The sequence below is a fragment of the Mesoplodon densirostris genome, chromosome 5 (genome assembly GCF_025265405.1).
Source record: "Mesoplodon densirostris isolate mMesDen1 chromosome 5, mMesDen1 primary haplotype, whole genome shotgun sequence".
Taxonomy (NCBI): Eukaryota; Metazoa; Chordata; class Mammalia; order Artiodactyla; family Ziphiidae; genus Mesoplodon; species Mesoplodon densirostris.
Genome location: NC_082665.1, coordinates 26,211,688 through 26,283,776, shown reverse-complemented (window position 1 = coordinate 26,283,776; position 72,089 = coordinate 26,211,688). Strand labels below are relative to the sequence as shown.

Genomic DNA, 72,089 nt, shown 5'->3' with positions numbered 1-72,089 from the left:
TGTTATTTCTTTTGTTCCCATATTTCTTGTATAAACAAATATATATAAATTCTTTATGGTAATATACTTATCACAATGTGCTACCACATTTATCAAAACCACTATATATTAGAGCTTTCTCCCTATCAGTACATAAAGCATTTCCCCATTCTTTGCTCTGGTTGACAAGTATTCTATGGCTATACTTTATTTAGCCAGTTCCCTATTCATGGTCATTTTGGTTTTCTAATGCCTTTTAAAAAAATATTAACACAAACAATATTTTATTGGACGACTTTGTACAGAGCCAATTTGCCTGTTTGAGTATATCTGTAAGATAAGTAATAGAAGTATAAATTTGGCTCACATTTTACATGCACTTTAAGGTTTTTGTTTTGTTTTGTTTTTTTTTTTTTTGCACTTTAAGTTTTGATGGACATTGCCAACATGCTGTTCATAGAAGTAATACTACTTTACCTTCCCCTAGCTATTTTATTATTGCTTCTGAGGCCCTCAGAGTATCAAATGACTTTATATCATTTGAGTGCAATTCAGAATTAACCATAGATGGTCTTTGCCCACAAGAACTAACATTCAAAAGAGAGAATTTTTTTTCCAAGCATATATATATATATTTTTAATTGACTGACTTTTTTTGTAATTTATTTGCCCACATTTCTTTGCCTTGGCTTAGAAAAGTCTGGAAGAGTGAGTGTAATGAAACAGGCAGAAACAGCTAGAAAGGTAGTTAACAAATGATAGTCCTCCTTCGCCTCAGAGCCCATCATGTAGTCACAGATGTCTCTTGACCCTGGATTTAAAGAGGCCTATGGCTACTGATTAGCACCACACAGGTGATGGGAGTGGGGATGGATGAGCTAGAAGCCTGGTGTCTAAAAGTGGAAGCTTAACCATAGCCTTGCCCAGGACAACTTTCCAAACTACGAATTACTCTTGACTTTGAAAAAAAGTCCCCATTTCCCATGAAGGATTCTGATGTGAAAGAATAAAAAGGCGAATTACAAATAGCATCCTGTGCATTGGCTATTGAAGAAAGACCCATGAAGAAATATCTAGTCTCACCAGTGGTGGGTCCAGAAACATAGCTCTGTCTCCAAATGGCTTCAACTCATTTCTGCTCATCTTATTTTACCTGTGAAATAGAAGGACATATATGCTTTTTTTTTTGTCAAAACAGTGTTCAGAGGGCTAAAGTGCTTTGTCCGCCTGCCGATGCAGGGGACACGGGTTCGTGCCCCAGTCTGGGAGGATCCCACATGCCACGGAGCGCCTGAGCCTGTGAGCCATGGCCGCTGGTGCTGCGTGTCCGGAGCCTGTGCTCCACAACGGGAGAGGCCACAACAGTGAGAGGCCTGCGTACCGAAAAAAAAAAAAAAAAAAAAAATCTACACTCTAATGCAATAGAATTAGATGCTCATCTGGAAACACACACTATTCTTTTCCATCTCTTGTCTTTGTTCTCTTGCGTGCCAGGAAGGTTCTCTTCCCCATATACTGCACATCAAAATTCTAGCTGCACTGTGCATTCAATAAATTTTCCCTAACGCTGCCCCAACATACTATGTAATTTTTGCCTTGGCCAAACACATGCTGCACTTTCTTGAATCTCTCATCCAGCATTCTGGACAGAGCTATTCATATTTATGAATTTGCCTCTCATATTCACCTGCATTGGATTATAAGCCCTTTTATGACACAAACCATTATCCTTATATCGAATGCAGTGCCTGGCTCACTTGAGGGGCTTACACACACACACACACACACACACACACGAATGTATTTAGCATAAGCATAAAAGCAATTATGATGGAAGTAGATGAATGAATGAAAAAGTGTAACTTTCCTCCTATAAGTTGAATGGTAGAGGACATTTTTAGTAATTGATGCTGTATATTTGCAATGAGAAGATATTGTTTCCTCCATTTCTAATGAGCCAGTGGTTCTCAATGCCATCAGGATCACCTAGATAGATTTCTTAAACTCAAGTTGCTGTCCCCCTCCCCCGAATTTAATTCAGTAGATCTAAGACTGTATATTTCTAACAAATTCCCAGGGGATGCTGATGCCGCAGGTTCAGGCACTAGATTTCGAGACCCATTGTAATAAGCTATAGTAATAGTGTGAGTGTAATAACAGTGTAGTAACATAATTATGCCTCTGTTACTTTTGTCCAGTTAGCCCTGATCTCTTTACCCAGGGGGATGTTTGAGAGACCCAGAAACAGTTTGGACTGTGCCAGTGTGTCAGTGGTCTGTGACTGATGAGAAGATCAACCTTCCTAACTGGCATTGTTTTGAAATTATTGCTCCCTTGAGCCTGTGAGGGAATCTGTAAATCCATACAGTAAATCCTTCTACTGTAGTCCTCAACTCCCAGAGAAAGGACAGTAGCACTTGAAGGTCAAGAACTGTTTAGACTTCAATACTCTGTTGCGATAAGGCCTGGGATGCCATACACCACATACAGGTCATGTGCTGTGCTGACAGGGAATCTGTGTGGTCCTGTTACGGAGTCCAAGCTCGTACTGTTCGCTGCACGATGGGCCAATAAATCGAGAGACGAGGTGTTGGGGCAAGGAATAGAGACTTTATTCAGAAAGCCAGCAGATAGAGAAGATGGCAGACTAGTGTCCCAAAGCACCATTTTACCGGAGTTAGAACTCAGGTTTCTTTTATACTAAAAGGGGAGGGGGTGTGGCTAGTTGTTGCAAACTTCTTGGTCCCGGAGTCCTTTGTTCTTGCAGCTGTCCAAGTAGGTCTTGTCACAATGTTCCTATAAAACTCCAACAAGGCAATTATTTTCTGTTCTGCAACTTTTTATTATACCTTTAAAGGTCAAGCCTGGGAGGCAGAGCCTTGAGAATGAGCTATCAGGTATATTTTAGGCTATTGGGAGTCAGGTTTATTCTTCTCTGTTAGAGTCCTAATGCCTAGATTTCAAAAGAATGAGGGCGCAAGAATGTAATTTGTGGGATCCAATGCAAAATGAAAATGAGGGATCCTTTGAAAAAAAATTATGTAGAATTTCAAGATGGCAACAGCAGAGTAGAGAGCAAGTGTGGGACCCTTCTGAGTGCCCAGGTTACATGTCCATGAAGTTGGTCTTAACCTTGGCCATGCAAAGACTTCCAGCCATTTCTGGAAGAGAAAGCAAATGCCAGGGAAAGACTGAGTGAGACGGGGGGGGGGGGGAGGCGGGGGGTGGAGTTGTATGACGCAGGTGTAGATGGTGGAACAGGAGGCTGGTGTTAGAGCTGACTTTCCTGGCCCTTTTCTCTCCCCATGTTGTTACGGTGTGGCTCTTTTTCCCCCTTAGAACAGAGCACTGAAGTGTTGGCATGTCCCTCAGGGTATATGGACTATGATGGTCTAAGAAAGAATGTCAAGGACACCACCAACCCATCACCCCAGTGGAGCACTGAATAGCCCGGCTGGCTGGGAGCAGCAGAACCCCAGCCCACTCCCCCTGCCGCCCCAGAGTTCACCAGAGCTTAGAGTTGATGCTGTTTTCCTTATTTACTCCATCTTTTTCCTTTTATTTGTTTAAAAAACTACATATATTATTTTTTTCTTGGAAGCAATTTTATTTATTTAAAAAAATTAAAGGAATCCCTGTGATTTCCATGAAGGGCCTGCTAGATTACCATCCTTGGGAGCCAGCATCTGTGCCATCCGTCTTGGTGTCCTTATTCCCAGCACAGCACCAGATCCCCAGACAAAGTGAGGTACGATTATATTGAAAAATTGAACCAAATTGTTTCTGGCATTTGCTCTGAAGCTTCAGATTCTCTTCTAGCACGGAGTTAGCATTTAAGTATTAAAAAAGAAGCTAGCTAATTTTGTTACACATTTGGGTGATGACCTAAGGTTTTGCCAAGCTTTATTATGGAATTTTTCTTGTTATAATAAAAACTCTTTGCTGGACTTTGAGGAGAGGTAATTTGATACGAAGTAGCTGTGTGATCTGGGTAGCCAGTTAATGGGTGTGGCCTTATTTTCCTTATGCAATAATTTGTCATTTAATTGAGAAATCAATTAGTTAATACCCATTTATTGAGTCAGATTTTGCTAAGCACAGAGGATGCTTTTAAAAAAAAAATTATTTATTTAATTAATTTATGTTTTACTGCGTTGTGTGTTCATTGCTACGCCAGGGCTTTCTCTAGTTGCTGCGAGCAGGGGCTACTCTTTGTTGCGGTGTGCAGGCTTCTCATTGTGGTGGCTTCTCTTGTTGCGGAGCATGGGCTCTAGGCATGCGGGCTTCAGTAGTTGTAGCACGTGGGCTCAGTAGTTGTGGCACATGGGCTTAGTTTCTCCAAGGTATGTGGGATCTTCCAGGACCAGGGAGTGAACCCGTGTTCCCTGCATTGGCAGGCAGATTCTTAACCACTGTGCCACCAGGGAAGTCCCGAGGATCCTTTCTCTAAAGTATTTTTTTTTATTTAGGTAACATTGGTTTATAACATTATATAAGTTTCATGAGTAAAACATTATCTTTTGACTTCTATGTATGCTACAGAAGGTTCACCGCAAAAAGTTCAGTTTCCATCTGTCACCCTACAGTTGACCTCCTTTACCCATTTCACCCTTCCCCCCTTCCCCTCTGGTAACCACTACTCTGTTCTCTGTATCTATATGTTCATTTATTTAATTTATTATTATTATATTTCATATATGAGTGAAATCATATGGTATTTGTCTTTCTCCATTTGACTTATTTCACTTAGCATAATACCCTCAAGGTCCATCCATGTTGTCACAAATGGCAAGTTTCATTCTGTTTAATGGCTGAATAATATTCCATTGTATTTATATACCACGTGTTGCTTATCCATTCATCCATTAATGGGCACTTACATTGTTTCCATATCTTGGCTATTGTAAATAATGTTTTGATGAATGTAGGGGTGCATATATCTTTTCAAATTAGTGTTTTTGTTTTCTTTGGATAAATACCCAGAAGTGAAATAGCTGGATCATATTCTATTTTTAATTTTTTGAGGAATCTCCATACTGTTTTCTGTAATGGCTGCACCAGTTTACATTCCTACCAACAGTGTACAAGGGTTCCCTTTTCTTTACATCTTTGCCAACACTTGTTGTTTCTTGCCTTTTTGATAATAGCTGTTCTAACAGGCATGAGATGATATTTCATCGTGGTTTTGATTTGTGTTTCCCTAATAAATAGTGACTATCATATTTTCATGCAAGCACAGAGGATGTTAACACAAATAGACATAAGTACTAGTTCACACCTTCTTAACAACTGGTGCTCATGGGCATGTAAAGAAATAATAATATGGTTGTCACAGATGCCAGAATGGTAGCAATAGGAATAAGGGCTCTGTGAACCTAGAAAAGGAGCCCCCCCCTCTCTGCTTGGGGAGTTAAGACAGATTTCACAAAGGGAAGTGCACCTGAGGAGTGTCTCCAGAAGTGGTGGAGGAGTGCCCCAGAAGTGGCCTCAAATTTTTCCTTTTAAGTTTGTCAGAATGGAAGAGTCTCTATAGCTCCTTCCAGGGCTACCATATTAAGATACAGTAGTCCCAGCTTATCTGTGGAGGATATATTCCAAGCCCCCAGTGGGTGCCTAAAACTACAAATAGTACCAAAGCCTGTATATACTACGTTTTTTCCTATACACCCATACATACCTATGATAAAGTTTAACTTATAAATTAAACACAGTAAGAGAGTAACAACAATAATTAACAATAGAATAGAACAATTATAATAATATACTGTAATAAAAGTTTTGTGAATATGGTCTTTCTCTCTCAAAATATATTATTGTACAAATTTAATGCCTTTTCCACCTTCACTAACCACTTCTCCTGCACTGTGGCTGCAACTTTTGTGGTTTGAAGTATGGCAGGAAAACAACAGCACAAATTTCTTTTTCCTTCTTCATAATTTCATGGATAGAAGGTTCTTTCTTACATAGGTCTTAGCAACCTCAGCATACAATTTTTTCCTTTCCTTAAGTTGAGAACTTTCACCTTTTTTACTTAAAGCACGCCCTTTATGGCTTCCATTTGGCATATTCAAATTGCCAGCATCACTACTTTTTCACTTTGGGACCATTATTAAGTAAAACAAGGGTTACCTGAACACAAGCACTATGATATAGTGACAGTCAATCTGATAACTGAGTGATTCAGATCCCTGGCTGGAGGGAGCGGGACCATGCAAGAGTTCCTTCCTCATGCCACTCAGAAGTGGCTTGCTGTTTAAAACTTACACATTGTTTATTTCTGGAAATTTCCATTTAATATTTTTGGACCGCAGTTGACCAAGTCTAACTGAGATCATGGAAAGCAAAACCATGTATAAAGGGGGACTACTGTGCTAGGATCTAAGAGGTGGCCTAAAAAATGTTTGACAGTAGTACAATACTTGTTTCTGTATGCTCTTATTTTTTCTCTCAGGCACTGGCTATCTCCTATTCCAAGACATAACTGTTTTGACTACACGGTTCTGTTTGCTGTAGTGAGCAGACTGCTCTTTCATATTTTTATTTTTATTTATTTATTTTTAAAATAAATTTATTTATTATTTTTGGCTGTGTTGGGTCTTCGTTGCTGTGTGCAGGCTTTCTCTAGCTGCAGCGAGCGGGGAGGTGCTACTCTTCGTTGCAGCGCGCGGGCTTCTCATTGCGGTGGCTTCTCGTTGTGGAGCATGGGCTGTAGAGCGTATGGGCTTCAGTAGATGTGGCATGTGGGCTCAGTAGTTGTGGCGAATGGGCTTAGATGCTCTGCAGCATGTGGGATCTTCCCGGACCAGGGCTTGAACCCGTGTCCCCTGCATTGGCAGGTGGATTCTTAACCACTGCGCCACCAGGGAAGCCCCATATTTTTATTAAGGAACATAATTTCTGTCCTCACCACCCCCATATACTGGTTTCACTTTTTTCCCTCTACTTTCTTTTTTTTTTCAAAGATCCTTGAAAAAGCCTTGTTTTACAGAACCCTCTTGAGCAAGAGCTAATTAGTTTTCTCAGCAAAATTAAAGGTGAATCATCCTCAAAACTCATAGACCTCTTGAACTTCTAGGAAGAGTCTCTTGTCTTCTGATGAAAATTTTTGCTCGTTGTTATTTGTTATGCAGACAGCTTCCCTAACTCTCCAGACAGTGGAAGGGAATCTGTTTCTAAAGAAACTATGTAAGATTTAAGAATTTTACGACTATATTAAGGAAACCTTTTCACTTGACTTAAAAAAAAAATAAGGTATAAAGTTTAATCCTCCCAATTCTTTAGAATCTGAGACCTTGTTAAAAAGGGAGGCTGCCAAAGATCCAGAGCCCCTGCTATGAGCAGTTTTGACCTTGAACCTCTCTTTGTTCTCAAAATCGCTACAACAGAATTTTGAAGCTTTGTGGGCTTGAGAAAGACAGCAGATTCTTAGAACTTCAGGTTCCCTATCTACCAAATAAAAACATTAATTTCCATCCTATGATGCATGATAATGTCACTTCAATTTTATTCCCTCAATGTTGTTTTGAATAATGGGGGGTTGGTGTGGATAGGTGGAGAACATTCATATACGGGTTCTTTTTTTTTTTTGCTTTTATCGTGTAACACACACAGTGTTTAATAGGATCCTTCGGTGATTGCTTGTGTCATTATTGAAGGAGGCAGGGAATATTGAAGCAAGCAGAGAAGCTACTAAGTTTTGTGCTTTACTCTTTGGTACAAAGTTACTGTGGCCTTCATCTCCCAAATTCTGCTCCAGCTCTGGTAGTGGGAGTGGTTTGAAAAATTAGATAGAAATAGGTTTGATGGGAGGCCAACACTTTCAGCCTACCCAAGAACCACCATTCACCACACCCCTATCCAGGCCCCCATAGTCTTAACACTATTGGGGCAAAGACTGGATTTTGTGTATTTTATGACATTGCTCTCTTTCCTTCTTTCCCCAATGACTCCTCCTTAAAAATTTTGATCTCTGTGAGCAAAATATGCTGCTGCCAACCCTCAGCAGTTCAAGGAAAGCTGAGCAGGTTGAAATATTTGAATGTGATCTTCTCTCCTGTGTGTTTGTCCACAGATTCAAAAGCAAAATCCTAAGAGTTACTGAAACAGGGTTACTTAGTAACTGTCAAAACTGCTAGGGCACCAGTATCCTCTCAGCTTACCTTCACCCATGTGGAAACTGTTTCTTTCAAATATTGCTTCTGTTGCTAAAGACAAAATAAAGATGAAGTATGATAACAAATTCCTAAGAAACCTTGTACTATTTGCTCATTCAGACTAAGGTAAAGTCGTCCACTTAAAAAACAAACAAACAAAAAACCCACCCTGCTCAGCAGAATTTGCGTTTGTTTTCCTCCCTGTAATTTACTGCCTGGTTATGGTTTAATAACACAATATAGTCTATTTCACTGCCCCCATAAAACTGGCGGGCTGAGAAACAGCCACTGTCAGATATGTTCCTGCTCTGGGTAAAGAAATAAAATCTTGAAGTTTAATCTTGGTGGAAGTGGAGTTGGGAAATTATAAGGCAAATTGAGTTTATCAGACGTTTTGGCTGAGATCAGGTTGCTAGCCACTCAAGCACTGCAGACCTCCCAGGTGCCTATCTCATCCAGGACACTCAGATGCTCTCACTTGGTTTCATTTCTGAACACTAATTGGTGTTGTTAGTATCAGGTGATACAATATTGCCAGAGTTAGGATGGAGTTGAATAGTGCTTCTAGAGGTTTTCCAGAGAAAACACTCTTGGGTACCAGAAAGATTAAATCTACAGCGATTTCGATATGGTTTTTACTTTCTGTTTCTTAAAAGAAGCATTTTTCACTTTGTGGGATTGAAGCGGATGCAGGAGGTGATGGGGTATAAAATCACTGAATTATAGGAGGTGTCTGTTTATGTGCCTGTTACAAAATGGGAGTTTTTATGGCCCAAGGATAAGTTTATAAATAGGCAGGTGGTTGAAGAAACAGCATCCTTTATTAGTTATCTCCTACTTTGTAAACTAAAAGATCACCTATGATATAGTCCATTTAATTAATATTGCATGACTATTTGAATGTATAATTTCTCCTCTCATATAGATACTCTTTAGCATAAGGGCTGTTTGGAGACAAATCTCCCGATGCTTAGAAACCCAAACAAGTGGGAAAACTCATGAGTGATAAGAGCAGTATATTTTGTAAATAGGTACTAGAATTGCTTAATGTTGGAGCTAGTGGCTACAAGCCCAGACACAGTTAACCAGAGTGCCTGGTCTCAAATCCCAGCTTCACTATGTACAACTGTACGATGTGGTCAGCTAAATCTTTTTGTGCCTCAGTTTCCTACCTGTAAAGTAAAAGTCCCCTCCTCTTAGGTTTATTAAGAGGACTAACTCATTTAATATATGGAAATCATTAGTGATTATTATATCCCTTTTTGTGATCATTATTTGTTATTATCATTTATTCCAAGTTCCTCTGGTCAGATATCCTGATTTTTAGTCTAGTGTTCTTTCTTTTATACTACTGCTACCCAGAAAAGAACAGAATCTGTAGGTTCAAATGTGCTGGTAAACACAGACACTGAAAGTGTGTGTGTGTGCGCATGTGTGTCTCTAGATACGGCAGTCTATACTTCAAATAATAGCACATCAGAGTACTTCAAAGAAATGTCTTTGTCTCCTTCCATCTAGGCTATTGCAGGTGCCTCCTAAGGGATCTCTCTTTAGCCATCCGTCTCACCACCCTGCCCCAGAATGACCTTTCATGTAAATGTTAGGCCTTTCCTTCCAGTGGAAGTTTTAAGGTCACCAGTGATAGCGGTTAAAAACCTTCCCAAAGAAACGTTTTGGCTGAATAGCTTGTTAGAGGCTCTGTTTGCACAAGTCATCTGTGTGGGACTTTGGAATTTGGTAGCTCATCATGCTGATAATAGCCCCAAATACCAGCTCGAGACCAGGAACATGCCTCCAAAAAACTATATTTTTATAAGTGGTTTTCATTGCTAACCACAATCAGCACTGAATTGACTGTTTTAGGCCTCAAGACTCTTCCTCTGTTCAGAAAACAAAAAAGTGCTTTTACCTTAAGGCCAAAATGTAAATGTGTGACGTGTACTTTTCCCCAGGCAAGTGACTCACTGCAGATGTAATGACAAGCTATCCTTCAGTTTGATAGTTGATCAGTGAACTGGATGTGGAACTGCAGGAAATTTGCAACGTTAGGAAATTAGATAAGCAAGATTATCTCTAAACTTAACCTCTACTTGTTAAAATTATCTACTATTCTGGCCAAAGTTAATGGCCATCAAAATTTAGAAGGAGTATATTCTTAGATTCAATTCATTCCCTCGACATTAATTTCATGAGAGTCTACTAATGTGCAAGGGATGAGGATACAAAGTCAAGAAGCTACTGTCCTTGCCCATAGGGCATTTTCAGTCTTTGGTGGAGACCAACCCTAAATAAATGCTTGCCAAAATAGAGCTATAAGCAAAGTATTATGGGAGCACAGAGATTTGGAGAAATCTTTTCAGAAGATTGGACTCTTAGAGTGTGTCTTAAAAGGTAAAAAGAAGTTTCTGGAGAGAGAATAGGGGCACGGCATTCCAGAAACGGTCAGAGAGCATATATAAAGGCAGAGAGATATAGGATGTATATCCAAACATTTGTTTGGATGTGTTTGGGGAACTGGCTGGAGGGAACATTTCATAGAAAAGTGTAGTGAGAAATAAAGTTAGTAAAAGTATATGTCAATCCCAATCTCCCAATTGACATATATACACTGATATGTATAAAATGGATAACTAATAAGAACCTACTGTATAAAAAAATAAATAAAATTCAAACATTCAAAAATAAATAAATAAATAAAAATTTAAAAAAGAAAAATGTTAGTAAAACTAATTGAGTCCAATGGAACAAAGCTTTGAATACCCTCCTGCTGAATTTGAACCCTCCCTCAGGCACCATACCCTCACATAGTTTTAAGTAGGAGTGTGACATGGATAAATCTGTCTTTGAAAGCTTACTTGGGAGATAGCCTTGAGTATGGATCAGTATGGGGAGAGTCTGTATAGCAGTATGTATAAGGAGAGTATATTAGCTCGGGCTGCTATAACAAATACCATAGACTTAAACAACAGATATTTATTTCTCATAGTGCTGGAGGCTGGAAAGGCCAAAATCAGTTGCTGGCCATTCGGTTCCTGGTGAGGGCTCTCTTCCTGGCTTACAGATGACTGCTTTCTCCCTGTGTCCTCACAAGGTAGAGAGAGAGAGAGAGAGAGAGAGAGAGAGAGAGAGAGAGAGAATCCCATCATGGGCCCCACCCTCTTGACCTTATACAAAACCTAAGTACCTCTCAAAGGCCCCACATCCTAACACTATCACGTTGAGGGTTAGAGTCTCAACATGTGACATTTGGCCGGACACAAACATTCAGTGCATAACAGAGAGGAATTAGAAGTCTCCTTAGTAACCAAGGAATTAGATAGCAGGGTTAGAATTAAGGTTGAGATAGTCATGGTAGCAGAGGTAGCTCTTACAGATGTTTTGAGGGACAACATTACTAGATCTTAGCTGACTGGTTAAACTTGAGGAGGAATAGAACTAAAGAATTAAAACTGTCAGTGTAATGATTAAATACATAGGCGCTAGAGTGACACTCTCTGAGTTCACCCCTCTGTGTGATGTGGGGCTAGGTTCTTAAAGTCTCTGTACCTCAGTTTCCTCATCTGTAGAATGGGAACATTAACTGTACCTACATCATAGAGAAATTGTGAAAGTTAAACATGATAATGGGTATAAAGCACTAAGAACAGATTTTGCCCTTCAGTAAGACTCTACAAATGTTAGCTAGGGGATATTTATTACCAACCATAACTCACGATAGTATTCACTAAACTTTTTGAATTGCTTCATTCAACTTGGTAACATTTCAAACTCTAAAGATCAGGATTTGTGTTAAAAGACATTAAATGATTTTTTCCTTTGTAAAAACTTTTTCATGTATTTTTTTGTTTCAAATACTATGTTATCATTGAATAGTCTTAATTTATAATATTTGTTGTTTATCTTCTAAGTTTCAGTGAATAAGACCTAAGAATAACAGATAAGAATTTTTATTAAATTTTTTCTAATTTAATATTTTTTATCATAGTTACACATTTATATCATTAAAAAAGGTCAGTTGTATTTTCTTATAAGAAATAGCAGTCTCATGCTTCTTCCCACCCCACCCTTACTCTCACTCCCTGATACCACTTTTTTTTTTAACATCTTTATTGGAGTATAATTGCTTTACAGTGTTGTGTTCGTTTCTGCTGTATAACAAAGTGGATCAGCTATATGTATACATATATCCCCATATCCCCTCCCTCTTGAGCCTCCCTCCCACCATCCCTATCCCGCCCTCTAGGTGGTCACAAAGCACTGAGCTGATCTCCCTGTGCTATGCAGCTACTTCCCATTAGCTATCTATTTTACATTTGGTAGTGTATATATGTCCATGCCACTCTCTCACTTAGTCCCAGCTTCCCCTTCCCCCCCCCACACCCCTGCCCCCATGTCCTCAAGTCCATTTTCTATGTCTGTGTCTTTATTCCTGTCCTGCCACTAGATTCATCGGAACGATTTTTTTTTTAGATTCCATATATATGTGTTAGCATACGGTATTTCTTCTTCTTTTTCTGACTTACTTCACTCTGTATGACAGACTCTAGGTCCATCCACCTCACCACAAAGAACTCAATTTTGTTTCTTTTTATGGCTGAGTAATATTCCATTGTATATATTGCCACATCTTTATCTATTCATCTGCTGATGGACATTTAGTTTGCTTCCATGTCCTGGCTATCGTAAATAGAGCTGCAATGAACATTGTGGTGCACGTCTCTTGTTCAATTATGGTTTTCTCAGGGTATATGCCCAGTAGTGGGATTGCTGGGTCATATGGTAGTTCTATTTTTAATTTTTTAAGGAACCTCCATACTGTTCTCCATAGTGGCTGTATCAATTTACATTTCCACCAATAGTGCAAGAGGGTTCCCTTTTCTCTACACCCTCTCCAGCATTTATTGTTTTGTAAATTTCTTGATGATGACCATTCTGACTGGTGGGAGGTGATACCTCATTGTGGTTTTGGTTTGTATGTCTCTAATGATTAATGATGTTGAGCATTCTTACATGTGTTTGTTGGCAATCTGTGTATCTTCTTTGGAGAAATGTCTATTTAAGTCTTCCACCCGTTTTTGGATTGGGTTGTTTTTTTTGCTATTGAGCTGCATGAGCTGCTTGTATATTTTGGAGATTAATCCTTTGTCAGTTGCTTCATCTGCAAATATCTTCTCCCATTCTGAGGGCTGTCTTTTCATCTTGTTGACGGTTTCTTTTGCTGTGCAAAAGCTTTTAAATTTCATTAGGTCCCATTTGTTTATTTTTGTTTTTATTTCCATTTCTCTCGGAGGTGGGTCAAAAAGGATCTTGCTGTGACTTATGTCATAGAGTATTCTGCCTATGTTTTCCTCTAAGAGTTTTATAGTGTCTGGCCTTACATTTAGGTCTTTAATGCATTTTGGGTTTACTTTTGTGTATGGTGTTAGGGAGTGTTCTAATTTCACTCTTTTACATGTAGCTGTCCAGTTTACCCAGCACCACTTATTGAAGAAGCTGTCTTTTCTCCATTGTATGTTCTTGCCTCCTTTCCTGACATTGCTTTACCACTTGATTAAGGTGGAGCCTTAAAGTTTTTCTGTTTCTTCTTTGTAAATAATAATTATTTAGGGGGAGACTATTTATTTATTTATTTTTGCTGTTTTGGGTCTTCATTTCTGTGCGAGGGCTTTCTCTAGTTGTGGCAAGTGGGGGCCACTCTTCGTCGCGTTGCGCGGGCCTCTCACTATCGCGGCCTCTCTTGTTGCAGCAGACACGGATTCTTGCTTTCCAGCAGTCCCAAGCAGTGAGTAATTGGATAGGTCCTCCTTTTACTTCTAATGAGCAGTAAGTTACTGGTAATGATTAAGAAGAGGGTTATTTAACTAACAGTTTCAGATCTTGTTCTAAAGTTTCTTTGTAGCTAACTAGGTTTCCATTTCAAATTCACTTAGGTATGAGATTGGAATTAGGCTTCATAATGAGCTTCCTTGCTGGTCCCCCTACGTTAACCTTCTTCTCAATGGTTCTAGGGTATGGTACAGAAATATGTCATTTCTACAAGAGATTAATATACTTAGCACACACTGTTGCCATTTCCTGCTGTTAACAGAGGAAACCCCACCCACACTGTGCACAGTCCCTTGAATATATATGACTGTGATCATATTTGAGTTTATCGCCTCTGCTTTGAAGAACCAGTCAAGAGCTGTGGAGTATGTGTTTTCCCCTTTATTTTCTAGGTAAAGCAGTGGGCATTTATAAGCTTTGACATTTCCTAGCAATGAGTTTTGCTAAAACTGGCTTTTTAATATAAGAAAGGCACTTGCTGTCTTCAGGTTCTGATGGGAACTATTCTTGTAGCCTATCCTGGTTGCATTCCAGAATGAGGACAGATAAGGCACCCTCTGGATTCACTAGCAGTTGTCCCAGTTCAGACTAAATCTTGCATTGCCTAGCAGGAGAAACTTGCCCTGGCTTTTCTTTTCCCTCTGTTTTCCTCTCCTGGCTGTTTCTGTGGTACCTCAGAGTGTGGATAAATGTCCTACAATTCCTTTAGACAGAGAAATAAAAACTAGGAGTCTAGACAGAGGTGGTATCATATCATGGGGGCTCTGGAAATGAAATCAGGAGATTTGGGGTTCAGTCTTTGCCTCTGTGGCTAAAAAGTTCTGTAGAATGTTTGGAAGTTTCTTAAGCAATTTAGGCCAGCTAAGGGGATGAGATTAGATCAGCAGTTTCTAATTGGCACTTTGTAGATACCCAGGGCCTGTAGGTCACTCAGAGCTGCTTTCAGGGTTCATGGTAGCAGTTTTGGGGAACTGGGGTGATAGTCACTGAGAAGGATGTAAAGTGGGCTGTGCTGTGATAATCTCCATTGTCTTTCACTTAGAGCAGCAGCAGCTCAACTTTCATATATGTTACACCTTAGTTGTTCTTGAAGGATTTGGGCCTCTCACTGCCGTGGCCTCTCCCGCTGCGGAGCACAGGCTCCGGATGCGCAGGCTCAACGGCCATGGCTCATGGGCCCAGCCGCTCCGTGGCACATGGGATCCTCCCAGACCGGGGCACGAACCCGCGTCCCCTGCATCGGCAGGCGCACTCTCAACCACTGTGCCACTAGGGAAGTCCGGATTTTTTTTTTTTGAAGAAAGCATTCTCGTAAAATAAAACAAGAGCAAATCAAATAAAACCCATGAGACTCTCAAAGTCCCCTTTAGCACCACATATTTGTGGTCTCCTATGACGTTTATGTATCTTACATGCTGGTTCACTTGTTCACCGAGATGAGCCCCATCTGTGTCGATCTGGGAGAGAAATTCCATCTGTACTCTGATGAAAGGCAGCAGAGCCCTGCAGGACCTGAAATCCGCTGGCTTGGACTTCGTTCGAACAGGTATGAGGCTGAGAGGAGGTGGAAGAAGCAAAGGAAATGTGGTTTTGCATCATGTCACTAGTTCAACTCCTGCAGCCTTTTCTGTTAAGTGAGGGAAGCTCCCCGATCTCTGTAGGGCAGCAATAGTGCCCAGGGACCCCACATTTTTTGGGGTGCGTTTGTGAGAAGTAGTGTGGCAGCAACAGTGGGGAGAAACTCAGCAGGGGGCCCAGATGCTGCCCTTTCTAGTCTCTGAGCTATCTGATCAGGACAAAGGGAGCCAAGTCCCCGAAACGAGCTAGCCAGCAATTTAGTTATTTACCCGGTTAGTCGTGGGGCACTCCAGAGCTCTTCTCCCACCCAGCACTGTGTACATTTACCTCAAGAATGTGCTCTTGGGCTTCCCTGGTGGCGCAGTGGTTGAGGGTCCGCCTGCTGATGCAGGGGACGCGGGTTCGTGCCCCGGTCCGGGAAGATCCCACGTGCCACAGAGCGGCTGGGCCCGTGAGCCATGGCCGCTGGGCCTGCGCTCCGCAATGGGAGAGGCTGCAGCAGTGAGAGGCCCGCGTACCGCCAAAAAAAAAAAAAAAAGTGCTCTTTGGGCTGGTGATGGTTGAGATTGCGTGATATCTTTCTCTGATGCAGAATAACTGTCTGGAGAGTTATTTGTGGGGTGGAGGTAGGAGAGAGCAAGGAGAATAAGAGCGGTACAGCAAACATTCAATATCATAAAACCTTCAGTGATTTATCTAAAATTACTGCGTATTGAATCTACTAGGGCCATATACATCTTTTACTTTTTGTATAAAACTCAGTCTTCAAATAATTTAAGACCAACACCATGTTAAGAGAAAAAAAAGAGAATTAGATAACTGTCTTTGTTACACAAAGGATTATTTAAAAAATAATGAAAAGCTGTTCCTCTAAGCCCTCTTAGAAAACATGAAAAAATTCAGAATAGTATAAGAACCTCTTGAGTGCACTTCCTTCTCTGGAAATCATAGAGACCTGAGCTGAGGGGTTTGAGGTAGTGCTGCTTAGAGGCAGCTGCCTGGATGAGGTAATGCCGGATCCATGGTTTCCAGACTTATTAAATTCATGGAATATTAAAATAAACATATAAATCAATTGTGATGATTAATTTTGTGTGCTAACTGGCCTTGGCTTTTGTGCCCAGTTGTTTCAACACCAGTCTAGATGTTGCTGTGAAAATATTTTTTAGATATGATTAATATTTAAGTCAGTAGACTTTGTACAAAGCAGGTTATGCTCCATAATCTCCCTGATGTGGGTGGGCCTCATCCAATCAATTGAAGGCCTTAAGAGAAAAGACTAAGTTTCCCTGAAGGGGAAGGGATTCTGCCTCCAGACTGCTTTTAGGTCCAAGACTGCAACATCAACTCTTGCCAGAGTTTCCAGCCTGCAGCACCCACAATTGGGTAAGCCGATACCCTAAAATCAATCAACCCCTTCCCCACCCCATCTCTCTGTCTGTCCACCTACCTACCTACCAACCTACCTATCTACCTATCCGTATTGGTTTTGTTTCTCTGCAGAGCTCTGAATAATGCACCAACGTAAGACTGTGGTTTTAATTTTTACCAAGTAAGGACTCAAAACCAAGCAAATAAAAATGAAAACCGACCACCTACTGTTATGACTTCATGAAGGGAAGAACAATTTTCTGCTCCCATAATAGGAAGGAAGTAATCTCAGAATAAAGGACAGTTCTATTAATTGAAGAAATCATGTCCTACCAAACAGCTTACTGCACTGACTTTACATTTTTCATTTTCCATTCACAGGTGGAAATGTCTGAGCCAGTCTTTAGGAGTTGTGTTCTGGGTGACCCAGCTTCTGATTGTGTGGGAGAACAGCCCCACTGTCACTCCTAAGAGAACAGTCTCCCCAAATACTTCTCCCTGCTAAGAGAATGTGGGAAAGTAATGAGGTATCAAGACTTACTGTCCTTTTTTCCTTTCCACAAACAGTACCTAGAGAATTGTAGAGTTGTTTATGAGCCATGTTCATTCTGCCGTCTCTTCTCTTTTTTTTCAGATGGTTGTAGAAATATCTTGTTGTAAAAGCACCTCACTGTTTCTTCTTAATGAAACCACACTTCCTTTATGTCCTTTCAGCTCAGTTCTGCTGTTCATGCAGAGGCCGAGGAAATTTTCCACTGCAAGTTTCTTAAAATTCATTATCCTTACAGAGTGTAAGAGCTGGAAGTTCCCCTAAAGATCACAGTGTTCAAGTCTATTTTTGACAGGGGAGATAACAGAGGTGGAGTGGAGACCAGGAGTGGCAGAGGAGCATTAGACCCCAAGTTCCCGAATTTCAGTATAGCAATGGCCTTGCTCATTAAAACTTCCTCTTCTGCCTTCATCACTTTCATTTCAGTTGACTTTCCCCCAGAAGAGCCCTTCTCCTTTTACCTCTCCTTTTCTTTGCTTTGAAGTTACAGATATGAAACTCAGTGTTTAGCTATGCCTTGGCTTTCTTCCACATTCTGTGTACGGATGGCCTCTCATAAACCTCCTTTTATCTAGGTTTCACATTTCCCCACTTTGCTGAAGCTTGATACCAATGGACCTATAAGGGCTTGCCCTTCAAAACAGCGTTAGTCCACTCTTGCCTGTAGGACCAATTACCAAGAGGACAAGTGAAAATAATTGCTTGGAAATTATTGCTTAAAGCTACAGAATTCATTTTGTTTCCTACATACTATTTATAGGAACTTTTCAAATTTCTCATTTTCCACACACTTGAAATTTTATCTATTGGGTAGGGTTTTGTGAATTTTTGAGCCACAAATTTATCTGAGTTTCAGATTCTGATTTATTTTCAGTAGTGTTCTCAGTTTAGTTTACTCCAATTGCAAAAATACTCCTCTTTAGGTATTTACAGTAACGAAATCTGAATGCAAATTTAGAGAAATTCAATCAATGGTGAGTCATGGGTGCCAATCTCCACCTCAGCTAAACAGTCTGGCAACCCTTCCAATTGTAGCCAGGACTTTTCTCATTCTTCAAGAAGCAGCTATTCACCCCTTCTCTTGAGCTTCTGACCCCATCATCTTTTCCTTTTCTTTCATAGAGAATAGAAACAGCCAGGTAGGCACTTTCTCAACTTACCCTCCAATGAATCTCCTTCAAATACTTTCATCTGCAGTTTTACCTTCTCTCCAATATCAAAGCCTGAGATGATCCTAGGCCTCTTCAAAGACAATTCATTCTAGCTGTGCCACACTGTTCCGCCTCTTCAGTACTTTACTCCTTTGATTATTGCTGCCTCTCCATCTTTAGCCTTTCCACTAGATCTGTCTTCTCAGTATTTACTCCTGTTTAAGTATTGATACTCCCCAACTTGAAACAAAACAAAGACCTTGGACCCACAATCCTGACTTCCTCAACTTTATTTTATGGTTAGACTTTTTAGAGCTCATACCCTAAATCCACTATCCTACTTGCCCACACACACTTCAAATCATTATGATCTACTTTTGCTTCCATAGGTCCAGTAAAACTATTCTCATTGAATTCCTAGTTGCTAAATCCAGTGGACCTTTTTCAATCCTTATTTAATTGCTGGGCAGAATCCTTTTCAGTTGGCCAATATATCTCTGTTGGCTTTTATATCTCTTAGACCCAAAGCCTACAGGGTTTGTTAAGAGTTCCTGGAACACAATCTCAATTTGATGAAATAATTAAAATGGAAAATAGTGAAGTCTTTTAATGCTGAGCTGTGAGGATTGATTTTTATTCTCTAGGCAGTGGTGATCTATAAAAGCCTGAGGAAGGAAGTACAATAGTAATATCACATCTTTTGGGAAGTAAACTCTGGGGCAGTGGACGGTTTGGAGCAGTGGTTTGCAAAGTGCTGTGTAAAGCAGCAGGATCAGCATCACCTGGGAATTCGTTAGATGAAATTCTTGGGTCCCACCCTGATCTACTGATTCAGAAACTTTGGATGTGCAGCCACGTGACATATGTTTCAAGCTCAAAGTTAGAGAACTACTGGTTTGGAGGAGAAACAGAGACAGAATAAGTACTAGTCATCGAAGGCCTAAAATAGAGTCACAGAAATGTTGTGGAGAGGGGGCTATGTGAAGAGAATGTGCAGTATTCAGTCACTGGATGAGGGCCTTAGGCATCTTTTTTTTTTTTTTTTTTTTTTGTGATTACTGACATAGAGAACATGCAATCCTGGTGCTGCCTCTGAAGTCTTACTCAGTCCTTCATTCAACATATGCTTACTGTGCTGGGGTCATTTCGTATGACCAGGGAGAACACAGGCCAAGCTCAGAGCTAAAGTTATGACCATCACTGGTTTGTATTAGATCACTTCCTGCCAAGATCCTGGTAGATACAAACTGTGAGCACTTACAGTAATTCGTGGAGGTCAGAGAGAAGTGCTCCAAAGTCACCCCACCTATGAACAATGAACACTTTTAACAGGAAAACAGACATCTACATTACCAAAAGATTGAATTTCTCTTTAGAACCTTCGCATCAGTTTCAGCTGACCCAAGGCAGACCATGTGGTCCTGAGGGATAGTTCAGCTATGTGGTGGCTCTCAGCAGTTCACTTTTAGAAACCAATTCTGTAAGATCTCAGAGTGGGAGAGCACTGAAATGAGGTGTAACAGGGTTCTCAGTTGCAAGCCAGAGAAGGCAACTGGTTGATTTAGGCTGAAAAGGAATTTAGTCAATGGGTAGAGATTGCCCAGGAAGCTTGGAAACCAGGCAGCGACAAAGGTGATTCATCAGCTGCTAGGTTCATGGCCAAATTCTCAGAGCAACGGCTACTCAACACCAGATGCTAGGAGTTTACCTGTTGTCCCCATTGGATATACCAGATGTTTCCCCGAGTGATAGACGCTGCTGCTCTCAGTGTGAATCCTCTCCTACCCCGTTTCTTTGCTTCGCCAATTAGGGTGCACTGTCCCAGTTGCAAGGGAGGTTGGGTGAAATTTTTGCTTCCACAGGTAAAAGTGGTCTGTGCCATTTGAACACTGGAATGGGATTCAGATGCAGAGCACATGCCGCCCCTTCCCCCCAAAGAAAAATCCACTGATGTAAACTTGCAAGTCGTGTGGAACTTTCCAAGGGATCTAAGACATCATCTAGATCAGATTCCAAAGATAAAACCTTTTAAAACCTTTTAATTAATAATTTAGAACACCAATATATAAATGACTTAAAAGGCGTTCTGCCTGCAGCTCCCCCTCCTTTCTATTCATCATACTCACACCTACTTACCAGTCTCTAAGACACCTACAGAGAATTCTGGGTCCTATAATGACATTTAAAAATGAGGGCGAACAAATCATTTTACAAGTACTTTGAAAATTCTTAAGAAGGCTCAGAACCTGTGCAGGAACAAAGACGATGAAGCAGAAGGCTTACATTTGACCAACTGTTGGCTCTAGCTCAGTGAATTCAGGCTTAAAAAAGTGTAAGTGATTAATTTCCCTTAACGTCACAAAGCAGTTAAAGCTAAATAGGAGAACAACTTCATCTGTGGTCTGGTGCTCTTTCCAGTACTTTCTCCAAACCAGACTCTCTTGGTCTTCATTGCCTCTTCTGGAAAACAATGTGGTCTTAGACTGTTAGACTTTGAAGAGACCTTCAAGGGCGATCAATATTCTTTGCAACCCATTAAATGTTTCAATTCTGAAACATCCCTTATTTTGTAATCTTCCTCGTATCTCTTGAACAACTGTTTCCTAGTTTCAAATTATTACCACAAGGTATATAAATTACTTTAAAAGTCATTTGTGGGAAAAATGATAATTAAAAAAAATTCGGATTCATAGTGCTAACCATGAGTAATTTTGAATACTTTATTACTTTAATACCCTTTTAAAGGCCAATTTAAAAATATTCACAACAGCTTTATTCATATAACCTTAAACTGGAAACAACTCAAAAGTCCATCAACAGGATGGATGGATAAACAAATTATAATACACACAAAAGACTAGTCAGCTAAAAAAGAGGGAATGAACTACTGAAACTTGAATTAATATAGATGAATTTCAGAGCAGCTGGCTGAGTGAAAAAAGCCAGAAGCAAATGAGCACATCCTGTAGAGTAACATTTATGTCAAGTTCTAAGGCAGGCAAATGCAAATTACGGTGGTAGAGATCAGAACAGTGGAAAGGAAATGGAGAGTGAAGAGATTAGAAAGGGGCCCAAAGGGGATGGTTACACAGTTGTATACACTTTTTAAAACTCAAACAACACACTTAAGATCTGTGTATTTATTGTATGTAAAGTACACTCCAAATTAAAAAGTTGTATAGACATCTAGAAAGCCACAGGAATCTTATTTTCTGCTTCTGAACTCTTGGGTATATTAAGTATCAAAGAAAGTTTCTCACAAAAAATTAAGAAATTGTTAGATAACAATTCTAAGTATAGACTCCCTAATCGTGAAAAACAAAACTTTTCATTCAGGTCAATAATTTAAAGAAAATATACGGACACAAAAATATCCACTGAAGCTAGCAGATAACAAAATATTTATTTTATTGTTGTAAAATTAAAAATAGTAGACAAGCATATGTAGTTACAGTTCCAAAGCAGAGCAATACAAATATATAAATTATTGCAGTTTTAAAAGGAAAATATAACAGCCAAGTAATGTCTAAATAAACTTTTTTGAAACCAACTTGGTTTTCATCACTGCAGCTTCATTTTCTTTTCTCAAAGGTCTTAGACAATTTTGTACGAATTTCTACTCAAGTTTAAAGCAAGATTAACACACACACAAATTGTAAAAGTATGAATGGCATTTAACAGAAGTCACTACTGAACACTTTCTAAAATGCCTCTTTTGGAGGCAGTAGAATGGAAATAAACATTCTACACGTTTGAAAGAAGAAGCACACATTTACTAAAATTCCCTTTGCAGTTGAGGGAAGTTCAACTAACACTTTTTCTGAAGGGAGGGTGGAGGGCAATGCTCATCTTCATGATTTTTAAATTTGTTTTTAATTTGGTAAGGTTAAAATTGTGGGCTAATTCAACATCACTGAAATGCATTAGTAATCTGGATTATTTTAAACTAAAAAGAATAGGAAAAGCATATGTTACAAACTAGGTGCTCAAGAAATCTCAACGCTAGAGACTTGCTATGATATGGTGCATAGCAAGGTGACCAAGCTGCTTAATAGGTTAGACTACATTATCATAAGGGCAGTTATGAAAGGATGAAGTGAATGAAAATACTTAGGACGCTGGACAGAACCTTGTTATTCCAAGCACAGTATTACAGCCCTCCTCCAAGATACCTTTACTTGTGCCAGAGCCTTATTACCTTATTATTTTGGTAAATAAACTCTCTCCCACCCCACCACCACAAATTTCCTCAAATAATTATTTCCACTAACCTAAAGTTAAAAATGCAATTGAACACTGAAATGAAATCAATTATCTTTGCTTTACAGCCACATCTGAACAAAAGATATTTTAAAAAATCTATTTGTAGAGTACTAAACTTTTTATTAAGTACTTAAAATTACTCACATATCTTACTTTAGCATAAAAATAACACTACAAGAACTTTACACTGTACCATTTGAAAATTTTTTATGTCACGTAACTTAATTTTATGGTCACTAACCTGAACCTCCTACTAAGCTACACAAATAATTTCTTTAAAAGTTCCTACTGAAGTTTTGAGCATATACATTTTGTATTACATTTTACAACATTAATAACACTAGCAGATTTCTTCCAAAAGAAAACAAAATAAAGCCAAGACTGGTAAACATTAACACACAAACATCCATCCCAAAATATTAAAAAAAAAAACCCAAAATGCAGCAAAAACTGACTGAAAGCCTCAACATTGTAAACACCTAGGTAAAAAAATACATAAAAAAGAATGAACTTTAAACCATTTTCAGTGGTAAAGAATACAGTAAAATAAAAAAAACCGAGAAATCTCAAGATGCTTGTCAAGATGCCAACAAAACAATATATTTTGACTATATTTCTGAAATCACTTTCCAACATTAATTTATTTTAAAAATAATCCTCAAATGCATATAAAAATGGGCACTTTGTGGTGAAATGAACATATAATTTGAAAAACTAATAACATTTCTCTGCTCCAACACTGTGTGTAAGCAACTACATAATGGAAAGAAACACTATCCTGCTGCCTGCATGCATCATCTATTATTGGTCTCTTAAGTGCATGCCTTTAAGAAAAAAAAAAAAAAGACTAATTTGGATACTAAATACTAGGATCAAAGGATAATAATCACAAAGTAAATAGGTTTTTAGCTTAAATAAAAGGCTGAAAGCATTTTAAATCTTTAAAGAGAACAATCTTGTGTGGTCAAAATAACTTTAAACTTCAAACTGATGTTTTAAACTTAATTCAACCTGTCTAATTATGAAATCTAAAGTGAAAAAATATTAGTCTTATTTCACTCCCTTTAATCATATAAGCTGTGAAAATGTCAATAATGGCTGATTAGCAGTCTCTTTTTTACCATTTTTGAAACTAAAGGTATATGTGAGGTTTTCTTCTAAACTTCCTCAAAAAGTACCAACAACTCTGCAGAAAAATAGCCAAGTATGGTAACCAGTATTTGCAGTATTTCATGTTCTCTGAAAACTCGACTCTATCCCTTATCCTTATTTTAGCATATACAGTAATTGAATATTCAAGAAAACTAACATAGGAATATAAAATAAGTTTACCAAATGTTTGGATAAACTGCTGTGCAAAATACTTTTTTCAAAAAAATTTTTTAACTAGGATATCCTTCCAAATTAAGTACTAGTGCGAGTACCAGCACCGCAGGTATTTTTTAAGAGCACCTTGCCTTTGAAGGGCTTAAGTAGAAATATCTAGATGGAATAAATTAGAGTCCTCAATTAAGACCTTGGTATATACGCTCCCATCCAATTGTGCCAAACTCATTAGTAATGCTATAAATTTGCCAGAAACTCTAAGAAATAAGCAAACACTTTCTTTGGATAACACTGTTGTATTTGGGACTGCACCATATGGCTCATGTTCTGGCAACAAGCTACTACTTACATCAAAGGCAACACATCCCAAACTTTTACGACTGTCCCTAAGTGACCTAAATAGAACCACAAATGTGTACAAGCACCCTGGCTGGGAAGATTCTTAATGAGTTATGCCAAAAAAGAGTAAAGTCAGGGCCTCCCTGGTGGCGCAAGTGGTTGAGAGTCCGCCTGCCGATGCAGGGGATACGGGTTCGTGCCCCGGTCTGGGAGGATCCCATATGCCGCGGAGCGGCTGGGCCCGTGAGCCATGGCCGCTGAGCCTGCGCGTCCGGAGCCTGCGCGTCCGGAGCCTGTGCTCCGCAACGGGGGAGGCCACAACAGTGAGAGGCCCGCATACCGCAAAAAAAAAAAAAAATAAATAAAATAAAAAAAGAGTAAAGTCAAATTTGAAAATCTGACCATAACAACGAAGCACTGAGATACTTATCGGCTTCATCAGGAAATGTCTTTATTCAACTTATAATTTATAGATTTTGATATTGCACACATTCAATTAAAGCTTATCAAAACTAAGGCAATGCATCCCCACTCTCTGGATTTTAAATTGATTCTGGGTGACTCAAAGGATTGAGAGAAATTGAAAACATCTTTCAGAAGCTCCCTCTGAAAAGTAGTTATGTGATATTTCAAAGAAAACAAAATCAGTGAGATATCAATTGATATCCTCAGGCAAATTTAACATATTTTAGCGTTACAAAAAGTTGTTTTCTACTAGATTGAGGTGTTTCTTTGCTTAGTCAAATACTCTTTGTGTTCAAGACTAAAATCTGACCCAAACCAGGGCAGGCTGCCAAATTTAAGGCAGAAGTTATTCATATCTTTATGCGTGAAACTGCTAAGTTAATGGGCTTTTCTGTGGATTCTTTCAAGCAAAGGATCTTACCTCATAAATACATTCTAAGTACCAGTTGAAAACAGAATTTAGAGCCCTTTTAAATTCTGCATTGGTTATAGCTTTTACTATATTATTTGAAAACTTATCTAGCTTTTTGAGACAAACTATTTGTTCGGAACTCTTTGGAAACATGATAGGCAATAAAAATATCCTCTTAAAAACGGACTTTTCTTTGAATTAGAGTTCTGTTTTTCTGTGACTAGCAATCTTCTCTTTTCCTTTAGATTCTAAAGTTTAGAAAATGCTTTCTTTGGGCACTCCTTTCAGTGATGTTGATAACAGAATTTGGACAGTTGAAGGATTCTTGGACTTTTAAGTGGTACACAAAATGGTTTTAATTTTTTTCAAAGGTAGGACAACAATTTCATGGCATAATATATTTGAAGATAGACATTACATTTGACTTGGAAGTGAGACTTGACTTAAATTCTGTCCAAATCTAACACATCAAAGTCATTGGAATGAAAGTAATAATGACGTAGAATAGGCTTTTACTTCTATGTAGACAAGCTGACATACAGAAACTAGATTAGCATTTTCTTCTTGAACTCATAACTGTTTTTGTTAGAAAAAAATAATGTCTTTTATTTTCCTGTATACTTGCTTTAAAAAGTTATTAATTCCTCTTTCATAAGTTATTAGAAGTGAAAACAATTCACCTAGATAGATTTCTATGCCAAAATACATTTATCTTTGGAAAATAAGATAACAGCTGTAAAAACATTATTAAGAGAATAAAATGCAGTGATCTGAAATATGGGTAACATTCACACATGAAAGTGTAAATATAATATACAGAGCCATTCAAATACACATTTATAAACAGAATGAAAAGGTACCTAAAATACTATTCTATATATAAAATTTTCATATTAAAATATTGCTCAATAAATAAGAGGTGATATTATGAATTCCATTTACCTCTTAAATGTTATCTTTAGTAGTTTAGACTAACCTACGAACTTTAACCTTCTGTTGTTCTGACAGGTGAATTACATTAAACCATGTTTAACAAAGTCACACTCTAACAGTATATTTAAGTAGTCACATGTGGTAAAAGTTAGGGAGGGCTGTTTAGTAATTATGGGAAAAAAGATTTCCCAAATGAACCAAAATGATTAACCCTAGAAGACTAGAGTGTAATGATCTGCTTTATTTGACAAAGATGTTAAACACTGCCTTAAGTTTTGCAAATTTAATGACCATAAAATAATTGACCATAACTTTCTTCAGCTTCTTCGAAGTGTGCATGCCCGGCAGGCCAAAAAAATGAAGGCCGTGTTAAGTTTAGAGTTCAGTTGTTTATGGGTAGGTGTGACTTCATTCCCGTTCGTCCCATTTGCAGACACGGTAACTTGGAATAGTTCTTGAGAAGCTGTTCGATGGCAATGTGGCGGACATGGAGCTCTGAGGCCAAAGAATCTTTTTCTTGCACTTGGTGGGCTAACTCTTCAAAAACTTCTGTAAAGATTTAAAAAGTAGTTCCATTTTTAGTACACAGAAAGCTAATCTATGATTTATATTTCAAGTACTTTAATTAAAATGAATGCACTGGGCAAATGTTTGCAATGAAAGTAGTTTGAAACTAAGGAAACGGTTGTGTTTTGATCATCCTAGGAAGTTGTATGCTCTGCATAGCCAACTGGAATACTGTTTTTCTTTTCTCCATCAAATGAAACTTGAGAGTCAAGCAATGACTCAGGGATGCATAGCAGAAATGGCAGTTACAACTACCTCTGAGATAATTTTCTCAACCTGAACAGATAAACAGGTTCAATCAATTTCTAATGACTTATGGACAGTAAAGTGCCCATTAATACCCAGGTCTGGAACCCCCGTAAGAGGCTTTGGAATCAGACTACCGGAGTTTTGAATCCTTGTTCCAACTCTCACGAGTCTCAGGCAAGTAACTTAAACTGTTTTTTTTAAAAATAAATTTATTTGTTTTTGGGTCTTCGTTACTGCACGCGGGCTTTCTCTAGTTGCGGTGAGCGCTTTGTTGCAGTGCTCGGGCTTCTCATTGCAGTGGCTTCTCTGGTTGCGGAGTGCGGCTCTAGGCGCACAGGCTTCAGTAGTTGTGGCTCACGGGCTCTAGAGTGCAGGCTCAGTAGTTGTGGCCCACGGGCTTAGCTGCTCCGCGGCATGTGGGATCTTCCCGGACCAGGGCTCGAACCCATGTCCTCTGCAATGGCAGGTGGATTCTTAACGACTGCGCCACCAGGGAAGTCCTAAACTATGTTTTAATTTCTTCTTATATATAACCTCGATAAACAAAGTGAGCACCTCACAGAATTATTTTGAGTATTAAATAAGATCACACTTGTAAAGTACTTACAGCAGAATAAGTACTTGATCAATATAAAGTGCTATTATTATTATCTTATTATTCTGAGAGGGTGTGTGGTCAAGAAAGACTATTAGCTTTGGAGTTAAAGACAGGGGTTAGAATCCTTAATCTGTTACTGACTGAATGCATGATCTCTCTAAGCAACTAAAGCAACAGTAAGCAACTTAATGTCTCTGAAGCGCAGTTAGTCTCCTCACCTAAATGGAAATCAATTGTAGGAAAAAAAAAAAAAAGAAACAGTTGGGGAATTTGAACACTGTTTCAGCATCCTATTTGATGATGCTAACAAATTACTAGCCATTTTTTTAAAAAGATGTGATAGAGGTTGTCATTGCCTAAAAAATAATGTTATTTTTTTGAGAAAATCCATTTATCTATTTAATTAATTAATTAATCTATTTATGGACAAAACAAAATGTTGTCTGGGATTTGTTTTAAAATAATCCATGCTGGAGGCAGGGGTGGGTCGAGGGGAATGGGTGCACACAGAGATGAAGGAAAATTAGCTACGCTTTTGATTATATTTGAAACTGGGAAAGATGGATCAACGGTTCCACTATACTATTCTGATTATTTTTGTTTGGAAAATTTAATAATAATTTAAAAAAACGGGGCCAATACCACCTGCCTAAAAGAACTGCTAAGGAGCACACCTGCACAGTGCCTGGTACAATAGTAGATAGTCAAAAACATGTTAGTAAGAGGTAGAGATTAAGTTGTTGTCTCCTTTTTCACCTAAAAAAGAACTTATTTCACCTGCAGTTCATAAAGAAGAATAAGAAGAATTCTTTTTGCTCTGGAAACTCTAACAGGTTCTAATCCCATAATTTAAATGCAGATGAAGCTAACAGGGGATTTTCTGTATCAAAATTTGCACATGTAAAAAGCACTGACACTGAGTCTTTACCCTGTATTTGTTGTCGGAGCTCTGCATTCAGTTGCTTTACCTCACCAAGAGTCATCGAATTCACTGAAACATGAAAATATATTATTACCATGACAACCTGGGAAAAGAAGTTATCTACACCACCAACACAATATCCTATTTAAAAGAAATATTTGCACTTATCTTCCCACATAACATTCCGCAGGGCTCCAAGATTCATTCATTAACTCCTAAAGTGTTGAGTTTTCAAGTTCTGACCACAACCCACAGTAAGAAACATTTCACTCCCAGTCTACCTCCACCTGTAATGAAAGGTTCACTGAAAAATTCTTAGCATTAGGTCCAATGGATTCTGATATTTCTCATTCTGTTTCAGTTTTTAAAAAGTGCTAGTCACTACCCATCAAGTTGATTTTGCTTAAGCACTACATGCTTCATGATGTGTAGCTTGAAAAACACTAAAGTGCTGTGGAAATAGTTTGAAAAATCAATTTGTCTACCTAGCTATATAACCTTAGATAATTCATATGTAGAATCAAGGAGTTTTATAAAAATATACCCAAGGGCCCTTCTAGCTCTAAGATCACTTGATTTTAAGTCAATTAAAATGATCTTAGCTCCTATGAGTTTTTGAAGAAATAATATGCAGACTGAATGAGTCACTTTTTCCAAGTACACACATTACCTTTGGCCTTTAGTGAAATGTCAGATTTCTGCTTTTGAAATGCCACCCCCAATTAGTCTTGTAGGGATTAGCAATGTGCCAGTGTGTGTTTGTCAATGGTTGAGGCTGTACTTCTAAACTATATGAACCCTGAACTTTCCAATTCACAGTTGTTGATTCCATTCCGTTAATAATTTAAAATGGCAAAACAAATGATGGGACTGCAGAATTCCAATGGTTTAGGACATACTAAGGAATATTCCAAAGAAATGACAAAGAGTTTTAAGACATCTCATTTTTGCTAGGGTGAACCTGTCATTTAAATACTGTATTTACCAAATCTATAATATCACATCAAAATTCTTGACACATCACATATATAAAACATAAAAAAACCCCAACAAAACTCCAACCTTTACCTTTTCTCCCTATTTTTACTTACATTCTTCTCTGCTGTAATGTGGATGCTGGGTATGGACATTAGCCTCTGGATTAGAGACTGTTTCTTCTTTTTTCTGTTCCTGGTTGTGACTATGAGGCCACAATTCACTATTGTGGCATAAAGTGGCACCTGAATCTTGTAACACAGCAAGCTCAAAGTCCGTATTTTCTCTCTGTTCCAATATTCTTTGTGTACAGTTTGAGAGGCCACCTGCATTTCCATCTATCCACTTTGCAGAATACTTTGGTACTTGGGAGTCAAACTGTGGGAGTAAATTTTTATCTGGCTTATGCCTGAAATTAAACAGGTGATGCTGGGGATTTTTAGAACATTCGGAATCTGAATCCAGATCCTTATTTTGTGCATATTGTACAATCCAGTTTATCTTCTTACTCAAAATGGTTTTAACTTCTTCATAAGTACTCTTTGAAAGCTTAGATCGAGGACAATCCTGGTTTGCAATCAAATGGTATTTTTCAAAGCAGTCTTTATGGCCCCTTAATGATTTGGTGTGCAAGAGATTAGATTTTGGTATTCCTAAAGAAAAAAAAGAAACAGAAGACTTGAGACAGTTTTTTTTATAAGGTGCATTAAGAAATACAAATCTTAGTAAAACACATCCACTGATAATTTGTAAATCAGAGGAAGAATGCTGAAGAATACTGGTATTAATATAAAATACAGCCTAATAATTTATGCTTCAATTTAACTATTCAGTAAATTCTGAATAGCAGAAATATTAAATTCTTATGAATAGTAAAGCCTTTCTAAGGGCTTAATGATTCAATTTCAACCTCAGCCCAGAGGCATGTTGTTGCATAATATTAAAAAATAACTACTGAACCAGCAGTTTACATTTACAGAATCTTGGCCTTGATATTATAGTGCTTTCTTCACTAATCCTCCTGAAGTACACACTTGAAAAAAATTTCTATTATAGGCTCAATAAGAGAAATGCTTGACAATTTTTTTCCCAACAAAAAACACAGTGAATCATGAACTTAAGTTATTAGTTATGTTTTTACTGGGGAAAGATAAACCAGAACCAGAAAAATACACATTAATAAAAGCCTCAAAAAGTTGATGAACTGTTTATTTTTTTAAGTAAGAAAAGCATCTAAAATGTTTTCACATGTTTGATACTTATTAAAACTTTATCAAGATAATTTTATCTCTAGAAGAAATGCATTACACACAATTATTACTCATATAGCAACACATTCAGTCTACCAAGATACAATAGCCAGTATAATTCTTGAACTCACAAGTGTTCATTATGCACCATAGATAATGGAAATATTCATATTACATGTTTATATTTCCAAACTTTTTAGTACGGCTTAAGCATACTATCTCAATTGTTTTTTAAAATACAGAATACATTTTCAAATACACAACACACTTCGAAATATAGAATACATTCATACATTTTCACAAGTTCAAACCATTTAAGGTCAAACAGTAGTGCTTTTATACTGAAGGTGAATAAGGGATGTGGAACTGAAAATTAATGCCTGCCAGAATTAAGCAGTCTAAATCTGCTTAGCTTTGAAAACAGAGTAAGTGGAGAGCCACTCAGGTGCTAGGTTAAAAAAAAAGTTTTAGCTGATTTCGTCAGAAAAAATTACATTCTGTATTCACCCCTTGTTTTAAAAATTGAAGTTGTAACAATTTTATTAACTGAACTGCAAACGCTGGCAAATACTAAGATAATGAAGTATTTGTGCTTTAATGGCATTAAATCAGGTATAAAAGTGCTTGCAAATACTAATTTGTTCCAAAATGACATAACATTAGCCAATGGTGGGTCCTGCTAAGACTGCCAAAACCAGTGCTAACTGGGCTGTCAGTTCCCTCACAAGTAAGCTATGGGGCACACCTCCTAAACACTAACAGTCTAACCAGACGAGAGCCAACGACTCTCACCAGGTAAACTCAACTATCTCAGCCTTGTTTCTTCCACTGAGTGTAAAAACTGAATTTAAACAGAATTTCATACACGTTTTATTTACCCCTTTGGTACCTGTACTGCAACTGTGTGTGTATACATTTTTTACCAGTTATTGTCTGGTTGGGTCAAATTTCCAGCAAAATTAAAATATTTAAGCATAAAACCTCACAGCTGTATTTTAAAACCTGGTAAATAAATTAACATAAAAAGGAAGTTCACAAACCTTGATTAGAATAAAAATATTAAAAGTATTGTTATTATGCATGTTTCATATCATAAGTAAGACAAAAAGGTAGTATCAATTATAGACAAAATAAGAAATACCTCCATTCTACTGTTTGATTCTAATACTTACTGCTAGGCAGAGAGAACCTGATAGCTTGCTTACTTTACTAACTTTGGAGGATTCATTAAAGAGCTTCCTTACTCTTTATAAACTCTCTTAGGGCTCACTGCCCTAAGATGAGGCAGACGGCTAGCCAATCCCTGAAACAGTAAACAGTCTCATTCTCACTCGGTCCACCGCCGCAATGCTTTAGCTGAATCTAAACACTGTAAATTGTTTTTCCTTTGCTATGTATGAAAGGAAATCCTTCAGCATATAAAAAGGGTTCTAAACTAGGCTACAGAAAGGCATTATTTTTTGCTGTTATATTTTGTGTTTTTGTGTTTTTTTTTTTTTTTTTTTTTTTTTTGGTGGTACGCGGGCCTCTCACTGTTGTGGGCTCTCCCGTTGCGGAGCACAGGCTCCGGACACGCAGGCTCAGCGGCCATGGCTCACGGGTCCAGCCGCTCCGTGGCATGTGGGATCTTCCCGGACCGGGGCACGAACCCGTATCCCCTGCATCGGCAGGTGGACTCTCAACCACTGCGCCACCAGGGAAGCCCTTGTTTTTTTGGGTTTTTAAAATTTTATTTGGAATGTTCAGAAATTGTATTAAAAAAAGATAAAAAATTATATGAAACAACAAATTTCCTGATGTACCCCACAGCTTCAACAACAAATCAGTATAATAGATGTTTATTTGAAGAATAATGTGGGCTTTTAAAGATATTTTTATCCAACGTTGCTTCTTAGTAATTCATGTAATATAACTTTTTGTCCTCCAGAAATAATTTTTTAACTTTTACTTAAATCCCTAAATGAATGCTTGGAGCCCAGTAAGCACATGATTATATGCATATTGGTAATCTGCTGAGATAAACAGCAAGTCAGAGAACTATAATATTCAATTTACTGTGCAAATACATAAATGTAAAATAAATTTCCGATTCAGACACTCAGGTGAAAAATCCCCTATAAAAGACATAAAAAAAAGTCATGTCAGGAAGAGTTCTGAATGTGGGAAATATTTCTACTTAGATGTCCCATAGGCTTCTGAAACTCACCCTGCCTAAATGACACTCCTCTTGCTCCATTTTTACCACCCAAACCCAATCCTCTTCCTGAGTCTGGTACCACCACCTGCTCAAGGAAGAAACCTGGGTGTCCTCCTGCACCCCCATCCCAGATGTGTTACTGTCCATCTTAACAGATTTTTCCCCCCTAAAGTCTAGCAGTACAGCATATTCAATCCTCCTTCACTCCATTACTACTCCCACTGCATTATCTGGGTCTTCCTCACCATCCCGTCTAGTTCTCACTTCCTCTTAAAGAAGCCTTTTCTAACCAGTAACATCTGAGTTAATCACACCAGACTGTACAGTTGCTTCTTCACTGGCCTTTATCCCCTGCTAGAAGGTAAGTTCTGTGAGAAAGGGGACCATCTGTTTTATATGCATCCTTATTGTCATAGTGCCTGGCACATTGCGAATACTCAAGGAAAATTAAATGAATAAAGGAAAATTAAAATTATATTAAAAAAAACCCCTAAAACTTATTACCAGTTATTATTTGAGGTCTACTGCCATGAAGTTTTGCCCATCCTAGCAAGGTAACTAGGATGTGCAATTAGGCCAGGCTCTCAGAAACTAAAGGCATCTTCCAGTGAAGTTACTCCTATGTTTATAGTTTAACGTGCCATTAGTCCCAAGAACTAATGAGTGGCACTGATAAGAAATGGCATTCCTGTGGCATCATTCAATCTGCCATACAAAATCAGGAACTTCTACTCAATTACACATTTTCATTAGAAATGTACATACAGTGAATATACAAGAAGGCTATTTTATGTAAACTGTAGCTCATTCATCCAGATCTTTACCTGTAACTTCTTTAGCTCACTAAAAATTTAAAACTTGAATCAGTTTTAAAGTTCAATTTGAAAATGTTTGTCTTATACATAGTTTAAAATATCCCATGCAGTAGCAGAAGAAACAAAAAATTTAATACACGGACTACTTCGTATACTTTAACAAACTACTTTTTAATCTAGAAAAGAATGTGAGTAGCCCACTTAATTTGTATCAGCAATATAGGTGTCATTGTATAAACTCCTGAAGTGATTTTGTTTTTTCCACTTTATCAGTTCAAATATAAGAGAAACAACCACTGCTATTATCAGAGATCCCAGTGAGTTTCCCAACTGACTTTACAATTTTAATTGCATTTACAAGTGTAAACAGCTCTGAGCACCATTTATTTCTTCAGCAGCTTTTGAAAGGGAATGAATCTAAATGCAATTAAATAAGTTGATACTTTTGAGAAACTGAGTTATAAGTAATTTCCAAACCAGTTCAACAAAAATTGCACTAAAACTTCCTTACTAATAAAAATTCTGAGGGCCAATATAATTGACACCTTAACTATCATAAAATCTTTAAAACGTATCACAAAGATGTCCATGTAACTGTGTCTTGAGTTCATGATTAGAGAATCAAGACCTTACTTGGCAACTATAATTGCTAATATTTTTTTAAACGTATGTACTAGTTTCTTCTGGATAGAGGCTGTTTAGAAATTTATATAGGCAGTACATTTCTTATTTATTTATTTATTTATTTATTTATTTATTTTTGGCTGCGTTGGGTCTTTGTTGCCGCGCGCGGGCTCTCTCTAGTTGCGGGGAGCGGGGGCTACTCTTCGTTGCGGTGCGAAGTCTTCTCATTGCGGTGGCTTCTCTTGTTGCCGAGCACAGGCTCTAGGCACGTGGGCTCCAGTAGTTGTGGCACACGGGCTCAGTAGTTGTGGCTCATGGGCTCTAGAACGCAGGCTCAGTAGTTGTGGCGCACTGGCTTAGTTGCTCCGCAGAATGTGGGATCTTCCTGTACCAGGGCTCGAACCCGTGTCCCCTGCATTGGCAGGCGGATTCTTAACCACTGTGCCACCAGGGAAGCCCCTAGGCAGTACATGTCTGTATGAACAGTGGTATTTTAAAAAGTTAAGCTGTTTCTATTCAACAGTTATCTTTTTAAAATCTTCCCACTTTCATTTCTGATTTTGTTACACCATTCTCACATACTTTGAAAACCCTCCCACTAACCCATCTGGCATGCTATCCCCATTTTTATTCTTTAAATTCCTCTTTAGGATCAATTTGCTTTAAGAAAACTCGGTTAAACTCATAAAAGAGCAAGAGCCACTCAAATGTAGATCTTCCTGTCTACCTACCACTGTCACCCTTTTAAAATAAAGATATTTCCATGCATATATTTAACATGCCTATTGTAGTAACATAATTTTTCCTCTCACAGGATGATACTCTCAATGGCACCAAAAAATAGCCACAAAACCCAAAACACTTAAGAGTTCTATGACATGTCCCATTACCTTCTGCTTTTACCCCCAGCCTCTTGAAGAAGATCTTATTTATGACTTGGTGGTTATTATGCAATCTTTCCCTGATGGTTCCCTAGCTGGTCCTGTCAAACAGTACCATCTCTCAGCCGACTACACCGATGCTACATGCCTTTTATTTCACACGTTCTCAAATATCATATCATCTGACTGCCTTATGCATGTATACTCTCTGTCACAGAGTATTACTCTCTGTCAAATTCCTTCTGAATTTGACCACTGTATTTCATTTCTCAAAGGACTGGCTTCATATAACTTGGTATGCCATAGGTAGAGCAAATATAATACAAGCAATAGTTGGATGTAAAGCTGTAATACATGTTACCATATCAGTAGGAGACTGGAAAGCTCTAAGGGAGTAAGCACTTCGACTTTTACTACAAACTTAAAAGAACCAGAATTAGAGAACTGGCAGTATTAGTTTTCCAAATGGTGGGTTTGTGTGTTCTTTCTTAATTTTTAAATAAGACAAGATAATTTAGTTATGATTTAAGTTCCAGGTTGTTAACAGGTTGTAAAGAAATTTTAAGCACACTGCCTTTAGACATGACCAATATTTGTGCAACAATTCACGCAGTACTGCTTCAAAACCTTTTTTATGGAGGCTCACATTTTGCCCAGAGTAAAGACTTTTCCAAGAGTTAAGGTGTTTTTTTTTTTTTAATGATGATCTTATCTTGGATGCTAGGAAAGGGAGAACAAGCACCTGCATGTTTACATGTTGCCCATATTAAGCCATGTTTATGTACTTCTTTAAGTAACTGTTAACTGTAAAGATGGAGGGAGAGCTAAACTTTGTTGTACTAAGAATGAAAGGACCGAGCTGTTATGCCTTTGTTTTTGAGGATCAGGTTCCCATTTCTGATAAAAGGACTAGAGGAAAAGTTCTCTAAGTAGAGGTGGCACACCCACAGCCTGAAGTCTGGATCCGTACTGCAGCAAGTTAAGTTTAGCCTACAAGTGTTTTTTTTTTTTTTTTTTTTTTTAAAGATTCACTTACAATTTTCAATTTCTTGGTTTCTCTTAAAAACAAAATCAGAAGATCTGACAGCAACTGGCCAGTAATGAGAAGCAGCTACTGCCTGAAAATTGGGTAAGGGCTCTCCAATTCAAACAGTCCTTATCCTTCCTTTCGTGAGTGCGCAGGTACCTGTGACCTAGCAAGCTCCACAGCCATGTTGGCTCATATGGTACTCAGACTCTGTGATGACATAGGTCTGGATTGCTTCTGTGTAAATAATGGCTGTCCCAACGATGCTCTGACACCCAAAGCGACCAGGCTACTCTGCATTTGATGATCAAGCAGCAGCCAAGCCATGATTCAAGAAGAGTTATTACCATTATATCTAGTGCTAGTCACACATGCAGTGGGAGGATGCTCAGATTGTCTATCCTGTCACTGACAAAAGGAAGATCAGCCCGAAGCTGGGAAGGCAAGGATGGATAGTTGGAGCACCTACTTCCTTCCTTAAACCCACAATAGGACAGGCTTCTACCTCTTGGAAAATTTTACCAGTTGTCCTATGTGCCTTAGTGAGTACTATGATAAACAGTGCTCCTTTCCCCACCCCCTCATGCCACTTACAGTCTGCCGTATTCAAATACCCAACATAGTGTTTAAAAGTAATAGGTAATTGCTTATCTCTGCATTGGAAGCAGATGGAATTACTGGCAACTGTACTAAGCCGATATACAGATGGGTTCAGCAACTTGCTTTTTCCATATTTTGAGAATCACTGCCTTAGAGAAAGACATACCAACAGGTGGTCTTTACACAGCATATTTCTGCTTAGGAGATGTTTATGCCATTTTAAAATTTTTGTGTGTGCTAAGAGGATTAAACAGTTGGTCAAAGCAGCTTAATCCAATAAAGGAATTATAAGGGCAAATTTCAATCAGCAAAGTGTTCAGAGAGATGATGTTAAAAGACAAATCTCAACCTCAAGTAACCAAGGTAGCCACAGTAGAACTGAGTTCTTGTATTGATGGATGTATAAACTGCAAATGATTTGTCAAAAAGAAAACCTTTCTCAGTGAATTTTACTTTTTCATTATAATGGTTGGGAAATTGGGGAAACACACCTACATAACAACTGTTTATTACTAACAGGGTACAAAAAAGTAACAATCCACACTCAATTCTGCTCTCAAACTTAGCTACCTGTTTTAACAAGAAAGGTCCAATAGAACTCTCTGTGAAGATGGACACGTTCTCAATCTGTGCTATATAATAGGATAGCCACTAGCTACATGTGGCTACTGAGCCTTTGAAATGTAGCTAGTATGACCGAGGAACTAGTTTTAACTTTGATTTTAATTAACTAAAATTTAAATAACCAAATTGTGGTTAGGTTACCATATTGGACAGGGCAGCTTGTCCATAGGTAATTGATGAAGTGAAAGGGTACTTGGAAAAAAATATGAATGGAAGCTATCCATATTCAGGATACTAAGCTCACAGCAGCACAGAATATAAAAAGCTAAAATTGTTTTTCTAGCACATTAAAATATATTATATTTAGACTATAATTTTTAAGTGGCACAAAGAATTAAAAATTATAAAAAAGTTTAAGTCTATAATCCAGTTGACCCAAGTAACCCTCTACTTGTTCCATTTTTCTCCTAAATAAAACTTCCCTAAAAATAGGCAAGGTTAAAAATATACACATTACCTAAACAAAAGACAGTCTGGAAAAAAGGCTTTCATAGTAACACTGGATGAAAAAGGATAAACCATTACGACAAAGGAAATTTATGGGTTCAAAAGCAAGAAATGTGATAGCCATATGCACTCTGCCCTTTATCTCCTGAACTGCCTGCCATCTGCTCAGTTAAGGTTTTGACTGATTTATTTTCATACAAATAAGAAAAACAAAATGAAAAGCTGTCCTGCAGCTATTTATAAAACATCTGTTTTGCATCTCAACTTCTCTGCTTATATTTGAATCACTGTTCCTGAAACTCTAGTTGACTATTCCTTATATAAATGCTTTATAGCAATATCTATTATTAGAGATTTACTAGCAAGTGAATTTGAAGGCATTTATAATTCAGTTACTAGTATAGGTAGTAAATGGTAAAAATTATGACTGATGGGAAACAATCACTACAATTCACCATTTGATTAGAAAAACTAAAGATTAAAAAAAGGCGATAACTGATGAATCATACTGCAAAATATTTTTAAAAATTGTGACTGTGTATTATAATTGAATCATAGCAATTCTAGAGTAAAAAGAACTTTGATTAGAACAAAGGGTTTGGAGAACTAGTGTACAATAAAATCATTCCATGATGAAACAAAGTTTTAAAAATTATGCTCCAATTCAATGCAACCTTTTACAAAAATATCAGCGTAGTAGAATTTTACCTATTGACACGAAAAAGATGTGTCTGATATATTAAATTAAAAGACTGGTTATAAATAGTATATATAGCCTGATTTCATTTTTTAAACACAATTTACCACGCACACATGCATACTCTACTGCAGAAAATAATTTAGAAAAACAACATACCAAAAATATTAAGAGATTATTGGTAGATAGGTGGGATTATAATTTTAAAATTCTTCTTGCTTCCTGTATTTTGATATTTCTGTAATAGGCATAGTTTGCTTTTTTAATGGAAAAAAAGGACTTTATTATGGGAGAAAGAAAATCTTTTCTCATTTTAAATAGTGAAAATTTAAAGCATTAAAAAAAATGCCCATAAGGAAACATTTCAGTTTGGGAAAGGAAATAGTGTTCCTTAGTCCGAGACAAATTAGGTTTTGTACTGTATGTTCCAATGAACTAAGTAAAACAAAAAAATTTACAACTGAAATGGTAAAGATACACATACCTAAAATATCCCAATATTCTGAATATTTTTTTAAATTGAGAATTTCCTTAGGCTAACAATGTATCTATCAAAGGATAACCTTCAAATGAAAGAATTCCCCCTCCCCCCAAAGTAAGATTATAACGACAGTATAGTTATATCTGGCAATCCTTGTTGGAGACCCGGAAGACTTCAGAGGGAGTGAAGGAAAAAGACACTGATACATGAACAGAATTCATACTGTTGAAAGAAACTGTGGGGAAAGGATTGGTTGGGCAGCTCCTACATGAAGGAAATTACGGCAGCTAGAGCAGAAAAATCTACTGAAAGCCAAATCATAAGAAGGTAAACTCAGGATAAAGTCAAACCTCCTCAATGTACATAAAACAATGAATTATTTTGGCAATGGAGGAGTTGTTCGATATACAAACAAATCGTAGTAATCTTTTCAGTAGAATTTCATCTTTTCAGATGAGATGAAAACAAAACCCTTCTATATTTCAACTTAAATCAACACAAACATTTGCATCACATACTATATTTACCAAAGAGCTCCGATATTCATCATCTTTCTGTGATCCTCGCAGCAGCACTGTGAACACAGGCGACAGTGTAATTTATCATCACCTCTATTTAACGCATGTACTCCAAAAGTTAAGCAGTTGCATACTAGGAGGAAGAAGTCAATGGTTCAAGACAGAGGGAACTAGATAAACAAAAGTGTGGAAGTGAGAAAGAAATGGAGGAAAAGAGAGGAAGGGAAAGAGAGCGTGCACAAATGATTGGCTTGTAGAGTGCCTTCTGAAGGGTAATGAAAGATCAAGGTAGCCAGTTAAGCAGATACCTGGTCATGAAATGTCCTACGTGTCATGTTAGGGAGTTAACAGCCTAACCAGAAGAAAATAGTAAGGAATCGAAGAGTTCTAAGAAAATGAACAGCATGCTCAGATTTGCATTTTAAAGACCTCTCTGGTGATACTGAGAGAGAACTAGGGGTGTGCGGTAGTGATGGGGAAAGGGGGATAAAGTCTATGAAACGGATTAAGTGGGTCTTGAAGCAGTATTGGTAAGAAGGAATAAAGGCCTGGTCAAAGGTGTAGCAGTGGGAATGAAAAGTCAGGAACAGATTGGGGAGAATCAACAGGACTCGGGGACAGACTGCATGGAGAGGGTGGGTGGGAGGGAAGCAGTGAGGGAACAGCGTTGCCACAGGCCAATTTGCCTTTGAGAACTGAAAAACCATCCCTGCCAGGGTGCATGGCTTGAAAAGCAGAGCTTAGGTAAGATTTCAGCCATAATCCCTCACTGCATCTACACAACTTTATATGGACAGTCCTGAAGAAACAAACCATTCATTCGCTAAGGGCAGTTTTTCAAAGTTTGGTCCTGAAACCACCTGCATAAGAGTCAGCTGGGATTCTTATTAAAATGCAAATTCCTAGACTCAACTGTAGACCTACTGAAACAAAATTTCTGGGGTATAGGGCCTGGAATTCCATGTGAACCAAAGATGAAGGAAATAAAAATGCATGTGCATATGGAACTAAGGAGAGAAATTTAGTTTGAGAAACTTAAATTCAAGACAGCTGTAGAATATCTAAATGGAGAGGTCCAGCAGGTGGTTGGATATATATTGATAAGTCTGGTGCTTAAAAGACAGATTTGGCCTGTGATATGTTTGTGGAGTTCCATTAGCTTAGAGAGGTACAGCTGAAGCCAATGGAGTGAAAGAAATAGATGAGTGCGATATGAGAAAAAGAGAAAGACAAGGACAGAATTCAACGAAACACTAGTATTTCAGGGACCTGTAATAAGCAGTGACCCTAGGAAGAAAAGAGGGCAGAAATAAGAGGCCCGAGATATTTTATCACAGAACCCAGGGAGCTGAGTGTTTCAAAAAAGAGGGAAATGTTAAATGTCAGATTTTGAAAACGGCAGGAACATGAACCTATTTATTGTGTTGATAACTAGGAAGTCACTGGTGAAAGCAAAGGAGGTATGCCAGTTACAGGGGCACGGAAGATTAAGTTGGGAGGGGAGACAGAGGGAGACAATGAATGAACACTGCTCTTTCAAGAACTATGGCTTAAGGGAAAGAGAGGAAAGCTTTTTCCCTTGATTTTTTCTTTTTTTTAAACATGGGCGACATGAGCATTTCTTCCATTCTAATCATCTTTTTGGTCAATCTGCCAGGTTACGACGGAGAAGATAACTGTAGGTAGGCAAGATGATGTGTCAGTATACGATAAAACAAATGAAGGAGAGGATAAATGAATGAAGAGTGGGTGGTAGAAAAGAGAGACAGAATGTAAGAAGCATGAAATTGTTCTATAATTAGTCTCTACCGAGAATTGTGATATTTTCTTTCTGCAGACACGACTGCTATTTCATTTGGTTAGTAAATACACTGGTAATCTAAGGCTGAGTTTTATGGAGAACTGTCTGATTTACTATATAGGAATTATATTTTATTATATTGTATTTATTCTACTTTGTAGTAGAAATATAGCCAAAATGTTGATTGACATTGAATTGAAACTTGATTGTTGATACACTGAAATTATTCTGGTGAGATTTGGTCAAGATTATGAAAGATACTTTAATACTAAGTAACAGAAATGTGCTCAGGGCAAATACTGCGCATGGTGTTAGTGAGGAAGTAGTAAGAATACAACACCTTTAAAATCTTTCCCAACACTTAAAGATACTAAAGATCCTCTTTAATATTTGAAGATAAAAATATGGAAGTATGAATAGAGGACTTCATGTTAATTTTGAAACACTTCCCCTCCAATAACACCAAACCTCAACATGTGAACTCTGTTTTCAAAACAGACTAGGAATTATCATTCACTAAATTCATTGTAGATATTATTCCACCAGTTATCATGAGTTTTAGATATTAAGATGTCATTTAAGTATATCTGTATAACACTTTTAGAGGTTGGAAGGCGTTTTTACTGTCTATTAAATTTAATCTCCACATTATGTAGGAAATAAACACTAAGTGTGAATTTTAAATAAGGTAATACATGGAAAAATGTATCAGCGGTTGAATTTATTCTTCATAAAAGGCAAATAATCCTATATCGCCTTCCATGAATTTATTCTTCATAGAAGGCAAATAATCCTATATCACCTTCCAATGTACCATATAACTTATTCTAATGTCTTTTCCGTCCTCTCATGTAAGCTTCACAAGTTTATGTTTGTTTTGTTAACTGCCTTATCCTTAGTTACCAGAACAATTTCTGGCACACAGCAGTTTCTCAATTAATATTTACTTAATCAATGTGTATAAAAATTGCTATGAACATATCTTTAACTCTGAGATTCAGATTTTGATGGGTACACACAAACCATTATTTTGCCTTACTGTTATACAGTTGACACAGTAATGCCAGAAAGCTAACAGAAATAGATACACTAGTTTAAAATTTTTTGTAAATAAACAGACACTGTTCCCCTTTATTACAAAGGCTCAGTGTTTAATGGGTTTATTCCCCTTATCTAAATCGTAATGTGTGCCAAACTGGATTAGAATAATTTAAATCCACTCTAACTACAGTTGATAACATTTTGATAATTCTGCAATGTTACTTACCCACTTTGATTTCAATCATTTATACATTTTGCATGTAACAACTTATCTGAAATTCACAATGTTAATATCCTTTATAATGTGGAGATTACATTTAAGATGCTGTAAAAGCACCTTTGAACATCTACAGTGCCTTATAAATATAAAGTTATGTTGTCTTACCACCTGTTTCTTCTCTCTCTTTCTGGAAAAGTGTTCCAGGCGACTACCGGGGCAGATGAGCAAAAGGGAGATAGCATGCAATTCCAGGATTGGTGCTAATCTTTTCACTGTGGTTTGCACTGTCTGCCTCCACTTACTTAGAACCCTATTCCCTCTTCAGAGGAAGACTAATCAGGATAAGTATGTTAGCCTCTATTACTTGAATGGTTGGAAGGATGGAGAGCAGTGTTAGAAGAACTGCCTCATCATCAGCTGCCACCTGTATGATTCTGTAGCAAATGTCAGTGTGCAGCTCAACTTCCTTGTCCCTTCTAGGCAGGGACTAGCAAGACTGTCATGTGTGTGTCTCTTCTTCCTAGTTCTTTCCTCCTCTCTGATAATAATCAATCAAATCCAAGAGTTCTAAAAGACCACATTTTCTTGACAGACTATTTAGACTCTAATCTATATGGAGATTGCATCATCCTGCTCTTTTAGGTCATGAGAAATGTCTATTTTTGGATATTCCACCAAATGTGTATTAATCAAATAATATCATAGGTAGAAGTAACTTATAAAAAGCAAGCATTTCTTGGGACCCAAATTTTATTTCTTGCTTGAACATTCACATTTGTGTAATTCATCTGTAACTTTGCCTGAAATTTACTTAATATCTCCTAGATTCTTAAGAGTTCACGTAATTTTTTTGGAAGGAGAAATGATTTAGGCACTTGGACTTTTTGGAATCAGATACCTTAGGTTTGGACTTCCAAGCTGTGTGATTCTGAACTAGTTTCCCAGACTCTCTACCCATTTCCCTCATTCATCAAATTGGGATAACCTAGCACCTAGCTCATATAGTTGTATTAAGAACGAAATAATGCATGTAACACAGAATACCTGACAAACAATACCTATTATTTACGTAAGTCACTTACCTAAAAGTGTAAATCCCTTAAGTATCTGACAGTTGGACTAGCTTCTCCCAACTAGAGAGTGAATATTTCACTTCCTCCAGAGTAAAGACAGAAACTTATCTTTGTCTTCTTTCTTCACAGGCATTATTTTGCATGCAACAGAAAAATTACTCTTTATTTCTGGGCAGCTAATTTCTCTTTATAAGCTCTCTAGTAACAGTTATTCAAATTATTTCAACCATGAAAAGTACATCCCTTTTCTGAGAATAGATATTAATATTTTTGACCTAAGTATTAAAAGATTTTCAATCTAGATTTAATTTGTTTCCATATAACTCATAAAACATTTCTTTTCATCTTTGTCAACACATTGGAAGGAATGAATTATGAATTTGAATCAGAATGTCATTTTTATCTATTTTAACGAATCCTTTATTTATAATTATGATGTTTCTATTAATAAGATATCCTGGGTTGTATATTGTTTCTTTGTTTTCAACTTAAAATCACTGATTTAAAGAACATACTTTTATTATTACTGATTTAAAAAGCACTCTGGATCATCAAATACCTTGGGGGTCATCATTATGAGCAAACATCACTATGCTGAGGTGTTCTGAATAACAAGAGTCGCCGTGTGTAAATGAATGTAGAAACTCCCGCTCTAAACACAGCTCTGTTTAAGACTTCTTGCTCTGTGTTCGGAGAAAAATACTGTCTGTTTTCTACCTTCCTGATTGAAAAAGATAACCAGATATCACTCTTAGTATTATTCGCTACATTTTTCTTTTGGATATGATACAAAGTTCTTCTATTAGTAAGATTTGTAAAACTTTTAGGAGACTCCAGAAAGATCTCAGGCAGTTCTGTGAAAGGGCAGAAAAATAGAAGAAGAGTTTCACTGTGGGCCAGTTTAAGGGAAAAATATAAAAAAAGACAGTTCTCTCGAGTCTCCTTTAGACGGATTCACTCATAACTTCTTGCCAGTCCTTGTACTACTGCTGATTATATACTAGTAAATAAGACTCGAATCCATGTCTTTACACAATTAGAAATGGGGGAGGGGTGGTGCATTAAACAAACACATAAGCAAATAGTTACAGCAACAAATTATAGCAAGTGCCATGAAGGAAAGGGCGCTATGAGGACAACCAGGTTGGGGCTGACAGCGGTGGCAGGGGCGGGAAGAAGTGCCAGGGCAGGGAAGACCGCTTTGAGAAGCGCCTTTCCAAGCGCCAAGGCAGGCAGGTTCTTTCCTGCGGCGCTGCCTCACAAGCATTTTTACCAGGCATGTAAGTCCGTACCCTCTACAGTGCGCTTCCAACCCCAACGCTTCTGATCGCAGGGGTGGAGGGGAATTCACTTATTTATTTACTCATTCATTTTGAAAGGACATATACGTGGTACAGGAATAATAGTTTAACTTTAGACATGTAGTTGGAAGTACTTATGGGCTATACAAGTGAAGATGTCTACAAACTAGTTGCATATATAGATGTGTAGCTTGGGGGTGGGGAGAAAGAGGTAGGAGGAGATCTGCTACTTATCAGCACATAAAAGGCCATGAAAGCCCAGACAGAGCGACGACGGAAGGTCTAGGACAGAGCATGCCAACATAAACAACAACAACAACAAAAAAGACACTACAAAGATTATCAGGACTAATCAGAGGCATTAGGAAAACCAATAAGTGAATGCCATCAACATAGCAGGGCTGGTCTGCAATTTAAAACTTAAAATATGGCAAAGGTCAATGTCCATTTCTCACAGTGGTTACAACTGCTCTGACACCAGAGACCTGATCTGAATCCCTTCTGTGTCAATTACTATCTTCATGAATTTAGGGTAACTTTATTTGACCTCAGAACCTTCATTTTGCCACATATAATTGAGGATACTACTATTTTTCTCTTAGTCCTGATGAGAGACCTCTATAAACATCAGCTGCAATAAATGCTCCATTATGCTTAAAAATCAGTTGGTAAAGTAGGGGTGTACAACCATCCTAGTCACTTCTACAAGCATTTTAGCCATATACTGTATCACTAAATAGGAGCAAATAAATATTAATCGTTTCCTATTTAAAATGTACACGGGCATATACCTGTAGCTGAACTGACAGAATAGTCACACACACAGTGGGAATTCCCTGGAGGTCCAGTGGTTAGGGCTCCTCGTTTCCACTGAAGGGGGCACAGGTCGATCCCTGGCCAGGGAACTAAGATCCCGCGTGCTGAGTGGCGTGCCCGCCCCTACCCCCCAAAATAACAAAACCAGAAGTAACTTGTCTATGGTCCCACAGCTACTAAATGTGGATTCAAATCCAGAGAGGAAGGCTCTGGGGTGAGGGCCGCCACCAGTTTTTGGATCTCAGTGGCACAGAATTAGGAACCTGTGCTCCTAATCACCGTGCTACAATTACTCTGCAGCTTCACTGTGAGCATCAAGAGCAAACAAATAAATCTGAGCCCCACTGCTTATACAGCCAAGTATTCTTGCAACAAATGGCAACAACTGGAGTTCAGCCTTTTGAATTAGATTCTGGCACGATAATTTCAAGATTAAGAAATAAAAATATAAAATTGCTCTTACTGGTAACATTTGAGAACCAGTATGACACAATAAACTTAGGTATCTCGCCAAGAAAACCCAACTAGTAAGTGGCAGGGTCAAGATTCAAGGCCAGGTCTGAGCCCAAGGCCCACATGCTCAATCACTAGAGCAGAAGTGGAGCAGTAGCAGATGTATCCAGCTGCAGAAAAGCAATCTTTCCTGTAAAGGTATGAGGAAGGTGGAATTACCATGCTAGTCCATCATGAACAGAGGCTGGGAGAAAGCAGGAAGTAGTTTTCTTAAGTTTATAATATCTAACTTACCTATAATGAGCAGTAGCATTAATCATCACATTTTATGTACCGAGATGGGTCAGAAACTTGAAAATTCTTATAAGCTTTTTGGCAACAAGTTCACATGAGATCTGGCTGCATGCCCATGCTCAGAATACAATGCCTCATTCTGTAAAAATCCCTTCCAGTTCAAACTCCTGGGTTAGAAGAATCACCAGAGCATTACTTGTTGGTCTTAGTTTTAGCTCAAATAGTTTGTCTTCAATGTGGTAACCTTTAATTACTAGAAAGGCCTCTCTATGGCCGATTTTGCTAGGTGCATACTCAATGTCCTTTGACTCTTTCTTTGGAAAACACTGATTTTATTTGGAGCAGCTTCTCTTGAAAGGGCAGTGGAATGTATAAGAAATGGTTAGGTGGGACTTTAGGAAAAGCTCCTTTTTAGATGCAGGAGAGAATGCCAACATGTATCTTTTGTCAGATGTCCTTTCTTTTCCATCTGAGAATAAGGAAGCAATGGCTGGAGTTCTAGCAGCCACCCTGGCTCATGAGATGACTGACGATGGCAAATAATGTGTTAAGGAAAGTGGATTAGAAAAACAGAAGCAGCTTGAGTCTTTCTGATCATGGAGCTACCATACCAACTCCAGACTCAACTTCTTTTAATACGAGACATATAAATATCCATTCCATTTTATTTCATCATTATTATTTGGATTTTCTGTTACATACAGCCAGACCTAACTCCTAATGGAATGTACCACTCCAACTGAAATTCATGTACAATCTCAATTTTAAATTCATCCTAGACTTTAAAATTAGAAAGCTTAAAGTTAAAAGGAGAAAAGGTTGGGAGTAACTAAAAAGAGGCCACCATTATTAGGACTGGGATAAGAATCTGGAACCTGGCTCCTCAGATATGGGTTGTTAGTTAAGTCAGAAGTCTTTACCAGATGTTGTCAGCCTAGTTTTATTTTTAAAAAATATTCTATAATTTAAAGTTATCACCAATTAAACCTACATTTCACTTCTATGCTTCTCTACTCCTGTCTAGATAATGAGATTTTACTATCAGAGCCATTTAAAAGGTGTTCATATTTATTTAAAATAGAATGAAAAGGCAGTTAAAGAAAAAATAAATTAACCTTTCATCTGTATTTCTAAGTATATCAAAGACAGCCAAGCTAAAGTTCAAAAGGCATATTAGGCTTTATATTTAAAAGTGCTCTTTTAGTTAATAGCAAGGCATGATGTCTGTCATTACGGGAAACAAGAGAAAGAGGTTAATGCCAGATTGAGTTAGCAATATACAGTCTCCTTATCACAAGTACAGTGGTGGGCTTTTACTTAAGTGGAAAGATGCTGATGTGCCAGAAGCAAGTCAAAGGAAGAGCTGTTGACAGGCTTTGAGTAGTTAACAATCAATCTTGAGTTCCAAGCTAAGTCAGGATTTAATATTGAGATTCAAACTGCTTCCTGACTACTGACCATGTGAACCATGTTTTGGTCAAAGACACAGAGAATCAAGGAAGAATGAGATTAAAAGTGAGCACTGGGTTCACCAGTGTCTTAACCAAGAGAAAACACCTATAGACTTTCCTTGCTGGAAAGATTACTAAGGATCTGCATTAGGGTCTGTTTCTAGAAAAGTTCCTGGGAAGTTCAACAAATTAGAGGAGAATGAAGTCTGAGATGGATTTTACAGTCCAAGATGGACTAGTAGGTATTAAAAATGCTTACTAATCAACTAGCAAGATCAACTCACACTGAAAACTTTGGCATAAGAGGAATTGATCTTGTCTTATAAAAAAGTTTCTCTCGGGCTTCCCTGGTGGCGCAGTGGTTGACAGTCCGCCTGCCGATGCAGGGGACACGGGTTCGTGCCCCGGTCCGGGAAGATCCCACATGCCGCGGAACGGCTGGGCCCATGAGCCATGGCCGCTGAGCCTGAGCATCCGGAGCCTGTGCTCCGCAATGGGAGAGGCCACAACAGTGAGAGGCTCGTGTACCGCAAAAAAAAAAAAAAAAAGTTTCTCTCTATAGAATAGAAAGGAAGTCAATTATTAGAGGAAGGTAAAAATACTAATTATTTACACAGTATTTTGGTACAAAATGAAAACTGACAGTATGAAGTAACAGATTGGAGCCCTGGATCTCTCTCCCATCCCCCAGCTGTAGTTTCATTTCTGACTTTCTTATATTACAGTTGAGTTTCATTACTGGCTCCTGACCACTCTGGGCTACCTTCCTCCCAGACTTAATAGCCTAGGGAATGGTAGTCGGTAAATAACTTTAGAGATTTTAGCGCCATGAACCATGAGGCATATTAATGTATTTGATCATACATGCATATAGCATCTTAGTGTCAAGGACAGGCCATCAGTATTAAGAAGTTTAAGCATGTATCTCCTAATCCTAGAAGTGGACAAGTAATTCTAATGGTGAATTATAAGTGCCCCCCACCCATCAATCTCCTTAAAGTGCATTTCTTAGGTCCTTGAAGTATATCACCTATGGGTTGAAAGTATATGAAATGTAGGTACTCGTTTACTTTTAAGTACTGTAAAGTCACGGAAAAAAAGGCAGTTTAGAGCCAAGCTCAGAATATGAAATCTCTCCTACAAGATTAGACTGTCTTTTGTTATTTCTTTCTTTCATCTTCATTTTATAAATATATGCATGTGCACATTTAAAAAAATTTGATTAGACTAGTTTTGATTTGACATAAGCAACATTTGATTAGAGCAGTTTTGATTTGACATAAGTAACAATCCAAAAGGTGTAAAATATTTTTGCTTACTACAAACCTGTGGACTCAAAACTACCCTAAAAATTCAAAGAAAATTTTTATCTAGCCTCTTAGCTGAAAAAAGAATATAAGGCTTTAGGGCAAACTCAGCAATTAGAAAGCTAAGAAACCAAGTAACAGCAACATTACCATACTACAAAAAAGTTATACCAAACATAGTAAAGTTAAATGTCATATTTTTTTAAAGTCCCTCTTACTTATCTATTTATTAATTGGCACTGTGCTGAGCATTTGGTAGGGGAAAGAAAACTTCAAAAACATTTTAAGGGGCTTCCCTGGTGGTGCAGTGGAGTGGTTGAGAGTCTGCCTGCCGATGCAGGGGACACGGGTTCGTGCCCTGGTCTGGGAGGATCCCACATGCCGTGGAGCAACTGGGCCCGTGAGCCACAGCTACTGAGCCTGCGCGTCTGGAGCCTGTGCTCCTCAACAGGAGAGGCCGCGATAGTGGGAGGCCCACGCACCGCGATGAGGAGTGGCCCCCACTTGCCGCAACTAGAGAAAGCCCTCGCACGGAAACGAAGACCCAACACAGCAAAAATAAATTAATTAATTAATAAACTCCTACCCCCAACATCTTCTAAAAAAAAAAAAAAAAAAGTTATAGTCTCCTCAGCTGTAAACCAGGGACAATAGCACCTACCTCATAAAGTCACTGCAATCAATAAAATTATAAAAAACAAACAAACAAAAAAAAAAAACAAAAACATTTTAAAAGGTTTACTGACATGGACAAAGAATAGACTTTGTTATTTTTCAGGTATGTGATTACTTTATTATCACTTTTTTCCATTGATTTTTTTAAAAACCTGTATACTGGGCTTCCCTGGTGGCGCAGTGGTTGAGAGTCCGCCTGCCAATGCAGGAGACACGGGAACGTGCCCGGTCCAGGAGGATCCCACATGCCATGGAGCGGCTGGGCCTGTGAGCCATGGCCGCTGAGCCTGAGTGTCTGGAGCCTGTGCTCTGCAATGGGAGAGGCCACAACAGTGAGAGGCCCGTGTACTGCAATCAATCAATAAACCTGTATACTGATATAAAAATCAAAATTTTGAGGAATTCAGGGTTCTCATTTCCCTCCTTTTCCCCTAAAATTCCTAATACTTAGAAAAAAATCTCATGATATTAAAATGGTTATATGCACAAGCTCATCACTGTAGTAAATACAAAATGTATTTGTGAGATCTAGGAACTGACTTCAGATAAACTGAGAAGAAAATTCTAAAATAATTTTTCTTATGAAGATTAAATTAGCATTTAAAAATATAAAACCTTGAGTGTACACAGAATATATAGGGAAACAGTTCTAATACAAATTGAGAATTATTTTCGTCTTTTAAGTTAAAGACAACTCTTATTTCAACACGTAGGGCTTATGACAAGCTTATATATTGAGATAAATGTTATCAGAGATGAAATATTTATAAGATGGTACCTGAGGAATACTTGTATATTCTCTATACAATGATGAAGAACCAGTTAAAAGGCATTAAAAACAGGCTAGAAAAGCAAATATGAAAGTTTACATTTCTGTAGATAAATCCTATCACAGCATGAACAACACTAATGATTTAGCAGGAAGCACTGATAAGGAAAAGTTGGCTGACCGAATATCAAGGAGAGCAATTAGGACTCAGGAAAACAGGTTTCTAATATTAGCCCTATCAACTAAAGTAACTACTGACAGTAGATCAATGGAATTAAAATCACATATACTAGAACTAGATTGGCAGGCTTCAAAGCCCAGCACTGTCATTCATTGCTGAGCAACTTCAAAGTGCATTTTATAGGTCTTGAAGGTTAGACTTCATCAACTTTAAAATGGATAATAGTAGCCATCCCAGAGCTATTTTGAGCTGAAAAAGATAATCCATGTAAGGTGCTTAGTACAATGCCTGGCACATAACAACAGCTAGCCATCACTGCTAGAGCAACCTTGAACAGTCCAACTACCTGGTTGTCAGTTTTCCTCAATGTAAATACAGGTTTGGCTGAGTCATTTCTAATGCCTTTGCCCATCGAAAACTAAAATCTACAATGTAAAAGAATACATAGGGCCAACTCTATTTCTAAAGAACATACATTTATATCTTTCACTCTAGCATGATTAAGGACATGGTAATTTAAATGCTACAGAAGAATCATGTTTTTAAGTCACCCCTTTGAAATTAGTTATAATGCTACATTTACTAAAGCCAAAGTTTTATGCGTTCTATGCAACCCACAGGAAATCCATGATCTTCCATCGATTATCATGTTTAGCAACTACAGTTGAGAGTACAATGGCAAAACTGTCAAAACCAATATGATCTTAAATGGAAAATGAATGTTATATAATTAACTCTACATGTTTTTAGTAGTCTACTTATGGTTATAATTTTGACTTTTACTACAGAGTATCTATATATATTAATTTGGCGCCTACAACAATTTCTGAAAAACAAGTCTTAATACTAATTTAATTTAAATTAAATTTAAATATTATTAAATTAATCTAAAGATCTAAAAAAATCTCTCTACTGAAATGTTACAATTCAAAATTCAAATGGCAGGCCAACCTTTTTTATTGCCAGAATATTAAGATTCTTTTTTAGTGTGACTCAAATATTAAAAAAAAAAATCAGAATTTATCATGGTAACATCAAGATTAAGAAAACATATCCCACATGTTTCTCAGGGACAAACTACTGATACCCACAGACACATTAACTGTGCACCAACCCAAATACTTTAATAGAGGTTTTTTTTTAAGTATTTGGAGAACTCTATTTTATATACTTTTAGAGATACTACTGAGAAAATTTAAAAGCCTTTTTAGTTTAAAAAAATTATTAAAGGTGTGTGTGATCATTGAAAAGAGGTTATCTAAAAATTTTAAAACGTGTTGCAGATAATAAGATAGCACTGGGGAAAAAGAAGTTATAGCCCACCTCAATTAGGTACTAGCACGGTAGGCCAAAAGAATAAAATTACATTCGCCTATCAATGTAAATGTTTGGTTATGTTATTTCTTAATATTAAAACAAAACAACACACACACACACACACACGTGTGTTAAAATCTGACAACTTAAGCTCTCAAACCAGCAAAGTTTACTAGTCAATACTCATTCCTCATTTTTATATTAGTAACATTGAGATTAATGCCGTGGGAGTTAAAAAAAAAAGTTTCTCTTAAATTCATAGCTGTGCTACCTTCAGTTTCATTTCCAGAAACCCTTATCTTTAACAGATCTCCATTTCATACTTGACACAGTTTACAATCATTCAAGAAATTTTAGTTTTACCTTGTAACTAGTTCAGCTTAAAGTAGTTCTGTAAAGTTCACGCCATAAAATGAATCTACACTGTGTCCTTACCATCAATATTTAGCTCAAAACAGACGTGGCAGAAGGAGAGTGTTTCTTTGTCTGTTCCCAGTTTACAAACACTGCAGATGTTGTCATCATTCAAATCAATGCTTACAAACTGCTCCTCTTCGTTCATAGTGCCCCTGTTAAGAAACAGAAAAAGAAAGTTACACAATTTCAAGAACTTGCCATTAACGGCAATATTAGGAACTTCTAGGAAGTCAGAAGGATGCTGTTCAGATTATCTAATGCAACAGCCCCATCAAACAAGCACTGCCATACTTGTACTTCAATATTATACTTTTTATTGTGCAAAGACACAAAGCTAGTAAAACTTAAAGCCTATCCGTAAGTGACACTACGCCTAAGCGCCTTTTTCGGTCCTGTGTTTTATTTAGTTGAGTGGGTCTGACGGAAAGCAGTTTTCGGGTATTCTAGCCCACCCCCACCCCTGACCAGGTGTAGAAGGAGCTTAGCAGCGACACCTCTTCAGCTACCGGGGTCAACCTACTTAACGCTGTTAAAGGTAGGACGAACGATCTGCTCGGGACACTGCTTTGCTAACTTCATTGAGGGAACCTCAGATGCGTTTCGCTGGCTCGGCGTAGCGAGGTTTCCTATTCGAGATCGGGGCAACAAAATGCACATGGAAAAGTGAACACTAGGGAGGGGGCCCGGCCGCTTACAAAGCATCCTCACGGAAGGTCGGGCAGCGGCTCCGCTGTGCGGCCCGGGCACGGCCGGAGGCGGGGTGGCCAAGCAAGGCTGGGGGTCCCGGAGCCCGGCCGGCGGGAGCGCCGCGTCCCCTCGCCCCGGGCTTCCTACCACCCCGGAAGAAGGCGTTCGAGGGCCACGGCAGCTGGTCCATCTGGACTCAGCGCCTCTGGGAGCCGGGTCCCAGGCGTTGGGGGCGCGCGCTTGCCCCTCAGGGTGCCGCGGACCCGTGTCATTCTCTCCGACCGTCCGTCGGGGCAGCCCGCGCGGAACAGAGCCAGGGGCCGCGGGGCTCAGAGTGCGAAGGCGGCGGGACCGAGGGGGCAGGGACCGGGGCGCAGGCAGTCGGGGGCAGGGGAGCTGGGGCTTTACCGTCCGGCTTCGCGCGCCGCCGCCGCCGATCCGCGCGGCCCAGGATCCTCCACTATTGTTTCCGGCCACAGCGCAGGCGGCCGCAGCGGAGAAGGCTGCCGTGTGCCGGCGCCGCCCCCTCCCGCCGGTGCCATCCCTCGGAGGCTCTGGGGGGGATGGGGGACGGCGCGGCTGATAGCGAAGCCGCGCGCTCGCTCGGCGGCCGCGCGCACCGCCGCTCCCCTGCTGCACCGACGCCGCGGCCTCAACTCGGATTTTTTCTTGATTCCGCGCCTCTTGGCCGGGGTCTCTTACCGTTCTGTGGAAGGTAGCTCCTCGCACGCCCCCTCTTCTAGGCAAGTAGATAGAGGAGTCCGTTACCACCTCCCCCTTCAGGGTAGTGGAAACTACTGCCCCCGGGCGGGGGCCGCCGGGGCGGGGGCAGAAAAGTGACGAGTGGATGGGTGAGAGGGCCAGAGATGCGTGGGTGGAACTTCGTGTGAAATCGGTGGACTGAAGCAAAATAGTATCATTGATCTTTGAGTTAGGTGCCAGTTGAAGTATTTAATGAGGGAAAAGTTCGTTTTCAAGTTTCATAATTTAGGGATAATCTTAAATACAGAAGCTTATTTTTTACAGATTGTCTTAGAAATGGGGCGCCCCTCCCCTGTAATATGGCGCATTCCTTACACGCCCACGAGGATAATCCCGGAGCCCCACCTCTTACTTTAGGTCCTGCCTCTTTAAAAAGCTGATCTCTTTTTGCCCACTTTGCTTGACATTTTAAACCATTTTTTTTAAGGTTATAATTCATGTAACACTTTCACTTACATTTTCTATTGTAATCCTCAAAACAGCCAGAGAAGGGAAACGAAAAGAGTTCTCTTCTTTTGCATCCTAAAAATGACTAACCCAGATTATCTATTGGTTAGAAAGAGAGCCGGGACTTGAACCCAAGGCTGCTAAAGTAAGATCGCTGCTATTTTCCAGAGCATCATAAACAGCTGTCCTGGTTACACCAACAAAGAGAAAGGGGACTAGGCTGTTAGTCTACATGTAACCGGTGGTAGGAATGGATTCCATAGATCTTGGGAACTTCTAGACCAAATTGGCACTTGATATAAACCATCAGTGCCCCAGAAAAGTGGCCTGTGTTTTTGCTACTTGAAGTGTAGGAGATGAACCAGCAACATTGGCCTCACCTGCCTGGTATCTTGTTAGAAACGTAGACTATCGAGTCTCACCCAAGACTTCCTGAATAAGAACCTGCATTTTAACAAGATCCCCCAGGTGATTCCTGTGCAGATGAAAGTTTGAGACGCACTAATTGAAATAGAAAAATCTATGCCTTTTCTACTTGAATTTCACATTCTAAGTAAATATGACTAAAATGTCTTACATCTTGGATTCTACCCATCTTTTCAATGAAAGCGCTTTCTAAAATCACTAACAAGGGGACTTCCCTGGTGGTCCAGTGGGTAAGACTCTGAGCTCCCAAAGCATTGGGGCCTGGGTTTGATCTCTGGTCAGGGAACTAGATCCCACATGCATGCCACAACGAAGATCCTGTCTGTGTGCTGCAGCTTAACGATTTCTTGTATCGAACAAGTTCTTTTTATTTCTCAGGGTTATCTCTCTTTCTGTGGCATTTTGCCTTTTTAATTCTCCTTAAAACTTTCACCTTGTTTTTTATTTTTATTTTTATTTTTTTTGCGGTACGCGGGCCTCTCACTGCTGTGGCCTCTCCCGTTGCGGAGCACAGGATTCGGACGCGCAGGCTCAGCGGCCATGGCCCACGGGCCCAGCCGCTCCGTGGCATGTGGGATCTTCCCAGACCGGGGCACGAACCCGTGTCCCCTGCATCGGCAGGCGGACTCTCAACCACTGCGCCACCAGCGAAGCCCTGTTTTTTATTTTTAAATTATTTTTAAAAGCCTACACATTGGGGTTTAACTTACAGAAAAAATTTTTCCCATTTTAAAAGTACAGTTGCTGAGTTTTGTCAAATGTATACAATAGTGTGTCCACCACCCCAATTAAGATACAGAACATTTCCACGACCCCAGAATTCCCTATGCCCCTTCTCAGTCAAGCCTCCCACCAACATCTGATCTAATTTATATCACTAAAGACACGTTTTACCTGCTCTAGGACTTTATGTACATGGGAATAAATGGTATGTATTCTTTTGTGATTGCTCTCATTCAGCATGTTTTTGAGATTCACAATGATGTTTTGTAATAGTAGTTCCTTTTTATTGCTGAATAATATTCCACAATTTGTTTATCCATTCACATATTGATGAATACTTGAATTGTTTCTAGTTTGGAGACTATTATAAAGCTGCTATGTGTATTAATGTAAAAGTCTCTTTGTGTGTTTATGTTTTCTTTCTCTTAGGTAAATAACTAGGAATGGAATTGCCGAGTCATACGGTAAGTGTACACTTACTTTTAATTTAAAAAGAAATTGCCAAACTGCTTTCCCATGTGGTTATGCCATTTTACATAGTTAGGAATGTTTTGTTTTCTTGATGATTTGACCCTTTTATCACTGGTGATATTTTTATCTCTGGTGGCATTTCTTCTCCTGAAATTTACTTTATCTGATATCAGTATAGCCACTCCTGCCCTCTTATGATTAGTGTTTCCATGTGTTTCTTTTCTCCTCTTTTTATTTTTAACCCCTCTATGTCTTTGTATTAATGTGCTGCCTGTTTCTATTAACAGACTATTTTTTCCCCTGCTGGGTACATCATATTTTCTTGCTTTTTATATGATATGCATTGATTGGTTGCTGAACAATGTAAAAGTGATATTGTTGAGTGTAGTAGGCAGAATAGCTCCCCAAAGATGTTCACACCCTAATCCCCGCATCCTGTGAATATGTATGTAACATAGCAAAAGAGATTTTGCAGATATAATTAAGGTTGTGGACTTTAAGAGGGATATTATCCTGTATTACTGGGGGGTGATCCCAGTTTAATCACGTGAACCCTTAAAAGCAAAGAACTTTCTCCAACTAAAGTCAGAGAGATGCAGCAGAAGAGGAAGTCAAAGTGATTAGAAACTTTAAGTTAGCATTGCTCTAGGAGCAAAGACTGGATCCCAGCTGACAGCCAGCAAGGAAATGGGGACTTCAGTCCTAAAACTTGGAGAAACTGAATGGATTTGGAAGTTCTATCCAGTACCTGGCCGACATCTTGATTTTAGCCTTGTGAAATTCTAAATGGAGGATTAGAAATCCATTGTACCTGGACTTCTTACCTACAGAACTGTGAGATAGTAAATGGTATTGTCTTAAGCCATTAAATTTGAGTTAATTTGTTATGGCCGCATTAAAAAACTAATACATTGAGTGTCTAGATTTTTAAAGAGTGTTGCGCTTTATTTGGGAGGCTGTTACTCAAGTAGCATATTAAACTTTGTGAGACTCTAGACTATCCTTTTGCTATAAGAATTTCTAGTTCTCTCTTAAGGAGTGGCTTAGGCTGTCTATTGTATGTCACAGGTCTTTAATAAAGTTTCTGTACTCTACCTGGAGAAAACTCAAATGATTACTTTCCCTGTGAGTTCCAGTAGTTGTTCATAGTGTAGTTCCCAAGTAATTCTTTTTTCCCTGGTAATTAATTTTTGCCCAGCCTCTTGGAGCTTCACCCTGTACATGCACAGCTTAGTATTCAGGCAAAGACTTAAAGCGTATTCTGAAACTCTTTCTGTGTATAGCTCTTCCTTTCTAGCATTCCTGATTGCAAATTCCAGACATCTTGTACTCCTCAGACTCAATCTTTGTCTCCTCATCCCGGCTTTGCTTGGATCTCCTCATGTGGACCATGGTTTGAAAGTACCTCCAGGCATAAAACCAGGGCAATTGTAGGGCTCACCTCATTTGTTTCCTTTCTTTCTGGGATGACATGTTTGCTCTGCATGTGTTTCAGCGTCTGAAAATAGATATTTCATAAATTTTGCCCTGTTTTCTAACTTTGAAGAGCTATTCTGGTACTCCTTACTCCATCCTGGCTAGAATCCCTTGTTATTTTGTCAGTGGATCCTTCATTCATCAAATAAGAGCTTCTTCCCAGGTCTCTTTGCTTCTGATCTAGTTTTTCTTCAATCCATCTTTCCCAGTCCATTATGAAATTAACAAAGGTGAACTCCCCTTCTCAAAAACTTGTCATGGCATCTCGCCTTTCTCATAACAGTAATACATGAATCTATTCAGCATTTAGACAGTTACAATGGGCTTTCCAGTTTACTGTCTCATTTGATAAAACCTAACATTTAGTTGGATAGTCAAGGATTTTATTTTTAATTAACTGCAATCCTTTCTAATTTAGTAACTGAGTAAAGTGTGCAAAAATGTGTTACAAACTCTAAGGGGATATACAAAGATTAGTTATATAATTTGTTCTTGACTTAAAACAGACATTACCTTGACTTTAGGCTTAAATCAGTTAGGAATCCTTTCAGATGAAAGTAACAGAAAACCTGATTAACAGTGTCTGAATCAGGTAAAGTTTTATTTGTCTCACCGAACAATATCTGAGGAACCATCTCCCGGCAGTGGTTCACTGGCTTATTATATCAGGACTACCCTCTCTGCATCTATTCTGGCTTTCCCTTTCAAGAGCAGAATGGCTGCCCTACAGTTAAGCAACATATTGTCTTCCAGGCAAGAGGATAGAAATGGAAGATGTAGGGAGAAGTGGGAGGGAAAGCTGCCTCTTTCATTTTTGTGAGGAAGGAAAAACTTTCCTGAGAGACCCCAGCAGATTTCTGCTTATATCTAATCACTAGAAATTATATGACAACAATGGATTCTAGGGAGGTGAGTATTTCGTTTTTTCAACCTCTATAACAGAGGCAAGGAAAAGAAGTTAGGTATATAAACCAACAATGACTGCTAGAGAGTTTACATAATTTTCTTTTCTGAATATCATTTTTATGTCTGCTCTGGTGCAAATGACCCCTGCTCATCATTCCAATGAATGTCTGCTATAAAAATTTCTCTAATCTTCTTGCATTTCTGAATCTCCACAACTCTTGCTCATACCACTGCTATTTTTGGTATTTTTTCTGGCATGTTCCTATTTTAAAGTAAAGGATTCAGTATACTTAGTGTATCTATTCATCCATCTCTTACCTTTGCTGTCTTTGCTTCTCTTTATGTGTTAATTCATTCTCTGCTGTTGGAGATGTGCTTCATCCATTTAGCCTGGAAGATTGACGCATGCAGCCCCAGGCTTAGAGCCTTCTAGTACCATGACCCTAAAGGACCCAGAAACTCAAGATGTGTGCATAATCAATTGCATTATTATTTCCACTTCTTCATACCCTCCCTCTGCCATGTGACCTCATAGCTCACTATAGTGGGCAGAATATATTTCCCCACCCTGATGGAATATTAATGAACATGATGTGAGCAGAGACCTTAAATGTGCTTGTGTGATTTAGCTTGGCTTCTTGTGCCTCTGTCATATATCACTAAGAGAATTTCACCCAGATAGTTGCCAGTGCAAGGAGGATGAAAGATGTGGAGCAGACCTGCGTCCAATCAGCAGCCTAAAGCTAGGGAGGCCTACCTGACCTACAGACCTGTGATAGATGCTTGTTGTTATAAGCACTGAGTTGTGGGTTGTTTTGTTATGCAACATATTGTAGTGATGGTTGTTAATACAGCAGGATTCTAAATGGCCAAGTTTAATTCATACGCTCATTTCTGAATCAATTATAGTGGCTAGTATTGGGTTGGCCAAAAAGTTCATTTGGCTTTTGCATTAAGGTGTACGGAGAAGCCAAATGAATTTTTGGCCAATCCAATACTTTAATTGGCCAGGCTTGGATTACATTCCCGCATCTCCCACCTCACCCCTCCCCAGAAAACAGGTTGGCTCAGGAATGGGGCTGCAGGGATTAAAATTTGATCTCATAATATGGGAGAAGAACTTCTCCAAAGAAAAGTGGTTGTTGTTACCAGAAGAAGGGAGTTGGTTTGAAAATATAACAAACAGGCAAAAACTATTGTAATTCACTCTGGTGTTCTTTATACTTCAATATTCATTGCTAGAATTTAAGCCGGTTGTTTGCAAGGAACCCTGCTTTAGTCATCTTGTATTTCAACACTTACCTTACAGATTGTGCTTGTATCAGTTAGGATTAGGTTTCACTGCAGTAATATAAAAACCCTGAATACAAGTAACTTTAAAAGATAGGGCTTTATTTTTTCTCTTACATTAAAGTCTGGGGATGTGCAGTCTAGGGTAGGTGTGGTGGCTCTGACCCACAGAGTCCTCAAGAACGCATGCTACTCCTAGTTTTCTACTCTGTCATCCTTAGGACATGGGCTCATCTTTTTGTGCAAGAGATAGCCCCTTTCGTTAGAGACAAATGTTAAACAGCAGGGTGGAGGAAGATGAGAAGACAGGGCAAAGAATATATACCAGCTGCTTTTTAAGGATATTTCTGAGAAGCTGCTACAAAACATTTCTGGTTACCTCCCACCCTTCCAGTGGTAAGAGCCTGGATGAAAGGGAGACTTGGGATAAGACCTTTATTCCAGCATCCATGTGCCCAGCTAAAAATCAGGGCTTCTAAATAGGAACAGTGTATATTAGAATAGGCAACAAGCAATCTCTGGCACAGTACTCAATAGATATTTCTTGAATGAATGTGTTAAGTGAATGAATCATGTATTAAAAATTAAAATTGGTTAATAAACTCTGAAGACTAAATTTTCAATCTTAGATTCAACGCTGGCTTAAATAACCTATTTGAGGTAAAATACCTATCCTATTTCTCATTTTTAGCAAACAAGAAAGCAAAAATTGACTGTTTTAGAATTCTTTTTGCTTTACACTCAAATTGAGCAGTGTGGTAGGCTTATTTCAGTGTTGTTGATCCATTTTCTAAAAGTCTAATTTTTATAGGATTATAGACAAAGTTTAGTGCTGCTCTACTGGAATTCTTAACTCTGAAGAAAATGTGTCTTAAAATTATGGGTCCTTTTAAGCTTAGACCAGCATCCTTTCGAAAGTTTGGGCCACAGATATTTGCATTAAAGGGATTTACCGCCTATAGTTTCAGTAACGCTGACTTTATGGGTAAGCTGTCCGTCGATCCATTGTCCTCTTGTGCAAGCAGAACAAACCAAACCTATTTCTAGGCTGTAGATGAATTCACTGTTGGCATTGCTGGGAGGAGATTGGGAGTTAACTACTAAGCTATTGATTTTTTTTTTTCCACTGTGGTTCAAATCCAGTCTTTAGTAATGTGCACAATTCCCGCTGTTAAATTCAAGGTGAAAAAAGGAAAGTTTGGGATTGATGTCTGAAGTTAGAAAACAGTCTGTTTCACAATATTTTGCCAGAGGTTTATTTTTATATTTCATTGTATAAATATAAGATGTCTGGGTGTGGAATACTCAAGCTAGAAATTGAAATCCTGACATATTTCCGAGTTAACTATTAGTGTACTTATTGAGTTAGATAGAGAATTTTAAATTTCAGAATTTTAAATTTTAAAATTTCAGGATTTTCTTTAATTCAGAGAGGTTTGTGGATGAGAGATGATAGCATTAATGGTAAGTGAAAAAGAATACAACTTTTTTGTTTTTGGAATTTCTACTAAACATGTACTTTTTCACAAAAGTTAAAACTAATTCAATTTTTAAAATACTTTTTTCATTCATTTATTTATTTGTTCATTTAACAATTTCTTATTAAATGCTCTTTTTATTTGAGATACTTTTCCAGGTATTAGTTATACAGTAGAGAGTAAGAGAGTGCCTACTCTTGAGAAATTTACCACCGATGCAAGGGACAGGCATTAAGTAATTGCTTTTGGAATGGAGTTTTTAATGGCATTGAAATATATTTGCATTTTAATTGCCGTAGCACTATAAAGATGTCTAAGTACCACATTGGCTATATTTTTATATTCTGCTTTTTTTTCATTATTCTGATAAATTTTACATGTTAAGTATAGTAATGATTCACTTATCTACAATCTGTAGGAAATGAGGGGTTCCGCCACAGTTTTTTTTTTTTTTTCCCAGAATAACTGGAAAATGATAGTTTTCAAAAGTTTAAAAATTTTAGCTATTTTGAAAGAAAGCTGCAATAGACTGAATGTTCTCCCCAAATTCATATGTTGAAATCCTAACCACTAGTGTGATGGTATTTGAAGGTGAGGCCTTTGGGAGGTGATTTGGTCATGAGGGTGGAGCACTCATGAATAGGTTAGTGCCCTTCTAAAAGAGACCTTAGAGGGCTCCCTTTCCCTTCTGCCACATGAGGACTCAGTGAAAAGGTGGTTGTTTATGAACCAGGAAGTAGGATCTCACCAGACACTGAATCTGCCAGCACCTGAATTTTGGAGTTCCAGCCTCCAGAACTGTGAGAAATAAATTTGTGTTGTTTATAAGCCACCTAGTCTATGGTGTTCTATGGTATGGGTAATAGCAACCCAAACTAAGACAAAAGTTTTCAAGACTGTATCAACATTATGTTCTTTTTTGCCATCTTAAACTATATAGAAGATAATTTCTACATTAGCTGGGGAGTTAAATTTCTGTGTTAGAGTAGACTAAGTTGTAGTAAAAATAGACTTAGAAAATCAGTGACTTAATGAACAAGAAGGTTATTTCTCCCTCATGGAATAATCGAGGGTGCTCCAGGTTGGTAGCAACTCTCTTCCACATGGTGATTCAGGGACTCAGATTCTCCCATCTTGTCATCTTGTGACTTTTATCCTCTGGCACCTTGTCATCATGTCAAGGCTTGTTCACCACCTCAGGTTCAGCCAGTAGAGAGGGGAACAGTGTGGACGAGGCATACCTCTCTTAAAGGCTGGAATCCTGAAGAGACAGGTGCGTATCACAGCTACTCACATATCATAGATGAGATTTTAGTCACATGGTTACATCAGTCTGCAAGGGAGCCTGGGAAATGTAACCTAATTATGTGCCAGGAATAAGGAGTGGATGAATATTGGTGGGCAGCTAGCTGTCTCTCACATAACCTGCAATTCTGGCTGCCAAGTGTTTGTGTATGTCCTTCTCACATTCATCCTTTCTCCATGCAAGACACATAGAGCATACTCACCCCTTTCCCAAGGGAGACAGCTCAAAGTTCCATCTACTTACTGTATCCACCTCAAATCCAAGGATTTCTGAGTGATGTTTAGTCTTTTCACTCAGGTCCAGATGTAACTCAGGTAGATCAGGGTGGCCCAAAAAATTAAAACCCCTATTCAGGTAAGAAAACAATGAGAGACACAGCAGTCATTGGTCCATAGCACTGATGGAGACCAGCTGGGCAGGGGTCTCAAAGACCTCTGCTCTGAGGACTTCCCTGGTGGCGCAGTGGTTGAGAGTCTGCCTGCTGATACAGGGGATGCCGGTTCGTGCCCCGGTCTGGGAAGATCCCCCATGCCGCGGAGCGGCTAGGCCCGTGAGCCATGGCTGCTGAGCCTGCGTGTCTGGAGCCTGTGCTCTGCAACGGGAGAGGCCACAGCAGTGAGAGGCCCGGGTACCTCAAAAAAAAAAAAAAAAAAGACCTCTGCTCTGGCAGTGGCGGAAGTTCCTTGATTGCATCCTGTTTTTACTCTCTGGGAGGGAATTCTTATCCATTGCTCTCTGTGGTCCCTTGCGCTACCTTCTGGAAGAACCTTCCTCATCTATTATTCTTCTTGGCCACATCTGAAATGGGTTGTGGGAATATGTTCCCCTTAGGGGCTATGTGTATTTTGCAGCTTTCTGTAAGCCTATAGGTTGTTTTAAGGCTCAGAGTCAGATGGATCTTTGGTTCTCAGGCTTATAGATTCTTTACCAACACAATTTCCTCAATCTTAGTAAGCTCATAGTTTATTTGCTTCCAATGTGTCTGTAAGCACAACCAAAATTTTTTCTGGATATATTCTATACAGTACTTCGGTTTTTGCTTTCTTCTTCTTCCTCTGACATGTTCTTTTATTTTAGTCGCAGTTATCTTGAGGCCATCTGAAAAATTAGGGTGGGCTGGGAAGGTAACAGTCTGACCTTTTGCTGTTTAATCATTATCACTCCCCTAGGAGGCCTTCTCTGATCACCCTACTTAAAGCTTCCACCCAGTCCCACCTTACTCCAATCTTTAAAAAAAATCATTACTTTCATGTATATATGAAATATGTAATGTATATATGAGATACATTTATCTTATTTATCATACTTATTGTTTATTGTCTGTCTTCTTCATCTAGCATGTAAATTCCATGAGGTTTGGAAGTTATATTTTCTTCTCTCATATATCTCAGGGACAGAGAATAGTGCCTGCCAAATATTTGTTGAATGAATAAATGAATGAATGAATGATTTGAGAGTGTGCTGACTTTTCAGGATCTGCTATGTACTATTTTGTTAATGAGCTATGCAAATACTGCTGGTTATAGCCATTTCCTCCTCTTCCATGTAAACAGAATCCTAATTTTGTTCGTTGGTAGAATAGGGCAGGGAGGATCCGTCTTTGTTCTCTGTTCTCTAGCCATAGAGAACTCTTCTATGCCAGTTATGGAAATTACATTCTTCTTCATCTAGTCTAACAATGGACAAGTTTCAGTCTTGGCAATTTAGAGGTAAGCAAAAATGTGGTAGAATGGAAAAACCTCTGGAAATTAAAAAAAAAAAATTCTGCTCACCCCCTTCTTTTTGCTTTGGCAATTCTTTTTTTTTTTTTTTTTTTTTTTTTCTTTTTGCGGTATGCGGGCCTCTCACTGTTGTGGCCTCTCCCGTTGCGGAGCACAGGCTCCGGATGCGCAGGCCCAGCGGCCATGGCTCACGGGCCCAGCCGCTCCGCGGCATATGGGATCCTCCCAGACCGGGGCACGAACCCGTATCCCCTGCATCGGCAGGCGGACTCTTAACCAATGCGCCACCAGGGAGGCCCCTGCTTTGGCAATTCTTTACTCTTGTGTTAATGTGATGTTGAAGCTTTACCTGCCATCTTGTGACCATGAAGGCAGACATTGCTAACATACTGAGGTTAGAAGAGTGGAAAGATAGAAAGGACCTGGACCCATGTGACATAATTGAATCACTGCAGCAACCTTGGATTCACCTTTTTAAAAATAAGATAATAATGTCTACTTCATTTAATCCATTTTTGGTCTGCTCTTCTGTTACTTGTTGATTGTAGCTGAAATCATTCTAATTGATAGAGTATCAGTATCTTCAGTAGCTGCTGAGACTAAATGACCACTATTCTGTTCATGTATATCCTTGAGGAATTGACAATAAGGGTACAAATGAATAATCACAGAGTCATCTATCTAGCACACTGTTATCACAGAGCAATTGCTTATTAGCATTCAAATTCAGTATAACTAGTGGAACTGGTTAGTCTTTTAGGCACTCCTAGTTGGTACCTCCTAGAGGTCGTCTATCCTGTCATCTCTGCAATGGGCCCACATGGATTCTACTATAAGGCACCATTTGAGAGAGGCTCTTTTCTATTGCCATAGAAGGAGTGACACCAGTGTAGACAATTTTGGCCATATTGTTTATTTCTTATCCACTCAGACATAAACTCATTGGTGGAGAAGATTATAGGTCAGGGAGTCGGGTGGGTTAGTTTTCCTCTTTCTCCTCCATCTCTACCCCTAGGTACTTCTTAAACACCCAGGAGAATGGAACTGACTCCGGCTAGGATGTGTTGATCAATTTGTGGCAGCTTAAGTATTTTGCTACAGGCTATTGGCAAAATTTGCATGTATGCCTAGAAAATAAATTAGAATTGCAGATTGTTAAATATTTCAGTTTAATCATCTGGAAAACTGTAGTGGTTTTTTGTCCTCAAAAATAAAACAAAACAAAAAAAGCCCTGCAGCTTTATCCGCCCAAAGTAGCTATCGAGTCATTGATACATTGAACCTTTTTTTTTGCAAAGTCATTCCTTATGTGCAAATGGTAATGTTAGCTGACAAATGAGGATGTGGGCTCTCTATCTGGAACTCAGTAAGAGAAGATGACTATATCCAGCTCTTTTTCATAATTAAAGTTCAAATGACAAATTCATGGATTCTCAGGATGAGTCTCAGTCTCTCTGCAGTGCATCATAATATTAGGTTCATTGGCTTACTTTTTATCTTGGGCTCATTAAAAGTTTCTGTAGGAAAAAAGTTTATATAGCAAAACTCAAAAAAAGGTAGTGACTTAGAGTATTATACTGATTTCTGATAGACTTAACAGATAGATTAATTTATATGCTCATGGGAGACTGTTCAGGAGCTACTCTTAGTTTATTTAGTTAAAGTTTGCCAAGTACCTTTAAGTCTAAATATCCTTAATTTTTTTCTCTCTGCTTTAGAATGGTTTGGGGATTTCCATTCTTTGTTTCTGTCTACTCTCTGGTCACTAACTTCTCTAACGGTATTTGACTCTTCCCTTTGTTTGCTTCTGGTTTGTGATATTTAATGGCTAGGTTCCGTTAACCAGATGTAGGGGAGAGATTATAATTTTCATCTTCAATACACATAAACTTAGTATTTTAAAAAGAGGAACTGCTTATATATATATCTGAGAGGAAAACAAAAAATAGAATATCGTCAAAAATGTCCGGGGACCTAAGGCTAGCAGCTGTGCCTGTACCAAAACATGTTTTGATTTTCTTCTGAGGAGGTCAAAGTATTTCATATATTATTTTATGTTCATGACATTCCTACTGTTGTACAGGAGCAGATGCTATCTCCACTTTATGTTGGGGCATTGAAGAGTGACTTATCCGTGGGACAGAGATGACAATGAGTCTAACAGCAGTGAATTTCCCAATCATAAATTCTAGAGTCCCTGCAAGGGGCCTGCCTCATTATTAGAGTCATCACATGCAGGGAGCCCCAAACTGTGGTTTCCCACCAGGTTTTTATACTTCATGTATAGATTCTCTCCTGCCAGATGCAATTTGTAATTTTTTTATCATAAGAAATATTGCCTAGTAGCACCACTTCCATTCTACCTTTTTCAGGTTTCCAGGGAAACAGTGCTGTAAAGTTAACCAGGGTCAAGTCTGTTCATAAAGGACAAGAGGTTTTGTTAATGCTTTACCTGCAGTTATGTAGTCTCTTTTGTACTATTAAGACTGAGTTGGAGTCTTAGCAGATCTTGGTCACTGATCAAGTGTACACTCACCCTGGTTCTTGAAAAGCTGGAGTGGGTTACATGTAATTTTTTTTTTTAATTTATTTATTTTTGCTGTGTTGGGTCTTCGTTTCTGTGTGAGGGCTTTCTCTAGTTGTGGCAAGTGGGGGCCACTCTTCACCGCGGTTCACGGGCCTCTCACTTTCGTGGCCTCTCTTGTTGCGGAGCACAGGCTCCAGACACGCAGGCTCAGTAGTTGTGGCTCATGGGCCCAGTCGCTCCGCGGCATATGGGATCCTCCCAGACCAGGGCTCGAACCTGCATCCTCTGCATTAGCAGGCAGACTCTCAACCACTGCGCCACCAGGGAAGCCCGGTTACATGTAATTTTATAGCTAACAAAAATATTTTCCAACCTTGTTATTTTATAAATAAAACCCTGTTATTCCATGTCTTGTATTTACAACTTTTGGTAGAGATTGAATTAACTCTTGGCACTTGCCCAGTAGTACAGATCAAACGTAGTGGAGAACACAGCCCCCTGTTGGGAATTCCCACTGAGTTAAAATGTAATCCAGAGTGAAGCAACCTTCAGCACATAATCTGACTCTCTACTTAGTACATCTAAAAGGGCATAGACAAAGACAGATCTTCCCAGGCATGTAGGAAATACAGGCATACCCCAACAGGATTTCTCCTAGTTTAACATTTTTTCCAGTAGAATGCCTGTGACTTTTACTATGTCATAAAGTGTACATATCTCAGCTGTAGGAAAAATTTATACTTGTGCTTCTAAAATACAATATGCTCTATATTTTTATGTGTAATTTACATGTGGTGAAATGCACAAATTTCAAGTATACAAGTCAATAATAAATCAATACACCCAGGCAATCCACACCATTGTCAAAATATAAAACATTTTCACCACCTTAGAAAGTTCCCTTGTACCCCTTCCTGTTCAATCCCCTATCTTTCCCTCTACCCCAAGGCAATCACTATTCTAATTTCTATCAATATCAATTACTTTTACCTGTTTTGAAATTCATATAAGTGGAACCATAAAGTATGAACTCTTTTGTGTCTGGCTTCTTTTGCTCATCATATTTTTGAGATTCATCTATATTATTGTTTGTAGCAGTAGTTCGTTTATCATTATATGAATATACAGTACTGCAGTATGTTTTCCTGCTACCTCTTGTTGGACAATTGTGTGGCTTCCAGTTCTAAGCTGTTATGAATATGGTCGCTGTAAGTATTTTTGTATAAACTTTTGATGGACTTATTTTCACTTCTCTTGAATAAATACCTAGAATTGCGGGGTCATAGAGTAGGTATACGTTTAACAGTTTCACAGCTTAAGAACCTGCCAAGCAATTTTCCAAAGTACTTGTTCCATTTTGCATTCTCAGCAGCAATTTATGAAAGATCTGGTTGCTCCACATCCTTGCCTATATTAGGTGCTGTCAACCTTTATTTTCAGCCATTCTAGTATGTATAAAGCTTCTGGAAGAAAGAAACATGAGAATATCTTTGTGACCTAGAGGTAGGTAAAAATTTCTTATAGAAACCACTAACCATAAAAGTAAAAATTAAATAATTGGATTCATTAAAATTAAAAGCTTCTGCTCTTTGAAAGATACTTAAAAAATGAAAAGCCAGCTATAAACTGGGGAAAAATATTCACAGTAATATATTTGACAAAGGACTTGAATATATAAGCAACTCTTATATCTCAATAGTAAAAATACATACAATTAAATAAAAGAAATAGCTAAAATACTTGAACAGAATTTAACAAAGGAAGATATACAAATACCCTGTAAGCACATGAAAAAGTACATAGTGCTGTTAATTGTCAGTGAAATGAAAAATCAACAAAATATTTCCAATGAAACAATGTGTAGGAGTGTTTTTGAGTTATTTCAGCCGCAACATCAGACCCACATGTTGATATTTGAAAAGCTCTTGAGTCTTCAGAGAGGAGATGTTCAGTATATCGCTAAATTATTAGCTAGATTGATTTATTGGTTATTGGGAAGTAATGTTTAAACATTTTATGTTCTAACATGATAGTTCGTTATTTAGGGGTGTTTTACTGCGTTTTAGGAAATTGGCTGTGGGTTTGTGATTGACATATACATTATAATTTTTCCCATTAAAATCATGATAATTAGGTTCACAGTAAGTATTTTTTACTGAACTATTCAAGAACAGATTGCTGAAATTAAGAGGGAGGCGATGTATTTATTTATTGATTAATTGAATTCTACAATCAAAGGAGGAAAGGAAAGTATTTAAAGACTATTTTTATTTAGAATTTAAAATATTTCTTAAAACAATCTAATGACCATTTTAAAATTTGAAGTCTATATTTTTCAAGGCTAAGATTACTAAATGACCTAGTTATTCATTCCCCAGTATAATAGAAATGATAATATTGAGCTTCTTTCTCTTACAGGCTTCTTCCTTTCCCTCTTTTCTGTCCTTCCCCTGGTAACTATATTTAAGTGCCCAGAATATAGAATCCAAAATAGACAGATGAGTAGATTGTTATCTGTGTCTTTCTTGCTCTAAACTGTGACTAGAACTAAGTTCACCTGAATTTTATCATTATCATCATCAAGAGCCCTTTAAAAGAAAAGGTATTTTTTGTAAAAATTCTAGAAGTTCTGTCTAAGCTCTTCCCAGAACAAAAGATCCGGTGAACAATAAATTTTTTATATTAACAATTCAAAGTGATAGGTCAACTTTATGAAGCTGCCAGGATCCTCAGCGTGGTTAGGCTTCTTACTCACCTCTAGAACAGGTCTCTCAACCTTGACATTATTGACATTTTGACTATTGATTGTTGTGGGGACTGTCTATGCACTGTAGGATGTTTAGCCGCATCTCTGGCCTCTGCCTACTAGATGCTCGTGGCACCACCCTAAGTTATGACAACCAAAACTATCTCTAGACATTGCCAACTGTCCCATGGGGTGCCACCTCCTTCCTCCTTCCCCCCTCCCCTGCCAACTACCTGCTGCCTCTCCCCCATCTTCTCCATTAAGAACCACTTCTCTAGAGTTCATCTTAACTATCAGGTTACCTTCAATACCTAATGCATTTTTTGTTTTGGAGTCCTTTAGACTTTGACCCAAGAATGGCCTGAAAATCTTTGGAATACCCTGTACTGAAGAATACTGGTTAGTGACCCTTATCACCTTAGTTATTCAAACTCAGCACTAAATTAGAATCAGACCATGCCTCAGAGGGAAGGCCAGGCATGAGGAAAATAGCAGTTCACTTTGTTAATTTCAATTTAGTGTCAAAGCATTTCAGTCAATGATTTATTATGTTATTTTTTTAATAAACTATGTTATAGTTCCCCAAAGAGAGTTCTTAATGCTTTTAAGAATGCAGTAAATTCCTTTATACCTGCTGTAAGTATAATTTTCGTGGGCCCTGAAATCATATATGCAAAACAGGTAACATTTTATTTTCCCATTTTTACATTTAGTTTCTATTATATGCCTGATTTCTCCTGATGCTATAAAACTGTATCTAGTCATTTCCAGGTGAGCTCAGTCTTTGTCATACTTTTTCAGTCAAGCTTAAAATTGTGTCAGTTCTGGATTTTACCTTCCTCTCCTCCTCTTTAGGGTGACACTCCTGTTCCAAGGCATATTTATAATAATGACAGGATTGAAGTTGAGGTGGGAAGTCAGGGAGAGAGAGTATCTGCTCTTTGGTGGTCATAGTATTTGTCACTCTTCCTAAGGTCACCTTCTGAAATCTCTGTGCTTGTAAAAACCTCAGTTCCATGATTCACACTGGCATTTGGGTTACAAATTTAAGCCCCTTTGGCCCTCAGCTGTCTCCTTCAACAAACATCTGAGCCCTTCTTGGGGAAGTGGAGAAAGTTTATTTGTCCACTTCTCGGTGGTGAGGTTAAGGTAGAATCAGAGCTTCATTGTTCACTTATGTCATACCCAGCCGTGTGTAATTGTTGGCTCGATCTATTATGGTGTAGAGAGACCCACACCATCATTTCTGTCCTGAGGTACCAAATTGAAGTGGTAGATCTAGAACACCACACTTTTCTCCAACCTTCTGTCTCCCTAAGCTACACACTTGGGAAAGAAGATCCTGTTCCAATCATCCTCATGTGTGCGTTTAACCCCTTTGCTTCTCCTTCATGACTTCTTTTCATCCTAATCAGAAGGCTCTTATCTAAGGGGCATGGAAGCTTCAGTGGAGAGGAATGATGTAGTCTCTTTCTGCAAGTACTTTTGCAATGTCTTTGTTGTCTTGGAACACTGCTTTTGAAGCCAAAAGTAAAGAATCTAACATCCTTTTCTGCTGTTCTGCAGTAATTTTTCTTTTCCTGAGTTAGAAAATGTCTTAGAATGAATAGAGTGAGGGAAAGTTCTTGGGGCAACTTTTGTTTTTACAATAATAATTATAGAGCATGGATTTTTAATGGATTTCATACTGCAAGGAAGACATGAGAACGTTCCTTTCTCTCTTCTTTTTCCACCAAGAACCAGCCAGGTTCTAGCATTTTAATTTTATCTTATGATCTGATTCTCTTGCATTGCCATGGCTACTCCCTTCTAATGACCTCCCAGCATTTTGCAATAGCCTTCCAGCTAGGCTTTAGTCTCACTCTGACTTTTGCATCCTACATACTGATTCCACATGAATCTTTCTAATAAATAGTACCAAAACCTTTAAGGATGTTATATTGCCTCTGAAATAAATTGCATTGACATCCTGTATAGTCCAACACAACCTATTTTATAAAATTCACCTCCTATTTCTTCTTGAAATGAAATCTCTAATTCATTTGTGCAGAAGAAGACACTGAATACTTATTATGTTCCGGACACTAGGAAATGGGTGAAAGATTTCACTCAGACTGAAAGATTCTTAATGATAAGAACTGTGACCAACAAGAAACTAAGGAAACAGTGGGAGTGCTTATTACTTTGAT

The 72,089-nt window shown here is 38.4% G+C and overlaps 1 protein-coding gene across 4 annotated transcripts; it reads right to left on the bottom strand.

Annotated features, from left to right (window-relative positions):
* Nucleotides 1-26,317: 26,317 nt before the first annotated feature.
* C5H21orf91 (chromosome 5 C21orf91 homolog) lies at nucleotides 26,318-54,406 on the bottom strand. 4 transcript variants are annotated; one of them, XM_060099788.1, is made up of 6 exons: nucleotides 54,030-54,074; nucleotides 53,455-53,560; nucleotides 52,953-53,086; nucleotides 29,774-30,310; nucleotides 28,689-28,751; nucleotides 26,318-26,895 (listed from the first exon to the last, which is right to left on the bottom strand). In XM_060099788.1, exons 2-6 carry the CDS (start codon nucleotides 53,511-53,513, stop codon nucleotides 26,729-26,731), a joined length of 960 nt encoding a protein of 319 aa, XP_059955771.1. In that variant the 5' UTR covers nucleotides 53,514-53,560; nucleotides 54,030-54,074; the 3' UTR covers nucleotides 26,318-26,728. The 4 variants fall into 4 exon arrangements, with proteins under 4 accessions (XP_059955771.1, XP_059955772.1, XP_059955770.1 ...); XM_060099789.1 differs by lacking the exons at nucleotides 53,455-53,560; nucleotides 54,030-54,074 and adding an exon at nucleotides 54,324-54,406; XM_060099787.1 differs by lacking the exon at nucleotides 53,455-53,560 and having other exon boundaries at nucleotides 54,030-54,130.
* Nucleotides 54,407-72,089: the final 17,683 nt, after the last annotated feature.

Excerpts from the sequence above, each read along its gene's own strand:
- C5H21orf91 (XM_060099786.1), bottom strand. The coding sequence starts at position 53,811 with ATGGACCAGCTGCCGTGGCCCTCGAACGCCTTCTTCCGGGGTGGTAGG. Across the intron at positions 30,311-52,952 it reads TTTTGAGCTAAATATTGATG|GAATACCAAAATCTAATCTC; the intron begins GTAAGGACACAG and ends TTTTTTCTTTAG. Across the intron at positions 28,752-29,773 it reads ACATTACAGCAGAGAAGAAT|TGAATTCGATGACTCTTGGT; the intron begins GTAAGTAAAAAT and ends TTCATGTTTCAG.